General features: G+C 36.2%; 1 protein-coding gene across 1 annotated transcript; it reads right to left on the bottom strand.

Moving 5' to 3' along the window:
• Window positions 1–12,297: 12,297 nt before the first annotated feature.
• LOC149817437 (zinc finger (CCCH-type) family protein) lies at window positions 12,298–64,993 on the bottom strand. The gene is made up of 15 exons (XM_089985398.1): window positions 64,351–64,993; window positions 51,126–51,218; window positions 50,715–51,044; window positions 50,428–50,500; window positions 49,746–49,878; window positions 49,519–49,672; window positions 41,758–41,844; window positions 41,477–41,599; window positions 37,781–37,951; window positions 37,571–37,705; window positions 37,156–37,251; window positions 36,466–37,002; window positions 19,109–19,152; window positions 18,790–19,029; window positions 12,298–12,780 (listed from the first exon to the last, which is right to left on the bottom strand). The coding sequence occupies exons 1-15, from the start codon at window positions 64,915–64,917 to the stop codon at window positions 12,408–12,410; spliced, it is 3,156 nt and encodes a 1,051-aa protein (XP_089841524.1). The 5' UTR covers window positions 64,918–64,993; the 3' UTR covers window positions 12,298–12,407.
• Window positions 64,994–72,089: the final 7,096 nt, after the last annotated feature.

The following is a 72,089-nucleotide window of genomic DNA, read 5'->3' as shown; positions in this document are numbered from 1 at the left end:
AAGGCACTTAATCAAGAGAAGATACAAGAAATACCTGAGTCATATTTAATGTGAAGATGGAGGAGACAAACAAAGATTGAACTACTGGATACATATAATGTCAGTCAATCTGGTGTTGATGAGAAGTGTCACATAACCTCCTGTTACCAACAACTATATAGGTCACTTATGCATGTTGCAGATTTGGCATCAAAAAGTGAAAAAGCCTATGTATGCATGAGAAAAGCGTCAAGGTAGTTACTTGAAAATGTGTAGTTAATTTACCATTAGTCTGTTGCAGGTCATGAAGACCAATCCAAGAAAATGGGAGCGAATAGCGGAGGTAAAAATCATGCTTCCCTTGACACTCATGAGAAGTTGCACCAAAGTGTAAACATCATCTTCAACAAGTCAGAAGTGAATGTTGTAGATTATGATGGAAAAATTCACCTAGCGAAGGGTATCAAAAGAAAACCTGCCTCTGATCGCAGTTATCGGAGGACAAAGGGTGCACTAGAATTGGTTGGCAAGAAAAGGTCTAAGAAACAACCAACCTTTAAGCAAAAGCAACCAAGCCCTTCGCATGAATAGGTATGTAATACATTATATTGCTTCCCATGTAAATTGCATTACATGCAGCTTATCAATATCTAACTTGTGTAATTTTCAACATGCAGCAATACCCTACAAACGTAATTTTTTATGTTGTAACCTTCAATCCTCCCTACCAATTTTTCTTGAATGATAGCTTCAGTTTTACAAGTCTTTTGGTATGTAATCAATGTTGAAAGGATGTTTGCATTTCTTGTGAACCTTAATGTAATGTCTTATATTATTCTATTTCATGACAGGCTCATATCAATTCGAAAGTGAGCTATGGAACACAGGAATTGCGTGTGAATTTTGTTTAAGTCTTATTATAAAGTTAGTTGGTATGCCTCTTTGCATGACCCAATTTCCATATCATCAGATTTGTTAAGAGTTTAACAAAACAGAAGGTGAATATGCTTATACATTGGATGGTCTTATTAAGAAAGAGTTTTTGGATGAAGCCATTTTCATGAATCATGAGCCATAAAAATAGAATTATTAATATTTTATGGATCACCGTTCATGAAAATGGCTTCATCTAAAAAGCTATAAAATACAGGAATCACGTGTGAATTCTGTTTAATAATGTATCTTTCATATGTATAAATTATTGTAATATGTATCATTCACATGTATAAATCGTAGTAACATAATACTGATTTGTGAGATATTGTTTTGTTTGTTAATATCAATTTTTAAGTTATTATGTTGCATTTCCGTATCGATTTGTAATATATTTTGCCATGTGTATATTGATTTATATAACTGGATGAAAATCGTAAAGTGCATGAGTACAAATCGCGATAAAAGTGCAAGGACAAATTATTGTCTCATCTACAAATCGATGTGAAATTCAACAAAAAAAATTAAGGTAAATTCAAAGTGATTTACAGCATGATACCGATTTATGTTTTATAAAGAAACAATATTTTAGTAACAGTTACAAATCAATGAGTAAATCACGATATTATATATCGATATCATTCACAAAGGCAAACAAAGACATATTGTTGTCGTGTAGCTTCTTAAATACAAATCGACATTATTTACAACCACATTCATTTATCAAAAATATTAGTATATAGTTACAATACATCATGACCAATGGCCGAAATGACTAGTTAATAAATGGTTGAAAAGAAAAACAATAAACAAAGCCACACGATGTATAGACTTAGTAAAGAACAAATCAAGAATAATTCAATGATACAAATCGAGGTAACTTTATAAATACAAATCTATTTCATTCACAAAGACGAACAAAAGACATATCGTTGTCGCGGTAACTTTATAAATACAAATTAATTTCGTTTACAAAGACTAACAAAGACATATCATTGTCGTGGTAACTTTAAAACTACAAATCAATGTGATTTACAACCGCAATCATTTACGAAAAAACCTAATCCTTTTTACCTGACCACAATGGTTTGGCTTAGATAAAATACATGACCATCATCATAAAAAAACAAATATCATCACTAGTAGGTAATTACCGGGATGTCTAATTGTATTTATGAAGTAACTGCGACAACGATATGTCTTTGTTTGTCTATGTGAATGATATTAATATGTAATATCATGATTTACTCATAACTTTTTGCAACTCATAACATTTTGCAACTGTTACGTAAATCAATTTATACTTTACTAAGTCTAAACATCGTGTCAATTTGTGTACACGTGCGTAAAACCCTGCAAAATATAAAACCCTAATATAGATCTATATATAAAACCCTATCTGACCCGACCCGACCCAACCCAACCCATTGTTTAGGTCTAAAACCTTAATCTATTTAACCTCTCTTCATCTTTCTTTTCTGCGGCAGCGCAACTTCTTCTTCTTCTTTTTTCTCCTTTGCCTTTGTCTTCTTCTTCTTCTTCTCTTTCTTCTTCTTCTTCCTTGTATTTTTCTTTCTTCTTTGTTCTTCTGTGTTCCTTCTACATGTGCTTGATAGATGGGGTTTGATGTTGATAACGTAGTTATTTTACGCCATGAGAAAAGATTTGTATAACGACCATAATCATCTTCAATCGTTGTCGTCATACCGAAGCAAGCATAAATATTATGCATGATAGGGGTGATGTTGATGTCCATCTATTTGATCTATTCTTACTATTGGACCCTTCATTGTTCGCAAACCATACTTCACAGTTGGAAAAATATTTGCCTAATCTTTGATATACTTCATGACAAATATGGTACAGTGCCTAAGCTGAAGTTTGTGAAGCATATTCTCAAGAGTGCACCATTGCTAGAGTCTCTAAGAATCAGCCTCAGTCCGAGAAAAATGGTACAGTGGATTGCCATTACTAATGAGCTCATTTTCTTGGAGAGGATGTATCCTCAGCTGCATATAGAATCGCTTTGCAACAGAAAATGAACTCAACGATGAACGATATGGATGTTTTGGTGATCTCTTCTGTAAAAATGAGAGTCTCTAAAAGATAGATATGTGTTTGATGTAAATGTCCTCTCATAGATATTGTAACTAAATACTAATATTTTTTGTACATGAATGTGGTTGTAAATCATGTGGATTTGTAGTTACGAAGTTACGGCAAGAATGATATGTCTTTGTTTGTTTTGTGAACGAAATCGATTTGTATTTAAGAAGTTAACTCATTTCGCATCATTGAAGTAAAACCCTAAACCCTCAACCCCAATCGCCCATAAAATCGATTAGGAAATATCATTGACATAGACGTAGCCTTAATACGTCATTGTGTAAATCACAATTATACAACCGGATGAAAATTGCATTGTGCATGAGTACAAATTGCTATAAAAGTGCATGGTCAATGTTTGTGCAAATCGTTTCAGTCGTTTATCAATGTTTGTGCAAATCATTTCAGACTTATATAAACACTTGTTCGATTTTAATTTACAAAGGTCGATCATTACAATGATTTATTCCGTGACATTTGTGTGTTACACTTATAGAATACCATGTTACAGAAAATGGCTTGTTTCCACTATACACAACACTAATCTCTTTTACAATTTTTATTTACGAAGGGTGAATATAACAACGATTTGCCTTTACTATAAATAACAATCCAACTTATTGGCGTGTTTAGTAAATTGAAATTTTATTTATTTTAACTCAGAGAGATTTACATAATTTGTATACACAGTCTTACAAAATTTGTATACAAAATTTGGTTGTACAGTCTATAAAATTTGTTAGAAGTTGATGTACATCATATTACTCCTGGGAAGGTCGCGTCGTTCATTGCCTTCTAGATATTCTTGTCGGCTGAGTTTTTTTCTCTTCCGCAATTAGAAACTCCATCAATTTTTTGCATAGTTCTGTGCAAAATCCAAGTATATCATCCTGCAACAAAAATGTAATGTGACACCAATATATAAATTGAGTCTCCAATAATAGAGGATAATAAAGAGCATACAGCATCAAAATCAGGTTCTCGTCCATTGTATATTGCTTCAATATACTTCATTACAAATACACCACAATCAACGCCATTATTTTATAAAGAAGCATCGTGCGCTAGGTGAAACCTCCACTCGCCAATGTCGACACCCAAAACGTCCTTGATGAATCCCACATGTGGTTAATGCAGAAACAAATAAATTCATGTCCACCGTACATGATATGATACCCTTATAGATGGAAACTTACCAAATGCAAAATGTCACGATGTACATCAGTGTGAAAGTCCAATGAGTTATAGCACCATATTCATTTTTTTTGTAAATCCATCACGTATAAGACCCAATGTTGAGCAGTTTGCCAGAGTGTACGAATCAATATCTACAAATCGATAAAATATCTTACAAATCGATAATGCAAATCATGTTAGGACCGTTATGCCTAAACCTTGGACAAAAGGTTTTTTCGCTTACCTTTTTACTTGACCAAAAGTCTTTGTAGTGATCATCGTTACCCCAGCATAGTAGTACATCTTGAAATTCAATGGAGTATGGCAATCGGCGGACGAAACTCTGTTGAACGAAACAATGATAATAGTAAGGTTAAAATACAAAGCAACAAGAGTAAATCAAAAAAGAAAATAAACATATAAGAGAACCGATATACCATGAAATAAGAAGTGACAATGCGTCTAGTATTGAATATTGTGTTGCTATAGTCTGTTTGCAACAAATATGCATGTGTTGACATACATACCCATGGCATACGTAATATATAACTGATAGTGGTTTCATACGTATAAAATTACTGATAGTGTTTCCTTCTACAAATTCGCTTTGCAGCCATTTGATGTTATCTTAGAGCTTTTTGTTGAGTTTTCAGGCACCGCTTTTTGTGGATGTTTCACTGATATTAGCAGAATATTCAAGAAACAATATTGAAATTTCTTTCTACAGTACACAACACAAATCGAATATACACCATAAAAGATATAAATTTTGAAGAAACTCGTCATGAGGTTTAGAAAATATACGCCTGATTCACCATCGCTGGTCATCTAGCTATCGTCTTCTCTTTCATCGTCTCCTTCCTCGACATTAATACTCCCTTTGCAATGAAGCAGGTTATATGTTCGATTCATGAATAAGTCATTTATAAAGGAAATTTCAGTTTGTTTTCCCCTTGTTCATGAAGCAAAGCGAAGCGACACTGTCCTGAACTTATGTGACATGTCATTCATATATAAAGGAAACGTTATTTCACATACAGTGATATGTTAAAAAATACCACCAGTTTTCAAAAAGCGTGAGCAAATAAATTGCATTGCACATTAATTAAATTAAAAAATGTCATTTCAACTACCTTTTACAAAACTAGTCAACGTGATAGGACGTATCAAGCAAATCGCGATAGCGCGTATCGTTACAGTAAAATCAATTTGCAACTAAGTCTCGATTTGTAGTTTACTAAGTCTAAACATCGTGTCGATTTATTTATTGTTTTTCTTGACATATCGTTCACATTGACAAAGCGCGATAGGAAAATCGTTCACATTACCAATAAATATCGTGTCAATTTGTTTTTTCATCTTCTTTTTCGTCTTTTAGCAGTCATTGTGTAAATCGCGATAGGACAAATCGTTAATATAGACAAAGCTCGTCAAAGCAAATCGTGATAAGACAAATCGTTGCAGTGAAATCGATTTTCAACTGTGACTTAAATCAGTATCAAGTTGTAAATCTATTTGTATTTAAGAAGTAACCTCAATTTTTACTTTATCTATTCTAAACATTATCTCGATTTTTTTATTGTTTTAGTTTTCTGCCTTTTATTAATCAGTCATTGTGTAAATCGTGATAGGATATATCGTTCATATAGACAAAGCTTGTCAACCCTAAACCTAAACCCCAATCCCTAAAGCCAAAAACCCAAAAACCTAAAACATAAAGCTCGTCAATCACGATATTATATATCGATATCGTTCACAAAGACAAACAAAGACATATTGTTGTCGTGGTAACTTCATAAACCCTAAACTCTAAAACCTAAACTATAAATCATAAACTCTAAACACCTAAAACCCTAAAACTAAAACCTAAAACCTAAACCCTAAACCCTACAACCTAAAACCTAAACCCTAAACCTAAATCCTAAACCCTAAACCCTACAACCTAAAACCTAAACCCTAAACCTAAATCCTAAAACCTAAACCATAAACCATAAACCCTAAACCCTACAACCTAAACTTTAAACCCTAAACCCGAAATCCTAAATGCTAAACCCTAAACCCTAAACACTAAACACTAAACCCTAAACCCCATTCCCTAAAACATAAAACCCAAAAACCTAAACCCTAACCCCTAAACCCCTAAATCCTAAACGCTAAACACTAAACCCTAAACCCTAAACCTTACAACCCAAACCATAAACCATAAACCATAAACCATAAACCATAAACCATAAACCATAAACCATAAACCATAAACTATAAACCATAAACCATAAACCATAAACCATAAACCATAAACCATAAACCATAAACCATAAACCATAAACCATAAACCATAAACCATAAACCATAAATCATAAACCCTAAACCCTAAACCCTAAATCCTAAATCCTAAATCCTAAATCCTAAACCTAAAAACCCTAAACCCTAAATCCTAAACCCTAAACCCTATAACCTAAACCCTAAACCTAAAACCTAAATCCTAAACCCTAAACCCCTAAAACCCTAAACCTCATTCCCTAAAACATAAAACCCAAAAACCTAAACCCTAAACCCTAAATCCTAAATACTAAACCCTAAACCCTAAAACCTAAACCTTAAACTCGCAAATCATGATAGGACATCGTTCACATAGACAAAGCTCGTAAACACAAATCGCTATAGGACAAATCGTTTCCGCTTTATGTCCGTTGTTGTACAGATCATGATAGATTTATAAAACAGTGATAGCGATTTACAACTTTTACTTAAATATTTATATCAAGTGGTAAATTGATTTTTACTTTACTAAGTCTAAACGTCGTGTTGATTTGACCTAAATCCTAAACCCTAAAACCCTAAACCTAAACCCTAAAACCTAAAACCTAAAACCTAAAACCTAAAACCTAAAACCTAAAACCTAAAACCTAAAACCTAAAACCTAAAACCTAAAACCTAAACCCTAAAGCCTAAAGCCTACACCCCTAAAACCCTAAACCCCGTTCCCTAAAACATAAAACCCAAAAACCTAAACCCTAAACCCCTAAATCCTAAACGTTAAAGCCTAAACCCTAAACCCTAAACCCTAAACAAACTCGTAAATCACAATAGGACATTTTTCACATAGACAAAGCTCATAAACGCAAATTGCCATAGGACAAATCATTTCTGCTTTATGTCCATTGTTGTACAAATTGTGATATATTTATAAAACAGTGATAGTGATTTGCAACTTTTACTTAAATATTTATATCAAGTTGTAAATCGATTTGTACTTTACTAAGTCTAAACGTCATGTCAATTTGTGTACACGTGGGTAAAACCCTATTCTATATAAAACCCTACCTAACCCGTTGTCCATGTCTAAAACTCTAATCTATTTAACCTTTCTTCCTCTTTTCTGCAGCAGCGCAACTTCTTCTTCTTCATTTTTCTCCTCCACCTTCGTCTTCTTTTTCTTCTTTTTTCTTGTATTTTTCTTTCTTCTTTGTTCTTCTGTGTTCCTTCTACTTGTGCTTGATAGATGGGGTTTGATGCTGATGATACAGTTGCTTTATGCCATGAGAAAAGATCTGTATAATCTTCGATGATGATTATAGTTGTTATCTTTTGTGTATACATCGATATATTCATGACACATACGACGGTGGCGTATTTATCGTGAAATATATTGAAGCTTACACATAATATAATGATCATAATCATCTTCAATCGTTGTCGTCATATTGGAGCAAGCACAGATATGTTGCATGATAGAGAGGGGGTGATGCCGATGTCCATCATTGTCGCTATACCGGAGCAAGCACATATGTTATGCATGATAGACAGTTACACATAGAATCATTTTGAGCTCATTTTCTTGGAGAGGATGTATCCACAGTTGCACATAATGGTAATTTGGATTTTGATGTTAAGATATTTGGTAGAAGTGGATGTCAAAGGGAAGCTGCATATCTTGGTAAAAGTTTATGCATAATCAAGAGGTACAAATGTGCTGCAAAAAAAACTTGCAAAAAGATAAGGACCTCCATTGGTAGATAGATTTGCCTTCTATCAGTCCCAGTGACGAGCGAAGGTTATGTATTATAACTAAATACTCATATATTTTGTAAGTGAATGTGGTTGTAATGTATTATTGAAGTTAACTCGATTTGTTTATTGTTTTTCTTTGCCACCTTTTATGAATCAGTCATTATGTAAATCTTGATGCATATATCGTTCACATAGACATAACTCATAAAAGCAAATCGCTAGAAGAAAAATATTATTATATTATGATACTTAAAGAATTATGGTTCTAAGTAGATTTGTATTTATTCACCTTTTATCAGTCAGTGTAAATCGCGATAAGATAAATTGTTGTACATATAATGTATTTGAATCGTTATACCAGATATTGTCCTAGAGCGATTTACACAATGATGTTTGTATCTTTGAAGTTAACTCGATTTAGTGGCATGGTTGTACAGATCGTGATGTAGCAAATCATGATAGTACATAGTCTTTATACGTACAAATCATTTTATCATTTTATCAATGTTTATATAAATCACGATATGAAGAATGCTCGTAAAAGCAATTCATAATTTATGCAGTACACAATGCTAAACGCTTCTTCGATTTTTTTTTAATAAAGGCCGAAATTACAATGATTTGTTCAGTGGCACTTGTGTGTTACGCTTATTAAAAAAAGAATTATACATTTATAGAATGTCACTTTACAAAAAAGAATTATAGAATTACAATAAAGAATTATAGAATTACAATAAATAAATATCAGGATAAAATAATTATATAATGTTTATTCAGTGGCACTTGACGACTCAGATGGACTTTGACATACAAATCGTCTCTTACTTTTTCTTGGTGGACTCTCTTTCCTCGATGGCCTCTTGGTTCCCGTGATCTTATTAAAATCATTGGTAATCAGCTCTACTAATGACCGCATTTGTCTCCCTAAATTCTTTACCTGCTTCTGTAACTCCTTATTGTCCCTCTCCAGCATCTCAAACCTTGTGGCGGAGACTACCTTCTTTTTGTGAGCTGTGTTCGCTCCTCATCGTGTACTGCAACTGAGAGAATCGTTGTTGTAGCCGGAGGGACACGATGGACATGTTTTCTTTGCTGAGAGATGACATGATGGGGGACAAGAGGGACGCATGGGTTTCCAACATTTTCACGTTGCTTATTCTCAATCTCCTGATTTTGATGCATGGGTTTCCAATATTTTTTGAAATAGTGGATGTCATATTGTCGTTCTTTATAATCATACGCTATGGCACGAATAACTCCTTTGTTCCACCTATCCAATTGTTCCCTGAAGCGATCGTGTCAATTCACGTTCCTGGCTCCACCACTTTTCATCTTCCTTCTCACTTTCACAGGTTGTTTTGGGGTAGACTGTCCCAAGCCAGCTTGTAGGAGAACTTGACTATCATGCTGCAACTCAGCTTTATAATTGCTAAACATCCAAATATCGCAGGCAAAGAGTCTCGCAGCCTCAGCAACAACCTCTTGGTCCTCGTCCTCCACATCTCCATACGGTCTCCACACAACCTGTACATTGGAGATTATGGTTTAGGTATAGACATAATTATTCATGCTAATGAATGCTAAATATTAAAATAATTTATAATAACGAGTGCTAAATATATTACGACTGTTACTAATGAGAGATTTGTATTAAAATGATTTACACTAATGAATGCTACATATTACAATGATTTACAATAATGAATGTTAAATGCTAAAAAGATAATGCTTTGTACTAACGAAGAAATAATCCTACAACGATCATTAATTAAGAAAGCTAACGATTATAATGATTTACACGTGATAACGATTTGTACTAAGGAATACAAAATCCTGCAACGATCATTACTTAAGAATGCTAACAATTACAACAATTTACACTAATGAAAGTTAAATGCTAAAGCGATAACGATTTGTACTAAGGAATACAAAATCCTGCAATGATCATTACTTAAGAATGCTAACAATTACAACGATTTATACTAATGAAAGTTAAATGCTAAAGCGATAATGATTTATACTAAGGAATACAAAATCCTGTTAAGGATCATTACTTAAGAATGCTAACAATTACAATGATTTACACTAACGAAAGTTAAATGCTAAAGGGATAACGATTTGTACTAAGGAATACAAAATCCTGCAACGATCATTACTTAAGAATGTTAAACATTAGAACGATTTATACTAACGAAGTGAAAATCCTGTAATGATGATTACTTCAGAATGCTAAATATTTCAACGATTTATACTAATGAATGATAAATGATGACACAATTATAAACGATTTTAAACTATTTACTTCATTTAATTGTAGACCATCTAAAATGAACTTAGCATTATCTTGCTTTACATTTATTCTAGCCCACCGGCCGGTCTTTGGAAAACCACAAATCGCAGGGCCACACTGAGGATGCAAGGCGACAATATGCTCCCACAATCAGGCCTACAAAATCATATATATTAGTAAGAATATAACCTTCAGCTATCTTAGTCTACACCTATAAAATATGTAATAAACAATTACCTGGACAAATGGCCAAAACCTTGTGACGGTTTTTGTACCATTACTCGCACCGTAAAGTTGACTGCACAAGTGTGTGAGCATAGCAACACCCCATGCATAGTTATCGACTTCATCCAAGTCTTCCAAGAATTGCAGTCACAAGTAACTTATTCTCGAACCAGACAAATCAGAAAATAAAGTAAGTCCAAAAAAATAAAGAAGGAAGCCGCGTAACCCTTGGTGAGCTCTTTCAGATGCATATGTAGTGGACTAGCCTTCTCATTTATTACAAAAAGAATAAACTTTCATCGATGTGGAATTGCTTCCACCAGAAATACATTGCCTCCATCGGCATTCCTAGAAGGGTCATGCACTTGTCCCTTGCGGTATAGTTTGAACCCCATAATAGATAGCACTTTCATGGCACTTAAGGCTTGTAATCCGCGCCACATCTTCTAGGGTCATGGTGATCTCAAAAGAATCAAACTAGAATGTGTTTGTCTTATTATTCCACTTATTTACCAGATGGGTCATGGTGTTCCAGTACGTTTCAAAAGAATATTGATCCAGAAGGCCACCGAAGTACATATTTCGCAATCGATTCTTCTTATATTCACTCAGTTGTCCATACTACAACAAAACTATAGGCCACTGACACCACCCTCTGAGCTTTTCACTTGATGCTCTACTTGTCATGTGACCTCTCTGTAACACAAAATAGTATATTATTCGTATCAAATCAAAATTAGTCTTATTTGTACTTCTACACGTCGTTATACACAGTAATCACTATAAATAATAATCGTGTATACTCGCTATACATAGTAATCGCTATCACAGTAATTGCTATACATAATCATACCTATAACAGTAAATCATTCATAGTAATCGCTATCACAGTAAATCATTCATAGTAATCACTATCACAGTAATCGTTATACATAATAATTGCTATCATAGTAAATCATTCATAGTAATCGCTATCACATTAATCGCTATGCATAGTAATAACTATCACAGTAAATCATGACAGATAGGATTGATTTACGTACCTTGGTCACACTTTTATCCTCTTCAACCCCTCCCTCCATCCTCTGATTTTCTTCTCCCTTCCTTCGCTTCTTCGGCTCCCTACTCTGCTTTTCAATTACTTCCTTCCTTTTCATTTCCTTCTCTTCATCCTCCTGCTTTTTCCTTTTCATTTTCTTCTCTTCATCCTCCTGCTTCTTCCTTTCCCTTTTCTTCTATTCTTCCTTCCTGCTTTTTCCTTTCCCTTTCTTTCTTTCTCCTCTTGCTTTTTCCTTTCCCTTTCTTTCTCTTTGTCCTCCTACTTCTTCCTTTTTCTTTCCTTCTCTTCCTCCTCCTGCTTCTTTATTTCTCTTTCCTTATCTTTCTCGTCTTCCTTCTCCTTCCTTTGCCTTTCCTTCGCTTCCTTGTCCTCCTTTTTCTTCCTTCGCTTTTCCTTCTCTTCCTTATCTTGATGCTTCTTTCTTTGTCTTTCATCTTCAATCTTCATCATTTGTCTTTCCTTCTCTTCCTCCTCTTTCTTCTTCTTCAATTGCCTTTCATTCTCTTCCACCTCCTCATTTTTTCTTTGCCATTGCCTTTCCCTCTCCTCCTCTGCCTTCTTCCTTTGCCTTTCCCTCTCCTCCTCCTCCTCTTCCTTCCTTTGTCTTTCCCTCTCCTCCTCCTTCCTTTACCTTTCCCTCTCCTCCTCCTCCTCTTTCTTCCTTTGTCTTTCCCTCTCCCTCACCTCCTTTATTTGCCTTTGCTTTTCATTCTCCTCCTTCTTCCTTTGCTTTTCTTTTTCTTCATCATCCTTCTTCTTCTTCTTAATCTTTAGTTCTTCCTCATGCTTCATTTGCTCTTCAGCCTCAATATCTGATGAATAATCTTCCGCATAATACAATTCCAACGCTTTGTCCCTTTCTTTATCATTCTCAATCTTCATTATATTTTGGTACCCTTCATAACGCTCATATAGATGGGAATGGCGGATCATTTTATTAAGTCTCATAAAATTAAACAACAGGAGATTTCTTGTCTGACGAGCTTTAGACATTGCTAACCTGCACAACACATAAATTTAACTACATCATTATATGTTACAATTGCCTCCCCAAGTATATAATATTATAAATTATCTCATTCATTAAACAATCATCAATATTATAAATCATCATAATATTTGGCTTCATAGGTAAACATCCTTGTAAGATTTAGCAAACTTAAGTACAAATCGATGTAACTTTATAAATACACATCGCTAATGCTTTAAATGTATAAATCGTTATTGCTTTAAACTTACAAATCGTTATACAAATCACAACCTTCATAAGTACATATCGTTGTAACGTTTGGGCTTCATAAGTAAACATTATTGTATGATTTATCAAACTTAAGAATAAATCATGGTAATTTCATTAAATCGTTATTGCTTCAAACATATAAATCGTTGTTGCTTCATAAGAATAAATCGTGCTAACTATTTTTCGATGCCCAAAAGGTGGATAGGTACAAATCGACTTGTTTCAGTATGAAAATATGTGTTATTTAGCATGAATAGTAAAACCAGTTGTAAGATTTAGCATTTAGATTTATAAATCGATTTATTTGCATAAAGAAACCTTACACAAAACTCACTGAAATGATACGAGTTTTGGTAATCCGACAGTAAAAGAGAAACACCTAGAACCAAAAGGTAGACGCAGCCGATGGTGGCAACGATGCTGCCACTGCGTAGACGATGGCAAAGGATGTTCTGACGGCAGCAGACGACGACAAAGGGTGCTCTGACGGCAGCAGACGATGGCAAAGGGTGCTCTGACAACAGCAGACGATGGTAAAGGGTGCTCCAATGGAAGCAGACGATAACAAAGGAGGGTATGGGGCAGTAGATGACGATAAAGGGTGCAGCGTCAAATGGAGCTCCTATTACAGTAGATGGTGCAAAAGTTTACTGTTTAGGGAGAAAATGAAACATTTGGATTTTGAAGAGTTAACATCATTCTCGACTTTCTGGATGGAGGATATTTTTGTCATTTTCTCGAACCGTCGTTTCCCTATTTTTTGAATGAAGGACATTTTTGTCTTTTTATCAAATTGTCGTTTCTTGGCAGGAATGGCGAGAAAGGGTACTTAAGTCTTTGCAACCACACTGGACTCAGATGGTAAGTGATGCTGACACACACAGGGATACGAGCCCCATGAGCTTATATACATGGCGCTCATTCGGACCTCTGAACACGCACTGTAGCTAACAATGCGTCTTCAGGGGAGAACATATAACCTACTTCGGAAAAACCCCAATGGTCAGTTCCTACTAAACTTAATATGCATATCACATATGAAGGGTCAGCTGTGCAAAAAAAATTTGAAAAAAAAAACAAAAATATAACAATTTTTCACTAGAGTTCCTTACCCAGGAGAGTAGCAAACATTTTTCCATATATATATATATATATATATATATATATATATATATATACATATATATATATAAGGGTGTAACAGTAGATGCCCTTTCGTCGAATGAACATCAGACATGATCAGCGTGTCTGATTGTGTTTTTTTTTTGTGTGATTTACAAGGCTTTAGCAGCGATCTTTACAGTTGCTAAAGCACTGGACAAAAAAATGACCTTTATCAGCCTTCAAGAACTGCCACTAAATGTCATTTTTTTAAATCAATGTCCACAAACAATGGATGGCCTACTTTATATATATATATATATATATATGGAGACAGACTTGTGGAGGGGTGACAACCAATTTTCCTATAACGATTGTGTTACATCAAGGATCTGCTTTAAGCCCTTTCCTATTTGCTATAGTGATGGATGAGCTTACGAGATCAATTCAAGAAAATGTGTCGTGGTGTATGTTGTTTGCCGATGATATTGTTTTGATTGATGAGTCTAGAGCTGGGGTTAATGCTAAGTTAGAATTATGGAGACAGACATTGGAAGCAAGAGGTTTTAAGTTGAGTAAGAGTAAGACAGAATACATGGAATGTCGATTTAGTAAGCAACGAAGTAGTGATGGGAGTGTAGTGAAGCTTGGTGAGCACGAAATACCGGTGGATGATTCTTTCAAATATTTGGGATCTATCATTCAAAAGTATGGAGAAATTGATGGAGATGTAAATCATAGGATAAAGGTTGGATTGATGAAATGGAAGAGTGCAACTGGAGTGTTGTGCGATCGTAGAATGCCATTGCGGTTGAAGGAAAAGTTTTATAGGACGACTATTAGGCCCGCTTTACTATATAGTACGGAATGTTCTGCCAAGAGACATCATATTCAAAAAATGAGTGTAGCTAAGATGCGTATGCTGAGATGGATGTGTGAAAATACAATAAAAGATAAGATTCGGAACGAGGAGATACGTAAGAAGGTAGGCGTTGCACCCATTGAAAATAAGATGAGAGAGAATCGTTTACGGTGGTTTGGACATATTCGACAAAGGCCTAATGATGCTCCAGTTAGAAGGATGGAGAAATGGGAAAATATATTAGTTAAAAGAGGTTGGGGTAGGCCTAGGAAGACATGGATGGAAGTGATAAGAAAGGATATGAATGCTTTGAACCTCACCGAGGACATGGCATTGGATAGAAATGAATGGAGGAGAAGGATTCATGTGGAAGACCCATAATGATTTTCTTTGTTGGTTCATATCGCCGACCCCAATTGTTTTGGGATGAATGCGTAGTTGTTGTTGTTGTGTGTGTGTGTGTGTGTGTGTATATATATATATATATATATATATATATATATATATAAAGAGAGAGAGAGAGAGAATAGTAGGTGCCTAGCAAAGTTAGGAGTTTATCGCTATCTAACAAGAGTTTTCATGGTATTTTTTACAAATCTGACCCTACATATGCACTTTGTATGATCGGTTTGGTAGAAAATGACACTTGGATCTTTTTTTTAATAAAAAAATATGATTTTTTTAGCCTGGATATTTATGAAAATGGTATATCATAAATTTTCAAACCTCATGAAAAACTAGCCACATGTCAGAATCTGATGATCCAAGAGTCCATTCCTATAAAATCGAGCATATAGAACACATCCATAGTCGGACTTGAGAACAACATGAACGAAATAGGTACCTACTATATATATATATATATATATATATATATATATATATATATATATATATATATGAAAACCTATCCAATAGAAAACCTCCCAAACCTACCTAATAAGAAACATTTATCAGATTTTTGGTGTTTCTTTTTCTGACCTTACAGATGTGATCTATTCACTTGTTTTTATAGGAATCAGTTCTTGGAGATTTCAATGCATGGATATGTTTTTATAAGGTTTCAAAAATCAATGGCCTACAATTTCATACATTTTGAGGCTCCAAATACTATTTTTTTCATCCAAAATGCATGATCCAAGTATCAATTTCTAGTAAATCAATCATGCTGAATACATATGTAAGGTCGGAATTTAAAAAAAAACACCGAAAATCCAATAAATATTTCTTATTGGGTAGGTTTGGGAGGTTTTTCATTTTCTTATATATATATATATGACCAAAAGGTACAAACCAACCAAACCACTTTTAAAAATCATATTTAAAAGTTTTTTTTAGCAAATTTGACCATGTGTGATATTCATAATCAAAATCTTAAAAACTGACTTTTATTGTAAACCATTGTTATGTATAGATTGGATTTTTATGATTTCAAACCTTTGATTTTTAACATATTAAAAAATCATATGCACACATTGAAATAAAATTGTTACAAGAACTTGTTCTGACCATGAAAAACGCATCTTTATGATAATATTTACCAAAACAACACTTTCAAAATCAGTTTTCAAAAGAGGTTTAGACCGTTTGTACCTTCCTTGGACAGTCTCCCTATATATATATATATATATATATATATATAAAAGCAGAGAGAGAGAGAGAGAGTCCTGCTACATTGGCCTCAATGTTGACCACGAATTTCATAGTTAATGACCCGTTCATGACAACACCACTCCCTACTCACTCACTGGATACATACTCCACAATCTCATTGCATTCACATTTAATTCCTATTACATATAATTGAAGTGCATCTTTAATTCTTTTTCGCTAAAAAAAACTACATCTTTAAATTTCCAGCATTCTTGTGCTACCCTTACATTATTATGCAAATACCAGAACTATCCCTCAAATGCTTACACTTTACACTTTTATTGACACACTCAATAACATGTAGGGCTGTCAACGGATTTGGCTTGTATCAGGTACCCGACCCGAACCTAAATTCCCGGGTATGGATATGGGAAGTGCTGACCCAAATCATATTCAAGTCGACCCAAACTTGACTTGAGCAATATAAGATCCAAACCTGGGTTTGCGTTATGATTTTTGTAGGGTACCCAATCTGACCTGGCTTTTTTGCCTGGTACCCGTCCCAAGTATTATATGTATATTTTTAATAAGAATAAAATTTTAAAATTATGCGGGTTTGGGCATGGAATTCTATTTTTATGACCCAACAAAATCTGAACCTGGTTATTAGTTACATGGGCAGGTCTGGGGCAACCCCGACCTGACCCGTTGACAGCCCTAATTACATGAGAACATAAACGCCAATTCCATGGAAATGGAACCAAAAGTTTGTTTTGACCTGTAGGATCAATAAGGAAAGAATTAGAGCGGATCATAAAAAATGCATTTTCGTTCTCATTTTTTCTATGGCCTGGCCAATATGCCACCACACTAGGCAACCCTGTTATGTGTTCCAATCGAGGAACCCTTAACCGAACTGCTACACAAGCATCGATGGTCCTCTTGCTACTAACTTTAGGGATGCTCGTACTGGTCTTCTGCTACTGCTACCTAACCCCATTGTGGCCGTTATGCACGACTTGTAAGTTTGTTCAAACAAAACCAATGGTAGGCCCCAAAAGTAGGGGCCCATCACATGGCCCCTCCCCTCTTCGAAATTTAAGAGACTTTGTGTTGTGCCCATTTGACATAGGACGGGTTCCATCCAATATTCAATCCTAGCCATTCAATCAATGGCTAGGATTGGTCCATATTATCACCATTATGTGGATTGATCCTAGCTGCCCAGAGGCTTGAGCTGGATGGCTAGGATCGACTTAGGATGGAAGCTATCCTAGCTGGATGGCTAGGATTGACGCAGAATGGAAGCTATCGTGGCTGGATGGCTAGGATGGATGTAGGATGGAAACTATCCTAGCTGGACGGCTAGGATTGACATAGAATGGAAGCTATCATAGCTGGATGGCTAGGATGGACATAGGATGGAAGCTATCCTATGTCAAAGGATGAGATCCTTTTTGCATAAAAATTGAGGTGATCGGGAAAACTGGGTCCCGCGTACCAGAATGGCACTTTTTCACCATGAGGATTTGATGTTTGTTTCATTCATGGTGGGAAAGAAAAAAAAAAGATTGCCCCGTCAGCAGTTGTCCATTAAAGATGCATGAAACAAGCAGGCCCTTGGGGTTTTTTTAAGAGTTCCAGAGCTTTGTCTAGTACGATTTTTTTTAGTGTTTGGTACTTTTATATTATGGTATGTGGTTTCTGAAATGAGTCATACCGAATACCAATGAACTTGCGAAAGGACATCATGCATTCTCAAGGGCATGTCCGCTGTTAGTTTCCAGCATCACTCAACATAAATTCAGCAATGTCTATTCATTCACATGGGACACGTCCACATCTGCTCAATTGTTTAGAAGTCCCAAAAGTGCGCATCATGGTGTATGATGAAACAACTGTTCTCCACTATAGGAGGACCATCAAGCATATGTCAAACCCTCACCTCTACTTCTAACTTTGGAAACCAAACAAGAGATGACCGTGAAGCATTTCCGGGTTTAGGAACTAAAACAGGTTCTATTAGATTTCAGGTAATATTTCTTTGAACTTGCAGATTCGATGATAAGCAAAAGGCACTGCTGCTTTAAATTCATGGTGAGAAAGAAGCTGCAGGCCAGAGCTACTCATCACATCTGATAGAATGTTGAAGCATTCAGGGACCCAACTTCCAAATAATACTCAAAAACTAGTAAATCTTGAAACATTCTCACCTCTCTAAAAGCATGACCATCTCACAATGGGGGGTGTGTGGGAACAGATCAACAGCCATAGCCTTGACAGGTCGAAAAGGTTCAGACATAGGCATAGATTTCACCCTGTGCCGTGCCAAACCTACACTGCTCATGTTCCTCCAGCAACCTCTATTTTTTCCTTTCTCTGGTTTATCAGTTGATGGAGTACACAGCTCAATAGCATTAGCCACCAAACTTTCAGGATTGCATGAGATGTAGCTGAAAATACCAAACAAGCAGACTTAATCATAATGACTGAAACACCTTTAGAAGCACAGAAGGGGGGAAAACAACTTACACAAGGCGACGCAAACCTGGATGAGTCCGCAAGGCTTTGATCACCTGCATTTAATAAACATGTCAATGTAATGAGGTGGCACAGCTATATTCTCCTATTTTAAGGGTGTCTTCATACGAGTGCCAGAATTCCCAAGGTCAACTAACACAAACTTAGTAAAGAATGTTCCCTTGTAAATTCTTGTGCACAATTTTATCAAATCTGAAGTATCATAGAAATCACTAATCACTATTTGACAACTGATACAATGACCTGTGACCCTCAGAATATTGAGAACATCCTTGCCTTGTAGTGAGCAAGGTATCCCAGATCAAGAAAGCTTCCCTTTGAGGATCCCTAAGAAATGAAGCGTGAAAGGAGGCTTTGGGCTCACACTGGTCATGGGTTGGGACAGGAATCTGACAAAATCAGCAGCAACTAAAAATTGCTGCAGAACTATATTTCAAGACAAAAAAAATAGGAAATAACAGCAAAGTCTCGAGCGGTAATCGAACAGATCATGTAAGCAATGTAATGAAACAGGAAATATAACAAGATAGTCTCTTACGGGCATACAAGAACACAATCATAAATAACACAAAGTTCACTTTGTGAAAATCTTTATAAAAAGAGTGTGTATGAACACAATGCTAGAAACACGAAGTGTGCACAAAGGCACAAGGAGAACTCTCACAAGTGCACAAAGGCACGGATACACATGCACAAAGGCATAAAAAATATGAACTTCAATATATTGAGTCCCAAATGGGCATTACAAAAAAACATATCTTGAGCTAGAGGGGGATCACCCCTATATATACAAAAAGGAGAAGCGGGGGGGGGGGGGGGGGGGGCTGGGGGCTCCAACGTATATGTGTGGTCCCCCCCAGTTACAATAATGAATAAAAAGAAAAAATAAATAAATAAGAAAATACAATCATATTCTAAAATTAAAATATGCATAAAATGGGGAAATGACCAAAATACCCATATCGGATTATGAATATATACATATATATACTTAGATAGATACATATACATACTCTCTCTCTCTCTCTCTCTCTCTCTCTCTCTATATATATATATATATATATATATATATATATATATATATATATATATATAAAGAACATTACATTTTAACACCCCCCTCAAACTTAGGGTGACACAACTGAAAGTTAGTCAAGAAAGAAGTTAAATCTTGGAGAGCACAATGCTTTTGTGAAGAAGTCTGCCAATTGATATTCTGATGTTACATATGGGAGGTCTATGGTTCTTCTTAAGTATTCTTCACAAACATAGTGGCAGTCTATCTCAATATGCTTCGTGCGCTCATGAAAATGAGTGATTTTTTGCAATGTAAATTGCACTTTTATTATCACAACATAGTTTTGTGGGCCCTTGAACTTGAATATTCATATCTTCCAGCAAGTTGCGAATCCAAACAATCTCCATGGTAGTAAATGTCATGGCTCTATATTCGGCTTATGTGGATGAGAGTGAGACCTTTTGTTGTTTCTTACATCTCCAAGAAATTAAAGATTCTCCTAAAAAGATGCAAAAACCAGTGATGGAGTGACGGTTATTCGGGTCATCTCCCCAATCAGAGTCAGTATAAGTAATTAAATTCAATTCAGAAAAAGATAAAAATACCTCCTTTTTTATTGTACCCTTTATGTATCTGATGATGCGGAGAATGACGCTCATGTGAACGGTAGTAGGTGCATGTTGAAATTGACTAGCAACATGTACTGCATGAGAGATATCAGGCCTAGTAATGCTGAGATACATTAAAGATCCAACCAGTTGCCTGTAAGGTATGGGATCTTTTAAGAGAATCCTATCATCAATCTTCATCTTTGAACCCACTATTTCAGGAGTTTCACAGACCTTGTCATCTGTGATTTCTGATCTGTCAAGAATCTCACAAGCAAGTTTAGTTTGAGACAAAAAAATAGTGTCTGTGAGAATAGGCAACCTCAATTCCCAAAAAATATGTCAGAAATCCTAAGTCTGACATTTCAAATTTTGAAGTCAAGATAGATTTAATGCTCTTGATTCCTTTGGTATCATCACCTGTTATTAATATATCATCAACATATAACAGTAATATAACAATTCTTGCATCAGATTTCTTAACAAACAATGCAGTATCAGTATAGCATGAAGTGAAACCATTTTCTATCATTACATTGTTAAATCTATCGTGCCAAGCTTTGGGAGCTTGTTTCAAGCTATAAAGAGTTTTACGAAGACAAAGAACTTTATTTTTAGGGATTTTCATACCAGGTGAAGCATCCATATAGACTTCTTCATTAAGATCTCCATTTAAAAAAATATTTTTGACGTCCATTTGAAAAATATTCCATTTTCTGATTGAAGCAATGGTGATGAGACATCTGACAGTAACCATACGTGCTACTGGAGCAAATGTCTCTTCATAGTCAATCTCATATTCTTGACTATATCCTTTAGCTACTAAGCAAGCTTTATACATCTCAAGAGATCCATCAGTCTTGGTTTTGACTTTGAACACCCATCGGCATCCTATAGTTTTCTTTCCATTGGGAAGCGTTTGAAATTCCCAAGTGTTAGCTTTCCTAAGCACTTTGAGTTCACTCTTCATGGCTTCTCTCCGTTTGACACATCTTTTGGCCTCTTCAAAAAATTTTGGTTCAAAATATGAGTGAATGGCACTTAAACAAGCCCGATATTTAGGAGAAAAAGAATCAAAAGATACGAATCTAGAAGGGGTTTTCCTAGTTCTTTCGATTCTTCTAGGATTTGTATCATGTGAAGAGATAGATTTGCTAGGTTCACTATATTGTTCAATAACACTTCTAAAGGTACTTCTATCTCTATGATTATAGGTGATAGAGTCTCTAGTTATATTTTCTTCTTGAGAGGTAGGAGAATTAGAATCATTGTTGTTTTCAACCAATTCTTTGTCACTATCATATGTTAATTCACCATCACTAGAGATATCATCATCTTTAGATAATAAATCAAATAGAAAGTAATAGTCAGTATTTTCTAAGTGTGATTCATTTTTTTCAAAAACCCTATCATTTTTCAAAAATGTCACATTCCTTGAGACATATAACTTATCATTCTTAGTATCATAACATCGAAATCTTTTTTGGGTTTCGAAATAGCCAAGAAAAGCACAATGAATGACTTTTGGTGAGAGTTTATCATTTTTATCTGTAAGGACAAAATACTTACAACAAAAAACTATCAATCTATTATAATCGGGTTCTTTTCCATATAGGGTCTTAAAAGGAGAAATTTTATCTAAATTTTTGGATGGAAAACGATTAATAAGATAAACTGATGCAAGAGTAGACTTGGCCCAAAAAAAATTGAAATGCTTTGGGATATAAAAAGAGTTCTAGTTGTTTTAATGATATGCCTATGCTTCCTTTCGGCCAACCCATTTTGTTGTGGGATCTTAAGACACGATCTTTGATAGACAATACCATAGTCTTTAAGATATTTCTTAAATTCATTAGAGAGATATTCGCCTCCGAAATCGGTCCTAAATATCTTTAAATTACTATTAAATTGATTTTTAATTATCATATGATATGATTTAAAATATGAAAAGACTTCATGTATGTCTTTAAGGAAGTATATCCAACAATATCGAGAAAAATCATCCACAAAAATCACATAATAGGCAAAGCCTCCCTTGAATATGACGGGTGTCGGTCCCCAAACATCCGAATGAATAATTTCAAAAGGTTTTGTGGTAAACATAGATCTTTGTTCAAAAGGCATACTTCTCATTTTTCCAAGAATGCAATCATTACCAAAGAAAGTATTTTTACAAATATTTTTAACAAAATGCAAATAGGATAACTTGGTAATGTTGGGATGACCAAGTCTTTTCTGCCACACATTTAAGTCTTTATGTTGGACCACATTACAAAAAAGAGTTTTAGGAATTCGAAGAGAGTCCACATAGTACAAGTCTCCCTTCCTAGAGGCTTCCCCAATCAACCTCCCGGACCGGTGATCCTGTATTAAACACTTATTAGATGAGAATTGAATGTCACATCCAAGGTCCGAGAGTTGAGAAACGAAAAGTAAGTTCAAATTTAATTTTCGTATAAATCTAATTTGGGGAATAAAGAAATTTTGGGTTTCAAAGTTTCCAATCCCCTTAATTTCAAGAGAAGTGTCATCCGTGGTGGAAACAAACGATGGTGACGAATTTTTAGAATATTCGGAAAGAGAAGAAATGTTTGGAGACATATAAAATGAAGCATCAGAGTCTAAAAGCCAAGAAGTTTTACCTGGAGGGGAAGGAGTAGATACGGCGGCACCGGAAATGGCTCCATTAACAAAAGGTTGAAGAGCTTCCATAATTTGATTTAGAGAGATAGCTCCATTTGTGGAAGTAGATGCATTTTCTTCTTTTTGAGGTACCGATAATATTGACTCATTTGGAGTCATATGAAAAGAGGCACCGGAGTCCAAGATCCAATAAGTCTTACCAGGGTCACCACTTGTGGATATGGCCGCCCCCGAAAAGGAAGAAGCTTGAGTTTTGAACATTGGTTGTAGCGCCTCCATTAATTGATTCAGAGAGATAACTCTAGTCTTACCAAGGTCATCATTTGATTAAGAGAGATAGCTCCATTTCGAATAATATTGACTCATTTGGAGTCATATGAAAAGAGGCACCAGAGACCAAGAAGTCTTACCAGGGTCACCACTTGTGGATACGGCCGCCCCCGAAAAGGAAGAAGCTTGAGTTTTGAACATTGGTTGTAGCGCCTCCATTAATTGAGCTAAAGATAAGGAGCCAATGCATTTGGATTTGTCAACATCATTCTTTTCCACCGAAGCAACTCTCTTATCATCTCGATGATCTTCTTTCTTTCTTTTTGGACAAAACAGCTTGATGTGTCCCGGTTCATAACAATGATAGCATATGATTTTGCCACCTTTTTTGTCATTTCTCTCATAGTTAGGATTTCTCCCATTCTCATTTTTCACAAAGTGAAGAGGTTTATAACTCCTAGTATGATTACCGGGCTTTGACATAGCAAGCACAGTTTCTTCATCCTTTGAAGTGGATGGCTTCTTCAATCTATTTTCTTTCATAGTCAATTCTTCAAGAGTTTCGACTATGGATGGCACACCTCCTCTATGAAGGAGAGCCGATTTAGTTCCCTCATATTCGGGCCTAAGCCCATTCACAAATTGGTAGAAATGCTCCATTTTAATTTGATTTTCACGGAGTTCTACATCTTGAGGATAATATCATTTTGGCTCAAGAAGAGTCAATTCATCCCAAAGGAGAGAAAGTGCATTGTAATATTCTCTAATACTCATTTCTCCTTGGGTCATGGTTCTCACCTTGTTTTGGACATTGCATATGTGTGCAATATCTTTAAGACTATACATGGCTTTAAGATATTTTCATACATCACTAGCGAAATCAAATTTCGCTAAGCTAGAACATTTGTGGATGTCCACACTATTGATGAGTCATCCAATTATTTTCGAATGGCCCATCCTCCACTCTTTTCATTTTTTCTCGTAATCGGAAACAGCTTTACCCTTTTCCTCTCCTTGAAGAGCAACATCTTTCCCACTCTCATTTTTCGTAAAAATGAGCTTGGGTTCTCTTTCGATACCGTCCACCAAACCCCATAATCCCTTTTCCCATATTTTGTATTTAACTATGGATGCCCACATCACATAGTTGTATCGTTTAGGCGTACGGGAATGGAGACCATTACCTCTCTTTCATTCTCCATTTCCTTACAAGGCTAAGAGAAAGGGTAGGGAACGAAGAAGAAAGAAAAAGAGAGTGAAATGCGAGCACTTATTTGAGAGATGGCACGCTTTCCGATGCAACAATCCTCGATTTATTGTATCCCCTAAGCGTATGATTCTCCTCTTGATATTGTCACGAACTTTCTTCAAAAAACTTGCCTTTGGACCACCAAAGCTCTAATACCATGTAATGAAGTGGATTGAATCCGATACACATGCAAGAATACACTTTCAATCAAGTAAAAATACTTGATTGAATCACGAAACCACCCACACAAGGGTCTACAAACTTGTTATTGCATAGAAGCACTCAAGAATGAGTTAGGAATACAAGGCCACAAGAGGCCAATTTATAATACAATGGAGCCAATGGGTGCAGCTCAATATGGTTGTTGGGGCTGCACTCAACAGTCATAAATATAGTTGTTGGGGCAGCTCCAACAGCTATATGGAGTTGTCCCATCATAAATATAGTTGTTGGGACAGCTCCAACCGCTATATGGAGTTGTCCCATCAAATCTGAAAAAGACAAAAAGGTAAAAAAAGAAAAAGACAAAAATAAATACATGAAATAAAATGCAGAAATGTCAGCCCCTAATGGGCTGACACCTATTACAGAGAAAAGACCGAAATACCCCTAATGGGTATTTCAGTTAACAATAAACAAATATATACATATACATGTATATATACATATATATACACGTATATGTATATCTTAACAGGGATGTAGTTGTCATAGCCAATAATTTCTTCTATTTGGGACAAACCGGTTTGATGTGTCACGGTTCCTTACAAAAGTGACACAATTTTACTATAGTCCCTTTTTCCACCTTATCCACCATTGGATCCTTGATTTTGATTTTTAAAATAAGGAGGTTTATATGTCCTCGAGTTGTTCTCAGGCCTAGAAATGGCATTCGCTCCATCACACTCTTCTTGATTTGTAGGCATTGCAAGAACACTTGGATTTTGCTTGTTAATGCCCATACGAGTTTGCTCTCTATTTAATTTTGTAATGACACCTTCAAGAGAGGGAGAGGTGAAGGAGGATAGAAGAGAAGATCTAATTTGCTCCAACTCGGGCCTTAGTCCATTCAAAAAATTAAAAAAACGATCTTCTTCTAATTGTTTATGATGAAGCTCTATGGTTTCTCCACTCCACTTTGGTTCGAGCATAGTAAGTTCATCCCAAATGAAAGAGAGCGGCAAAATACTCCCTTATAGTCATTTCCCCTTGAAGAAGGGTTAACGCCCTCTTTTGGAGGTAATACTTATGGGACAAGTCCCTAGAAGTGTATATCCTCTCAAGATACTCTCATACTTGAGATGCCTTTTTGAACTTTATAATATTGGCGTTGATTCTTGTATCAATGAAGGAAAAGATCCATGACAAGATCTTGAAGTTCTTCATTTCTCACTCATCATGTTTTTTGTTATATTCCTCAAGGAGTCAAGAGCCTTAGTTCTTTCATCTCCCTCACGAATTTTGATTTCCCCTCTTTCAACCAAAGTGATTTTAGGCTTCGGTTCCGGAATCGAGCCTTGAACGTAACCCCAAAGCCCTTTTCCTTTAATATGGGCTTCCATATTTTCGGCCCACACGTGATAATTGGAGCAATTAAGCTTAAAGCCAAAAGAGAAATGGGAGTCTTTTTCACCCATTAGAGAGATAAGATGATAAAAGAATACATACCACAATAAGATTTTAAATCTTACTTGTAGTAATCTTCTAAAATATTGGATGGAGAGGAGTCTTCACGCCAATCACCAAAAAGTTGAAGGCACGCTTTTCAAGGCACTCGATATTGTGAAGAACCGCAAGATTTTCTTTCTCCAAGCAACCTTGCTTTGATACCATGTGAAAATCTCTATAAAAAGAATATTCGTGTATGAACACAATGCTAGAAACACGAAGTGTGCACAAAGGCACAATGAGAACTCTCACAAGTGCACAAAGGCACGGATACACATGCACAAAGGCATAAAAAATATGAAATTCAATATATTGAGTCCCAAATGGGCATTACAAAAAAACATATCTTGAGCTAGAGGGGGATCACCCCTATATATACAAAAAGGAGAAGTGGGGGGGGGGGGGGGGGGGCTCCAACATATGCATTGGAGGTAGGGGTGGCAATCGGGTCGGGTTGGCGGGTCAAAATACCTCAACCCAAACATGACCCGTTTATTAAACGGGTCGGATGTGGCAAACACGAACACGACCCGTTTATTAAACGGGTAACCCGACACGACAACGTTAACCCGTTTAATAAACGGGTCGGGTTGACACCCGATTACACGACGTCGATAGGGGTTTTCGAGTTTTTCTGGTAGCTGCCGACACAGAACCCCTTTTGTTGGAAAAGGGTTTTCTGATAGGATGCTCGCCGAGGCTCACTGCCTCGCCGACGATGTCCTATGTCTCACCGGGTTCATCGTTGTGCCGATGAAGTTGGATGTCGTCAGAGACGCAGAAGGAGCTTTTCCTCTCTTTGGTCTCAACGATGGTCGACCATCAGGCTGTCGTCGACGGAAGGCTCCAAGGACCTCTTTCAGAGGCTGCCATCGCAGGGTTGTCGAATGGTCGTCGGTAAACGACGCAGGTCACCAAGCATTGGCCGACGTTTTCTTCCTTTGACCCCAATCATGATGCTAATGGGGGACGGTTGCCATCGTCAGTGGCCTTTCAGCTGGCTGGCAGTGCCGGTGACCTCTGGCTGCCGCTCAGGCGACGTGGGTTGGCTATTGCTCTCTTGCGGGTTGACGGGTTCGTGTAAACGGGTTGACCCGCCCGCCTAACCCGTTTATTAAACGGGTTGGCGGGTTGGCATACCCCTAACACGAACCTGACCCGTTTAATAAACGGGTTAGGCGGGTCGACCCGTTTACGACACGAACCCGTTTAAGCCAAACCCTAACCCGACTAAGAAGCGGGTTGGCAGGTCGGGTCAAATTTTGCCACCCCTAGTTGGAGGGGGGCTCCAACGTATATGTTGTGGGGCCCCCATGTTACAATAATGAATAAAAACAAAAAACAAAAAAAAGAAAGAAATAAAAAAGAAAATACAATCATATTCTCAAATGAGAATATACGTAAAATGGGGAAATGACCGAAATACCCATATCAGATTAAGAATATATATATATATATATATATATATATAGAGAGAGAGAGAGAGAGAGAGATGAATATATATATAAAAAGAACATTACATTTTAACACACTTATGGATCAATCACACAAGCACGTACACATGAGCCAGCCATTTATAAGCCAAGAACACCATAAAAAATATAGAATTTATAAAACAAATATGCTTGAATAAGCATTACATAAAAGAGAGGTTACACCCCTTATTCATACACAAAAAGAAGCAAAGAAGAGTTATTGGGAAGTGTTGTTGGGAGCACTTAAGCTGTTGGAAAGTGCTCCCAACATCTATATTTCTAGTTGTTGGGAGCACTACCAACAACTCTATTTCAAGAGCATTATAAGAACTATAATGCCCTTGATAAAAAGAATAAATTACAAAATAATGAAAACCTAAAGTGCCCTTAAAAGTAATATAAATGACTGTTGTACCTCTAATGGGTACAACTTATTACAAGGCTGTGAAAAAACTAAAATACCCCTATTGGGTATTTAACTATTACAATAACAAGATATATCTATATATAATATATATACATTATATATACATACATATATATGCCAATATGCATATCTTAACACCCCCCTCAAACTCACGGTGCCACAACCGAGGGTTTACCAAGGAGAAATTGAAAACTTGGTGATAGAAGTACTTTGGTGAAAAAGTTTGCCAATTGATACTCGATTGGGACATATGGCAATGTAATGTTCTTCTTCAAGAATTCCTCTCTGACATAATGGCAGTCCATTTTGAAATGTTTCATCCGTTCATGAAATGTATGATTGTCAACAATGTTGTAACGCTTGTAAATTTTATCGCATACATAGACTTAAATTTCATGGCCGAAATGTTATACGAGCGTATTTTTATTTTTATTTGATTTATATTGGATCCCGGATATTTTTTGGATCTTCGATATCATATTCCGAAAACCTTATTTGGATATCCAATATTAGACCCAAGATGTTTTGTTTGGATCTTTGATATCGGATTTCCGATATCCTAAGCGGATTTTACATTGGAATCGCAATGGTCTAAATAGATCTTTGAACTTGGACCCATAGCATTTTATGTGGATCCACAAATCTTAATCAAATCTTGGATTAGAAATTTAATATGAATCCATAGCATTTTATTTGGATCCATAATATTTTATCGAATGTTTTGATCTCTAAATTTAGTACCCGAAAATTTGGATCTTTGGGATGGACCCGGATAGCCCTATTATGGATCCGAATATGTTTTGTATCTTGGGTTCCCGTGTAGAAGATCCAATAAAAAAAATTTAATATCTATATCATAATAGTAGCAGCTCACAATTTTTTTTAGTTCGTGCTATCTCATGTAGGGAGCATTGTAAAAAAAAATGAATGACGGAAATAAAATGTGGCACACGTGGGTGGGTTCACTTTGAAGTTTGAACCCTAAAAACCTAGCCACTTAAATGAAATAGGGGAAAAAGGGGGGGCATGAAACCCCCATTCACGCACATGAGAGTGAGAGGGGTGGAAATCCTCTCTAACTTCCCATTTTCCCCATTCCTCTCACCCACGACCTCTCTTCCTCCCCATTCATCTCCAACTCCCACCCACGACCTCGCTTTCTCCCTCTCACGAATATCTTAAAAACCCTAGCATTTATGACCCATCCTCTCTCTCTCTCTCTCTCTCTCTCTCTCTCTCTCTCTCTCTCTCTCTCTCTCTCTCTCTCTCTCGGTCCAGAGAAGGGGCTTCACGCAAGCACTGCAGTAAGGGGGGAAAAGCAACCAAGAGGTAGGACTTTCTGTGATTTTTGTTGTGTGCTTTGTTTCAAGCATGCAATGAATTGCAGCACAACCTAAATCAAAAGGAAAAAAAATAAATAGGGGATTTGTGTAGATGCAACAATAGGAGATTCATTTGGAAGCTAATCGGTCAATACCAAAAATATTTTTCTGGTATGACCGATCGGCGTGAAATTAGGTTGTGTAAACACTAACCTGAGTATTTTGCCTTAGACACATCCTGTAGTATATTAAATAGAAAAATTTTTGCCTGCGTGTTGGGCGTTGGAAAACATGTTTAAGTTCCAGATATGTGTGTTTTGGTTTAGAAAAATATTCTGCAATATGTGCAATGAAAATAGTTCTGATATGCATGTTGAACTCCTGAGAGGTCAGATAACAAAATTAATAAGATAAGTAACCCGCTCAGACTCGGGCTTACCTTAGAGAGGGTAGGTGGTACACAACTCCGGGGACATGTGTTATTTAGCTTTGAACGACAATGGCTCATTGGTCCTCAATCCTCGGAGTTAGGGGACTTGGACTACCAATTTGTCCTAGGTGGTAAGTTCAAATTCTTCTGCAGAAGTTAAGGGTGCATCATGTTTGTTTGTCCTTTGGGAGGTTCTCTCGGTTATTTAACCGTTGTCTTTGAGATTTCAGTTTTAGTTACACTCGAGTTAACAAAACACACAGCATAACAAACCCTCGAGTGTTCTCTTCTGTTACGGTTGCATTGGCCTGTGAGTACCTGAAGGATAATTAAAGAGAAACTTTAATTAACCATTTTATGTTCATTATTCATGTGGAACTTAGTAATATATTGTGCCTGAAAATGTTTGTAATGAATTGTGCTTATTCATATGTCAGAAATGAGTCGTGATATTAATTTTTTAATGTGATATTCATTTGGTTATTTTAAGACATGCTATAATTTTACATTTTATCGAAAAACTCATAGCATTGTGCGTCCTTGTTACATTGTACATATGCATAATTATAGTAATCCTACTGCTCAGACTGGTTGTAGTTTGATCCTATTATTTCATCATTTCAGGTGAAAAATAGATGACACAGAGCGATTGCGGGATGATGTAGGGATTATGATGCACGATTTTTTTATGTTCTCGGGACAACTTGAAATAGCTTAATTATTTTCATTTCTGCTTTTGTAATGAACTTAACATTTTATTTCCTGCTAAACTTTATCGGTACTTAGAATGATATTGTTGATTTGAATGCCCTCTGATGTACCCAAGATGTTTAACCTGGAGTAAATTGAGTAGTTCCGCTGTGTTTAAAAAAAAATTCTTGAAAATTTAGGTTAAGTTTTTGGGTCGTTACAATGTAAACTGCACTTTTGTTGTTACAACACAATCTTAAGGGTTTTGCTACATCAACTCGCAAATCTTCTAACAATTGTTTTAGACATACTAACTCAGAAGTAGTGGTTGTCATAGCTCGGTACTCTCCTTCTGCAGAGGACAGGAACACCTTTTGTTATTTCTTGCATTTCCAATAAATCAACAAATCTCTTACAAAAACACAAAAACTCATAGTTGAGCAACAATCATTCACATTTTCTCCCCAATCAAGTCTAAATAAGCAATAACTTCTAATGGAAAAGAATATAACAAAAATAAAATATAACTAATAGTTTTTTTGATATATCTAATAATCCTCATTACAACAATCATATGTACTGTAGTAAGAGCATGCTGAAATTGACTAGCAGAGTAAATAGTATGTGCAATATCAAGACGAGTAATAGAGAGATAAGATAAAACTCCAATCAATTGTCTATAAGGAGTTGGATCCTTCAGAGGCTCTCCATCATCCTTCCTTATTTTGACATTAATAACCTCTAGAGTATCAACCTGTTTTTCATCAGAAATCCCTGATCGTTCAATAATCTCTGTTGCATACTTAAACTGTAACAAATAATAACCACGAGGTGAGTAAGCCACTTCAATTCTAAGAAAATACCATAAGAAATCAAAAATTGTCATATCAAAGTTATCCTTGAGAACGTCTTTGATAATGACTAACTCCATATTTATCACCTCTTGTGATAATCATGTCATCAATATAGAGAAGTAATATTATCATGTTTGCACTAGAAGACTTAACAAACAATGCAGTGTCAATATAACAAGATTTAAAACTAAGTTGTGTCATTACACTACTGAATTGATCATACCAAGCCTTAGGAGCTTGTTTTAGATCGTATAAAGCCTTGCACAACCGAAGGACTTTTTCATGTGCCAACCCTAATCCTGGTGGGGGTTCCATATAAACTTCTCCATTAAGGTTATCATTCAAAAAGATGTTTTTAACGTCCATTTGAAAAATAGGTCATTTTCTAATCGAGACTATAGAAACAAGAGTTCTAACAGTGGTCATTCGAGCAATGGGAACAAAAGTTTCATAATAATCTATTTCGTACTCTTGACTATATCCTTTGGCTACAAGTCTAGCTTTATACCTCTCTAATGTCTCATCACTCTTGGTTTTAATTTTATAAACTCATCTTAACCCTATTGTTTTCTGTCCTTTGGGTAATGTTTGAATTTCTCAAGTTTTTGCCAACTCTACCGCCTTTAATTCATCATTCATGGCTATAATTCATTCTTGATGGTTCTTAGCATCATTATAAGAGAACGGTTTTACGTATGAGTGGATGGTCATTAGACATGCTCTGTACTTGGGTTCAAAAGAGTCATATGACACAAATCTACTTGAAGCTTTGGAAATCCTCATGAATTTTCTAATACTAGATGAATCTATGTTTTGAGTTTGGAAATATCTTCTAGGGCACATGGTGGATGATCTTCGGTGCATCAAGAATAAGTTTGAACTTTGTTATGTGAATAGCCTATACTATCAAGACCTTCATTCTCATTCTCATTCTCATTCTCATTCTCATTCTCATTCTCATTCTCATTCTCATTCTCATGACATTGTCACTCTCATACACAACATGAATGTCATTAATATCATAATTAACAACTTTATCATGCTCATTAGCTAGATAAAAAAGAAATTAATAATCATAATGTTCTTTGTTTTTATCGTTATCAAACTCATTTTCGTTTTCAAGAAACCTGACATTTCTTGAAACATATATCTTGTTTTTTCTAATTTCATAACATTTATACCATTTTTGGTTCTCGACATATCCCAAGAAAACACAATGATATAGTATTTGCGAAAAGTTTGTTATTCTTGTTGGTTAGGACAAAACATTTACAACAAAAAACTCTTAACCTTTTATAATCAGGAGGAGTTTTAAATGATTTTTCAATTAGGAAAAAAATTTCAATAGTTTTTTAAGGCATTCTATTTATTAAGTAGACCATCGTAAGAGTAGTTTCGGCCCAACAAATTTTAGGAACATCATAAGATATAAAGTGTTTTAATAGTGTCAACAATATGTCTATGTTTTCTTTCGGCCAATCCATTTTGTTGAGTATAGGGGCAAGATTTCTTATGAATAATTTCATGAAAATCAAGATAATTTTTTAAGTCATTTGATAAAAATTCTCGTATAGAATCAAATCTAAAGTTTTAATGTTGCCTTCAAATTGCATTTTTGCATAATGATGAAATTTTTAGAAGCCATCAAATACTTCATATTTGTGCTTAAGAAAATATATCCAAGTGTGTTAAATAAAATCATCCACGAAAATAACATAGTATGATACTCCTCCTTTGGACACAATCAGAGTGGTCTCCATACATCCGAGTGCACTAATTTAAATGGTTCTTTAGATATAAAATGACTAGGTTCATATGACAAGTATTTTATTTTACCAAAAATACAATCTTCACAAACTAAATTTTGTTCTTTACATCTTGTAAGAAATGAAAACAAATGAAATTTTGACATACTAGGATGTCCTAGACTTTTTTATCAACTTTCTATATATTTTTTTCCACAAAATTACAAAAAATAAGGTTTGATAATTTAAGGTTGTCCATTACATAGAGATTTCTCCTTCTATGGTTTTGCCCAATCGACTTCTCGGAGTGAAGATCCTGTATCAAACAACCATGAGATAAGAAAGAAATTTTGCACCCATGATCGGCAATTTGAGAAATAGATAGGAAGCCTAAATTTAATTTTGGCACTATTCTTACATTTGGTATATGAAAAGTTTGATGTTTTTGCAAAGTTCCAAAACTCTTGATTTTTAGAGAAGTTTTATCAGCGGTTGAAATAAAAATCATTTGGATTAGTATGGCATTCAGATAGTATGGACTCATTTGGATTCATATGAAAATAAACTCCAGAATCAAGAATCCAAGAAGTCTTACCGGGATAAATACACGTGGATACGACTGCATTGGAGAGAGAGGAAACTTATTTTTTAAACATTGATTATAGTGCTTTCATGAGTTGTGCTAAAGACAATGATTTCAAGCTTTTAGAGTTTTCATCTACACTATTTCTTTCAAAAGATGGTCTCACAAAAACCACATTTTTTCATTTCTTTGTTCATCTCTCCTCCTTTTTGAGCAAAACGGTTTGATGTGACCCGGTTTATAATAAAAATTACTACTCTTTCTTGTATTCAGTCTTTTCTTCCATGATCATTTGAGTTTCTCCCATGATCATTTGAGTTTCTTCCATAATCATTTGAGTTTCTCCCATAATCATAGCTTATCCCAAAGTGAGGAGGCTTACAAGCCCATGAGTGGTTTTTTGGGCCTTGACATAGCAAGAACCGATTCTTCATCTTTAGCGGAGGAGGGTTTCTTTAATCTATTTTCCTCCATAGTTAATTCTTCAAGAATTTCAACTATAGTAGGAACTCTTCCTCTATGAAGAGTTAATTTAGTCCCTTCAAATTCAGGTCTAAGACCATTTACAAATTGGTAGACGTGCTCTCTGTTTTAATTTAATTTTCACAGAGTTTTATATCTTGGAGGCAATGCTACTTAGGCTCTAAAAAAGTCAATTTATCCCAAAAAAGAGAAAGAGCATTATAGTATTCCCTAATGCTCATTTCTCCTTGGGTCATGGTTCAAACTTTGTTTTGCACGTTACATACATGAGTTATATCTTTTAGACAATACATATCCTTAAGATATTTTCATGCATCACTAGCAAAATCAAATTTTGCCAAACTTGAGCACTTTTTTATGTCAACACTATTGATGAGTCATCCAATAATTTTTTAAGAGCCCATCCTCCATTCTTTTCATCTTTTCTTATACTCCCCAACGGCCTTAAACATTGCATCTCTTTGAAGAGCTACTTTCTTTCCATTCTAAATCTTGGTAAGCATAAATTTGGGTTCACTTTCGGTACCATCAACCAAACCCCATAGACCTTTTTTTCATATTTTGTATTTTACTATGGATGCCCACATCACATAGTTTATATTACTGAATGGAGATGAAAACTTATCTTTCAACCTCCATTTTTATAAGAGAGAGAGAGAGAGAGCAAGAGCAAAAAGAAGAGACAAAAAAGAGCTAACAAGAAATGAGTTAAAGAGGTTTGATAGTGTGCTTCCCGAGGCAATGAACTAACGAACCAAGCTCTACTCACAATCCTTCTCTTGACCTTCACGTATAAGCCGCAATTCAAGAAATCCAATGGCTCTGATACCATGTAACGAAACAAGAAATATAACAAGAGAGTGTCTCATGGGCTTATAAGAACACAATCTCAAAGAACACAAAGACCACTTATAGGTCAATCACACAAGCAAATACACATGGGGTCAAAAACACCATAAAAAATATAGAATTTGTATAACAAATATGCTTCAACAAGTATTACATACAAGAGGGGTTACACTATTTATACATAAAAAGAAGCAAATAAGAGCCATTGGAAAGTGCTCCCAACAACAAGAAATATAGTTGTTGGGACTCTTGGGAGCACTTCCCAACAACTTGAAATATAGCTATTGGGAGCACTCCCAACAGCTCAAATTCAAGAGCATTATAGGGACTATAATGCCCTTGATAAAAAGAATAAATTACAAAAAAAATAAAAACCTAAAATGCCCCTAAAAGTAATATAAAGGACTGTTGTACCACTAATGAGTACAACTTATTACAAGGCTGTGAAAAGACTAAAATACCCCTATTGGGTATTTAACTATTACAATGACAACAATATATACATATATATGCAAATATGCATATCTTAACAAGCAATGCTGTCAATGTACTAGACATGGATCATCAGTTGAAACCTTAACCGGATCTCCCAGCATATGGATCACACAAATGGGATAACATTAAAAGGCATATCAAACATGGAACAGACAAATCAGAAGGATCAGATGTAAATCTGGACCAGGATGAAGCATATATGAATCACTTTCAGCTCCTGATTCAAGATGGCGCAACTCCTAAGCACGTAAACTTAAAATGAGTTGCCTGATCCTGATCCAAATACCATAGAAAGTTAGAAACTCACATCACATGCAGCAGTGTAAATGCTTCAATGTGATCCAAGTCCATATCTATCCAAATCTTACACGTTCCAACCTTAGATGAAGGTAAATAGAATTGGCATGAGATCCCAGTTACAAATCGTTCACACATGCAACTATTGAGACTTCTCTAACAAAAAATATCACCTCCAATCAGCTAACCAAATCCAAGAGTGGGCAATGTCAGCGTACAAAGGAAAAGAGGTGAGAACTTACAGAAGGGTGCAATCCAACCCTAGGCGGATCCACGATTGCAACGACATCTTTAAACCACTGAAGGTTAGTGGATTTATGATGGTCTTCGCTGATTTTGTTCTGGTCTGATGAATCATTCCTCTGATTCAGTACTCCAGTCTCTCCAGTAGAACCATCATTGTTAAAATCTGATACTCTCTTAGAAGCATCTATTTTATTGCTTGAGGATCCAGTCAACTCAGAACCATGACCGCTATTCTCTTTGTCATTACATACACAACTCAATCTGCCATCAGTACTTCTACCAAACTGCTTTTCCATTTCCCCAATATCTTTCATAGTTTGTGTGGGGCTATAATCTGGATCATCTGTCACTGTAGCAATAGAGCTGTCAAGTTCAAGCATTTCAGCACTAGAACTGGATGCACCATCACAACCAGCATTTACTCCATTACAAACCGTTCCTTCGGCATTGCTTCCAGAGATATACATGGACTCATCATGCTGCTCTGACAAGATTAGGTATTCTTTCAAAAGAGATCCCATAACATCTTCTGCCTGGTGCAACAAATATTAGCATGATGCATAAATAAATAATTTTGAATTTATGCTAAATAAATCATGTTTATGCAAGTAACTGAGTTTCTTTGGTGCAGCTACCAATGAAAGCAAAAGGATGGAGGAAGAAAACAGCCATTAAGCATATCCAACCTTCGCACAGACGAAACGACAATTTTTCAATCCATTAACTTCTGCATTCCTCCAAGCATCTGAAACTGCAGAAGCGTTCATTTCAATGCCTACGACCTAGCATGAACACAATAATCAGCTGATGTGTCATCATCCCATATGCAGAAGAATCACCTAAAACTCTCCGAGAATTGTTGGTGGCATATAAGAACCTCAAAAGACCATAAGGATTAAAGAGGAAAATGGACAAAAGAAAAAAGAAAGAAAAGAAAACAGAAGAGAACAGAATTAGCCACTGCATCATCCATTATATAATGACTTCCTATGCTTCACTTTCATTTATCAATGCATAGCAAATGTGCTCCTTCCATAACAATATGCATGATAGAAGAACCAACCGAAGAAATAGCATTTGCAATTTGTTTTGAAATATTACCATACCAACACGATGTGCTAACGTCAGCCCTATTGTTCCAGTGCCACAGCAAATATCAAAGAGCAAGGTATCTGGACTGAGTCTAGCCCAATCACCCGTAAGTGAGTAAAGCTTCTCTGCAGCAAGGGTGTTAACCTGCAGCCTTGTAAATCATGAAATGGATATGCATATAGGGAATTTATCATGACACAAAAACATCAGATCTCAAACCTGAAAAAATGCTGTTGGTGATATGGAAAAGCGAAGGCCGTTTATGTAATCATGAATTCTTGTTTCAGATGCATTTAGTTCTTGAAGACCACAAACCTCACCCTTCTTCGGTACAGCCAATGTGAATAATGGGGAATCAATTGGTGCTGCATTTGATATGCCCTTATGATCCTTCAAAGAATCATCATTACTTAATGTCAAGAAAATCGGGTCACTTGAAAGCAATACAGGGCATTGTAAAGTTCAGCTCCATTGAGAATGAAATTAAAATTGCGTCGATAGCACACACATTATACAAAAATAGATAATGATGGCATTTACAGTTTTTATTTTATTCATGATATTATGGGGTGTTTGTAGAGAAGCCCATTTTCAAATGAAAGGGGAGTTGCTTCCTCACAAGGGTTGAAATGATCCCCCTGACAATCAAGTTGTAGACGTCACCACCTTTCATACAAAACCCAGATTTTGTATGAAAGCAGGGTCTCACCCCCACCCATGAGGAATGAGCTTCCTGCCTAAGGGGACACTTTGAATGACCTGCATTTTCAGCGCCATGAAACAAATGCCCCCTATGAGAAATGGATAAAGGGTAACTTTAATGGAAAATTTGAAACTGTCACTGTTGTTCAATTTATAACAAAAAATATGGTGTTAGTTTGTCTTATTTCCTGAAAATAATCATTTTTATAAAACCACAAATTTTTCCCATTTCCTTTTTCTATTAAAAAAGATCCCTGAACTTTGCCAAAGAAAAGAAATCTCAATTATTTCGAAAGAATACTTTGCTGATACTGTTACCCGTACTATCTAAATATAGATCCAATATCTGCCTTGAACCCACATATAACTGTCCAAAATTTTGTAGCAGCAAGCTTGTCTTTCTAACCACTATCATAAACTGGCACTTCTTTAATCAGCAACCTAAAGCCTGTTATACATGAACTTGAACGGGTTCTGACTCGATTCGAACCTAAATCCACCACCATCACAGGAAATGTAAGGAAAAGAGAAAGGACCTCTTCCTTGAGTTACAAGTCTTCAATCTGTGAGACAACTTTGAATGTAGAAGCAAAATAAGATAGAAAACCCCAATAAAAATGCCAAGTTTTTATTTGGTTATCAAACTAAAAGGATTACAACCATATTTTTAGACTCCAGACTTCGAACTCAAGGAAAGTATCCAATTACGAGACATCTAAACCTGTTATTCATTTAGGAAAATACTAAAACACTAGTCACCTAAACAGTGAACTGCTTAAATGGCTGAAACTTTTAAAAACCAAAATTTGCCTAAAAGAAGACAACATTTAAAAGTAAAAAAATCTGACCCCCTAAAATGAAGAACTTTATGCTTCTAACCATTAATCCTTTAAAGAGTTTTGCATCTCATAATGATCTGAATGAGCATTCCAGTAGATCAGGACCAGAGTTGTCAGTCGAGGAAGCGGGAGTGAGAAGCGATTCAGAAAGCGAGAGAGAGAAGTGAGGCATTTCTAAAATTTTAGTAAGCGGGAAGAGCATAATTACTTAGAAACGAACCGGGAATCGTCTCGAAAAAAATGAAGAAAAGCAAACTGGAAGCGACCTAGGGAAACAAACCAAGATTCGAAGGAGAAACAAAGAGGGAAGCAACCTAGGATTCTAGTAGAAAGCGAAAGGGAAGCGAATAGGAATCGAAAGGGAAGTGAAAATGTAATTATATTTTTTTAATTTATCAAAATATAAGATTTATGTTATTATTAACAAAATAAAACATGAGTATATAACATTAAAGTTGATCTATTAATCTCAAAACTGAATTATATATGCATTTAATAAATAATACATCAAGAAAAATTCATAATTTTTGTTCTTGTTGTAACCATTTAACAAATAAATCATGTTGCAAAAACAACAACAACAACAACTACGCCTTCATCCCAAAATAAATCATGTTGCAAACATTTAATAAATAATACATCAAGAGAAATTCATAATTCATATTTCAGTTACAAGTTGCAACCATTTAACAAATGCACCTTGTTGCAAGCATTTAATAAATAATACATCAAGAAAAATTCATGGTTCATATTTATGTTGCAAACATTTAACAAATGCATTATGTTGCAAGCATTTAATAAATAATGCATTAAGTAAACTAATAAATTTGATTAAGAAGCATACATTTTTCAAGAAATGAATCATGTGCTCTTAAATAATACATCATGTTGCCCGCCTGAGCTATGAGAGCCAACATAAGAGGCTTCCTATGCAACCGAGATGTTTTTTTAGTGCAGGCGGAGGAGGAGTTGGCTCGGAGGAGGAAGTAGTTGTTGGAGCACAAGGTGATGCTGGAGGAGAGTGAGGGTGTGGTGAGGGAGCAGAGCGATGCGTGGAGCACATCCATAGTTGTCGGAGCACAAGGTGATGATGGAGGAGAGTGAGGGTGTGGTGAGGGAGCAGAACGATGCGTGGAGCACATCCAAGAAGAGGTTGGTGGAGGTGAAGAGCGAGGTGAGTCGTGCATCACAGGCGATGGTCATCGCTGAGGCGACGTGGAACCAGTTGTGCTGCGAGGCACTCACGCAACACACTCAAGTTCGCGAGAGACAAAGAGAAGGAGAGATGGAGAGACAAGGGAGAGATGGAGAGGCAGAGAGAGCAAGAGACGAATAGAGAGGGAGAGAGGGAGAGTTAGAGAGATGAGAGACAGAGCGAGCGAGAGGAAGAGGGAGAGTCAGAGAGAGGGGGGGGGGGAGTTAGAGCAAGAGAGAAGTACCCGAGAACGCCCATCGCCAGAGGTCGGAGACTCAGAGGAGGTCGTCGGAGGCCCCGATGTCAGTAGGGATTATATATATATATATATATATATAGAGAGAGAGAGAGAGAGTTGTGTTGCAAGTGAAACACAAACCCTATGCGATTGGGGGTTTTCACAAAAATTTCAGAAATGACCATTTTTCTCTCTTATGAAACACAGTTTCTTTTTTTGGTAAAAAAAAGTTTAATAAGGCAGCGAGTTTTTTGGGACGTGTGTTTCTTGTTAACGGGGAAGCACGCTTCTCAATTAAAATGAGTGCTTCCCCGTGAGTTTCAGAAGCGTCGTATTTCGTGCTTCCCCGTGAGTTTCAGAAGCGTCGTGTTTCGTGCTTCCCCACTCCTATAGGTACTTCCAGTAACCCTGTTCAAGACCCAATGCAATCCAACATCAGCAACAAAAATCATGCAACCTTCTGTTTCGCCATCTCTGACCCGATATAGGGGCTCTATGACCACAGCCACTTGTTCACCCAAGTCCAACTTCAATTTCCATTAAATTTACCACAGCCTACGTGGTTTCTCTAACATGATGTACACATGCCTCTAAAGTCTAAAGCAACCCAAATTTCACTTGGGCTGAACACAATACCATATAGGATTTGGATATAAACCACATCAAGCCTATATGGGATATAAGCTGTCACATGGATACTTCATTTTGACTGACTCCCGTCTGTATCACCTTATATACAAGTAATATTGCCAAGAAAAATTTCATCTGTTACAACTAACAAGGCAATGTTCCAAAAAAGAATTCCAACTTGATACCTCTTATCAAATAAATGGTGCGGATATTGTCCGGTAAATGATCAGTAACAGTGCACTGATATCAAAATTGTCAACCAATGGAAGAATCATTACCAAATTAAAGATCCAAACATAAAGTAATTAAACCTGCACAACGAGAGAGGTGAAAGGCAATGGAGGGGCACAAGTAGAGGCTCCAAGAGAAAGAATGTGAGCCATTCTGTGGAATTCTTTTCTCTTTAGTTCTTCATCAACACCTACTGAGCACACCTGTAAATTAGAAACATCAAGAAACTAAAAACTAGAAATTATATCAAGTCACTGAAACAGAAAAAAAAAATCACAAAAACAAGTGGAGAAATCTACTGAACAGGTAACAAGGCAGTCAGTTCCTGAATATGAGCATTGCAGCTGAAAGAGAAATACACCTGAACAATAAGCATGACCTCTGCGATAGAAGCACCCACAGTTTCAAGGCTTGCAGGTCCATCACTTGGAGTCTGGCCTTCTCGTACCTGATAGTAACATAGAAATAGTGACATAAACCATATGTTCTATGGACAGGACAAGGAAACAACTCGTTGTCCTTCAGTTGATGCGATTAATTTCAATATAGCCAACCAGCATCAGAATTGTACTCAGCACATCTCTAAAGTTTCTTTCTCACTGGAAATTGCAGTAAAGAGTTGGACTCTTGGACAATTAAAATTAATCCTTTTATCTATATATGTTCATGTGTCAGTGTGTGCTTCTCTTGTGTGAGTGTGTGTGTTCATGAGAGAGAGAGAGAGAGGTTGGGTAGATTGAACAATGTGTCTGTCAGTGACATCCTCCACATTTTTGAAAGGATGAATGCAAGGGGATAATTCACCCTTGCATATATGCTGGTCTCTCTCCACTAACAAGTTGACGTCAGAAATTGCAATAGAGAGGAAGGGAAAATACTTTTGAAACTTTATGTAACATATGAACTATTAAATATTAAATAACAATTGTACACATACAGCTCGATCCAGGTTGAAATCCATGCCCAAACCTGACGATCTTACCTACATGACTTGGATGAGACCCAGGTCCTATTGACTATTGAAGCTTAGACTGTAGAACAAGCCAGAGTAACCTAGATTTCCCTGATCATCTGGGAATCATAATGTTGTAAGAGGAGCATTTCGATCTTCAAATTATTGACCAGCCTGAATAGTTTGACTTTTCTGTAAATGTAAAGAACATGTGTGTAAGGAGTATTATAGTCTTTCTATCCCTTATTAGAGTAAGAAAAGAATGGTCCCTAGACTTCCCTCTTATTTTTCACTCTTCTTTCTCTCTCTTCTATTCTCTTTGCTTCTTCATTTCCTGTTGCAGGCACCAAAGGAGAAGGGTGGGTTTAGATACCCTAGACTTCCCTCTTATTTTTCACTCTTCTTTCCCTCTCTTCACCTTCTTTCTCTTCTATTCTCTTTGCTTCTTCATTCCCTGTTGCAGGCACCAAAAAGGAGCATTAAGTATGTCGAGACAGAAGATTTTAAGATGGTATCAGAACCCAAACAAGCTCTGGAACAAGGACAAATAGAGAGCCCTAACAACCAACTAATGTCAGCTGATGCCCAGCCAATAGAGAAAGTTTCAGTGTCTGCAGCCCACTCACTCATAGCAGTGAATGGCATTTCAGGCAATAGTCTACCATATTATTTTGTTAATCCCTTGGAAGAGTGGTGCATCTCCTTGGAGAGACGCAAAGAAAGCAGCAGATTTCCTAGCTCTTGCTGTGAGGCAGGCAGGCTGCAGTTATTAGGGGATTTGGACTTCCCCCATTGAGAAAATGGGGTAAAGAGTGAACTGCACAACATAAGAATTGGAAAAAAGATGTACTTCGATTAGGTTAGTGTTAAGCAGTAAGAGTGAATGCCACCCCTAACACGCAAAAAAGGCATCCTCTATGAGTGAATGTGAGGTATTGTAACGCACCAACTAAGCTACAAAAAATGTGTGGTTCATCAAGAGCTTCATCATTCGGCTCCCTCATAACCACCTTAGTATTCACTGCTACGGGCATGGACACAGGTTTGCAATCCAACACACCAAACCTATTAAGAAGCTCAAGAGCATAATTGTGTTAAGTGAGAGTTATGGACTGGTGCCTCCTGTTAACATCGACACCCAAGAAATATCTAAGACTTCCTAGGTCTTTCATATGAAACTTGGAGTTGAGGAGTTTCTTTAGCTTTGTAATACGAAATTTTTCATTGTCCGTGATAATGATGTCATCAACATACACCAAGACCACAGTGATAAGTTGCATGTCGTGATGGAGAAACAAAGAGTAATCACACTGACTTCAAATAAATCTAAGGTTGCATAGGGCACTACTAAAGATTTCAAACCATGCCCGTGATGCTTGCTTGAGGCCATAAAGGGCTTTCTTCAATCTAAGTATTGTAGCTTGAGGGTCTCCTTCTGCATACCCAAGTGGATGTTCCATGTATACCTCTTCATGAAGCACCCCATGAAGAAAGGCATTCTTCACGTTCAACTGGCTTAGATTTTATCTGTAAGTGACTGCAAGAGAGAACTTGAATAGTTCTCATACGTATCACCAGGCTAAATGTTTCATCGAAGTCAAATCCATGCTCCTAAGTGTAGCCTTTAGCCACCAGTGCTTTGTAACGCTCTATGCTCCCATCACTTTTGTATTTAATTTTAAACACCCAACGGCACCCTCACAACATTCTTATCTGAAGGTCTTAGAACCACATCCCAAGTTGCATTCATGCAAAGCTGAAATCTCTTCATTCATAGCTTCAATCCATCGTGGATTCCGACAAGCCCCATGATAAATTTTAGGCTCCTTTTCTTGAAGGAGGCTCACTCCAAAGAGTTGAAATTCTGTTGTAAAGGCACCATAGGAAACCCATCGTTGTGGGGGGTGTCTCACTCTCATAGATGATCTAGGCTGTGGCAGTGAATTTATACTCGTTTCATCTGGAGGCTCTCCTAAGACTAAAGCATTCAGTCCTGGGTCCGAGGAAGGAACATCACACAGGCTGCAAATCGCATTCAGCTTGTGTCGGCTGCATACGACACTCGATAGCTGACAGAAAGGGTGCTGTTGGAACATCATCTCTTGTTCGGATATGCACTGTCTTTCGTCGAGCATATACTTGAGGAAAAAACTGAAAATTAGAGTCAGATTTTTGACCTAAAATTGGCTGGGCTGACCTGTCCAAGTCTGCAGATTGGACCTTGGCTGATCATGATCTTCCAAAGAAAACACTTTGGGATTAAGGCCTTGCTACCTCACTAGAAAGAAAAAGAAAGAGAGAAAAGTTTAGGGGAAAAGAAATGCAGCAACGGTCGTGCCCACCTCTAGGTCACGCCCAACCCTATGTATATATATAGATGGTGTACAATAATGCCCCTGCACATAAGGGCAAATTACAATTTGACACTAACAGTGTTATCGCTAGTCAATTATCTAGATATTCTGTTTGAGCAATCAATTGCAAAAAATAGGCATTCAAGGCCTCAAACAATTCAGGCTTCATGAAAGAAATGGCAGAAATGAGATGAGCATCAAAACTTAAGGAAATGAAGAGACCCTGTTGAAGAGACAACAGTGGGTGAAGATTGCAATCAAGAGATTCAAGACCAATAATTGTTTCCAGGAAAACTGTGAATGTAAAAACCGTAAGTTTTCGTCATTATATTTTTTTATATATAATAAAATATTTTGAAATTTGCAAATTTGGGCCTGAGATCCACATTTTGGATCTAGGACCCATAAAGGGGTATTCATGTAAAAATGATATCATCCACGTTTATATTAAAAATAATAATAAAAGTATTAATAATAAATATTTAAAACAAATAAATATATATATATAAACTTAATACGAGGATCCACAGTTGGATCCAACTTGTGGATCCATATAAAAGGGTAAGACGCAAACCCAACTCGGGGTCGGTTACCGGGTCTCGGGTTCGGACCCGGGCCGCGCCGTGTGTAACAAAAAAAAAAGTTAGTAAAAAGGATGGGTCTGCCTGATAAAAACAAAGGGGAGGAGGCGGTTAGGGTTCTGAAAGAACCCTAACACGACGGAAGCAGGGGGGCGGGGTCGTGCGAGGTTGCCGAATGGAAAGGGGGGGAAACCCAGGGTTACCGGAAGCGCCTAGCTACAAGGGGAAGCGCGCTTCGGAAGCGCGAAACGTCGCGCTTCCAAAGCGTGGGGGGAAGCGTCCCCCTTTTTTGGGAAGCGCGCTTCCCTTTAATGGGGGACGCGTTTCCCTTTAATGGGGGACGTGCTTCCCTTTAATGGGAAGCGCGCTTCCCATCACGCTTCTCCTGTTTTTTCGATTTTTTTGTATTTTTTATTTTTTATTTTTATTTTTTTTCGCTTCCCCCTCGCTTCCGAGACGCTTCCTAGGTCGCTTCCGAGACGCTTCCTAGGTCGCTTCCGAGACACTTCCCGAATCGGTCCTAAGTGGTCCCACGCTTCCCCGCTTCCTAAAATTTTGAAAGTGCCTCGCTTCCCGCTCCCGCTTCCTTAACTGACAACCATGGGGAAACCTATCCCCTCCTTCCTTTTCGGTGGCTCCCCTTCTTCAAATAGGGGATCCGCTCTCTCTCTCTCTCTCTCTCTCTCTCTCTCTCTCTCTCTCTCTCTCTCTCTCTCTCTCTCTCTTGCGCGCGACATGAAGGGGACGCAGCCCCTTGTTTGACAGCAGGGTCACCAGAGGCGGCGATATCAACCCCTCACAGTGAGCAATCGGGGTCGGCGGGATCAACCTCACGCGGTTGCAGCATCCATCTAACGCCGGACAGAGGTACGGGAACCCTCTTGTGAAAATGAATGAGAAATCGAACTCCAGTTTAATTTTGTGTTGTGTTTCTTTGGATGGAAACCCTGGGAAACAGAGGGAGGGTAGGTTGGATCGATTTCACGGCAAGCTCAGCCGATTAGGTGGTTGGGTCATGCCCAAACAAAAAAAAGGAAAAGAAAATAAAAGGGGAACCTGGTTTTCAGTTTTACGCTTAAGGAGGATATGAGGGTTGTTGGAAACCCCAAATCGATCGATTTGGGGGTTCCGACTGCCAGGATCGAAAAGAAAAAGAAAAGGGGTTTATTTTCAGTCAGGGTTATTGTCGACTTTAGCTAAGTGAGTCGATGTCTGCTAAGGGGGTTCCTAGTTCGGTTGTCGTGAACTCAAGAGAAAAAAAAATAGTATTGTAATCTGTTGAGTTTTTTTTTTATATTCTTAGTAAACCTGTATAAAGGTTGTGTATTTCCCTTGAACATGAAATTGCTTAACCGGTGCCTGAGTATATTTAGGAGCTATCGATTTAATATATTGATTTTAGCAGGTTCTGATTATTTTCCATATTAACCTTATACTGTTCAAATAATTTCCTGTTCTGAGTATATCCCCATACCTACATTAGCGCATGTTCTAAATTTTTAATACTCAAACTATCATGTGTTTCAAATTGTGGGTTAACACATGTTAATCGTAATAGCATACAAACATGCTATGTGGAATTGAGTTAAACTTGACACACATCAGAAGGTGAAGAGATGTTCCAAGCACTGAACATCCTAAACAGCATGTCTGCCTATCGCAATAAATTCTTGATTTGGATTTGCATTTGCTGATCTTCCCAGAATCATGTTCGTTGCTATATTTTATATTAGAGGCTTTGGAAATGAACCTCTTGCATGGAAAATCTGAGTCATTCTATCCATATGGTCGAAATGAAAAAAAATATGATAAAATAAAACTATAAATAAATAAAGAAATATGTCTTGTAGCAGGTGTTGTATCTGTATACTTCTGGACTTTGACGAATGGTAGGGTTTCAGCTATGTGCATGCTGGAACGAAATTTTCAAATGCCTATAACTAAGTAAGTCTATATGATTCAATGTTCAAATGTAGTGTTAACTACATGAATAAACTGGGAGTAGGTGTGAAATCCAAAATTTGGGGATTTTAGGGCATATGTATAATTGCTGAGTATCTACCTGCTGATGGTGAATTCACGCATTAGCTGAAATTATGCATTTACATTAAGTTTGAATATTGGGTATGGGTATGCATCAAATGTGTACACCGAAGAGAAATTATCTCATTGAAAAGAAAACATTTCATTGACGGTTTAGTATCTACTTAATGTATATATGCATTGATATGAATACACCTCTTCAAGAAAAGTATGCAGATGCTAACTGATTGAGGTTTCACTTACCATGGACATGCATAATAAACAATTTTGTTCACATGCACACACACACCCAGGGAGTATGCCTTGACATAGATACGTGTGTATAGATGTAGGAAATACACATGACAAAAATGCATGTGAGGTGGGAAATTTCATGCTTATGATAGACCTTGTTTTGTATAGGTGCACGTGCATTTGGCACAATAGTTTGATGTTATATAACACATCACGTTAGTTTTGTTGTGTGATGTATCGATGGCCTAATGGGTCATCACCGGCCCGGAGAGCTGTGGTCTTAGTTGTTTTTCTTATATGTTTTATTGCATCACTTAAACCACACAAGTTGGTATGGCACACTACTACATTGTTCATGTTGTCCTCACGGGCTGGAGTCTCGTAAGGGTCCCCGCAAGGGGGGATGCGGTTTTTACTTTATTTTTGCATATGTTGTTGCAAACTTAAAGAATCGACTTTAAATATATATATATATATAAGAATAAGAACAATGTAATTTATGTTCTGCGATCTTCCATCTGGAGAATAGAGATCTTAGAGATCTGGTCTTGGGGAGGCTGTGAGGATACAAAAACTTTGTATCCTCGATATTGAGGTTATTTCTCCTTACCACGATTTTAAGGAGAGTCTGTCACTTTACCCGAGGGTGATGTGTTTTGCCACATCTGTTGTTTATGGTACCAAGGAAGTGGCACTTGTGGGTGTGGGGTGTCCCTTGTGTCTCCAACATTAGATGTAGAGGCCTAATGTTCCGAAGGTGATTCGGTCGAGGGATAAGTTTGGAACCCAATAATAAAATACAAATGTGTGTGCTAAGTTACCCTGGGAACCTAACTTGACCTTTGGGATTGTACCCGTTGGGTGTATCCGCGGGCGATGGTAATTAAAAAGAATAACATAAATTGTATGCATTTAATAGGGCATGCATATGAAAAGTAAAACTTTAACAAAAAACAATAAGGTGTTTATACATGGCACATAAATCATGCATAATCATGTTATTCATTAGGAGATGCATATTTTACTTCTTCCCTTAAATGCTATATGTGTTGGATGAGTGATGGTTAATTTTTAATGCATGTGAAATACCTTACTTAAATTGAAATACTTGTTGATTAAGGTTCTTGTATACTTAATAAATGTTGCATGAATGCTTAAATTGGATTAGGTAATTGTCATAAGTGCATTCCTCTAAAAAATTGCATAAAATTGTTTTTGTGTTCTTTATGCTCACTTATTTTCATTAGATGGATTTATACGCAAAATTCTTCGAATTTTGGACCCCCTCTTTTTATGGTTTTTCGTAGGAGTAAAAAATCAGTGAAGCGACCGGCGTCTGGGAAGATCACGGGTGTCACACACTTGCTAGACAGATTACAGATGGACATCGTAACTCTACTTTTGTTTTATTTTCGTTTATTTAGTTGTTACTGCACTCTAAATAGTTTTTTTATGCAATTGTCTCTAGACTTATTTCTCAGTATTTCAATAAAGGATTGGTTTGGTTTGGACGATAGGTGTAAGTTTCTCTTGTGTTTGGTCGTGTCATCCAATTGGGAATGAAATTGTAAAGGCCCCCGGGTTTCTGGGATGGTTTTAAAAAAAAAATCTGCATTTTCTAAGGGGTGTGAGTTGGGGTCGTTACAGTGAAGATAGTACCTAAGGCTTGTTTGTTGCAAGCAGAGTGCCTTTCATACAAAAGGCAGACCTCTCAAAATAATCATGCCATGCTGGCTTTCACATGAAACACCCTTCTCCGTGGAGGAAGGTGTGGACAGATTTACACATGAATGAGGCAGGAGGTGGCCACACTTGACAGCATGCATAAGTCCCTTGGGTGTTTCTTTTCTTTCACCCATGGTGGGAAACACCAGCCAGTCTGGACTTATTCATATGAAAAGGGGCCACTCTCCCTGAAGAAAATAGAACCAATACATTTAGGAATGTAATAAACTTACAGTAAACTGACGCCAAAACCCAGAATTTTGGACTCTGTTCCACACAGGTAAAGATGAAGATTGTAGAAAGTCCTGAAAGATTGAAGCGTATATACGAGCAATACTTGAAACATTGGGGCAGTCAACAGCCTCCTCAACAGCAATAATACCGTCCCTGAAATGCCTGAGTTAAACCTGAACTGACTTTACATAAACCAACAAGACTAGAAATCAGAGTTCCTTCTCACCTGAAGTTACCAAGCATAAAACCCACAGTTAGTTCACCTGACAGAGAATAGCCAAGTGAAAATTCACATTTGTTGCGGTACCCATTCACCAGTGGAGATCTTATTATGCCTTCTAGTTTGCACGGAAGGCCACCTGTAAGTTTAAATGGAAAGCCTTAACTGCATATGAATGTAGACAATATGCCATACAGGGTTACAGGTCCTACACATGATAATGAAGCTTAAGTAGCATAAATGAAAGAAGAAATTAACAGAGATCTTGTCACAAAATGCATATATCAAATGTAGAGCTGAAAGAATTCATTAAACAAAATAGTATGCGGAATGCCAAAAAAGATGTCCATCAATTAGCAACCTAAAAGCATAAACATGTACGCCATCATCACATACAAACCCCTGAAGCCAATACTGCATCCTAAAACAGTTTCTTAACAAATAGAGGGTACAGGAAACCAGCTAAATTTTGTCCACGGTTCAAGTTTCCAACAAATATCTCAGTGCCAACAGTACACCTTGCGACCTGAAACATGAGAACATTTTGACTGGTTTCCAGCATCAACTCCAGTCCAAAATGCTGGTTTTCACTGAACTACCTCCATAGAACATGAAATTAATATTTCAAATATTCACCATCATTTAAAGTAAACCTGAAGGATTTATAGTCCAAAATAGACAACATTACCAATATCCCTAGACTTAAGAATCCAATCTGGCAGATCAACCGCATCTGGACAAGCCTTGCGAGCATTTCGAGTCTACAAATAAAAGATTTGCTAATGCAATTAGGTAAAACCCATGTTAGCCAAAAGTTTAAGCCTACTAAGAAATTCTAACATCTTAATTACGTCAAAAAAATGACAATCTGAACATGAAACAACAATTTTCATGGGGACAAAACACACACACAAACACCAGCCATACAGATATATACAATAAGATTACACAAAGAACAAGTGAATATAAACTCACAAGTTTTTTTAGTATTTGTATTAGCGAGTTCTTTTTATGATCCAATTGGTCGTCATATGGCATATGAGCAAGAGGTGTCACAACATCACGAGCACTTCTAATCTTTGTCGATAAACCATCTGCCAAGCAATCATTATCAACGCCCTCATCTTTTCCATTTAAGCTGGAAATAACAGATCCCGAAGGATCTTCTGTAGTGGATTCTTCTTCTATATGTTGCCCACCACTTCCAGCATGAGAAGCTGTTAATAAAAGTTGCATGTCGCACGATCGTGGAATGACATCTGCAAGTTTTATATGCTTGTTGCCCATTGGCTTGCCACCCAGTTTCTAAACATAATCAACAAAAATACTCATCATGAGAGCAATCAATAGTCCAAAGTCTTGCAGAGGCATCAAGCTAGAAGGTACCTCAGTTGCACGCAGAACATTCTCTAGAGCTGCAAAGCCCACAAAACCAACTGTCATTCCCTTCTTCTTTCTGGCAGACTCATAGGGAATCCCCTGAAATGAAAAAGTCGTGATGGATAGTCAACATGTTTCCTCCACAATTAAAAAGATAAAAACCACAGCTTTCATATTGCTGCAGCTAGGAAATTTTCCAAACAGAATTTCCTATAAGCATTTGTCAATGTATGTATGTATAGGGGTATTTTAGTCTTTTACTCATGTAGGGGGTATAGTGGTCATTGTACATGTATTTCTCCTTTTCTTGTATTTTTTATTTTATTGATGTACTTTTGAAATAGGCATTGGGCCTTTTTGTAATTGGGCTAGAGAGCCGTTGGGATCTCCCCAACAACTACCTTTCTAGCCGGTGGGGAGATCCCAATGGATGCATGCCTCTCTCCGCTTGTATATAAAGGGGATGAAACCCCTCCTCTATGTAATGCTTTCTCAAGGCATGTTGTCAATACAAAACTGATATTTTGTGTGTGTTTTATGCCCATAAGTGGCTGATTTGTATTGTCTTAGATTGATCCATAAGTGGTCATTGTGTTTGTATTTGTCCATAAGTGACATTTGTATAACTCTTGATGTTTAGTTCAGAGTTACCGGAAGCTTTTTAGGTAGGTGGGAAGCTCGCTTTTCGGAAACTCACTTCAGAAGCGCGATACTCCTCGTTTCCGAAACTTCATGGGAAGGCTCAACTCCCCCACACTTCTTTTATGCTTCTCATACACATGGTTTATGCTTTCTCACATTTCTTTTCATTTTTTCATGTATTTTCTCTCATGCTCACTCACTTTCCATGTACTTTCTTTAAATTGGTAACCATCATTGTTAGATTTTAACAAAAATTTAACTTTTACTGAAAATCATGAAATATAAGAACCATCAATTTTATTTTAGTTTTTATTTGTTTCTTGTTTGATTCCATATTGCTTCATTTTTTATTCATATTTCGCTTTTAAATTGAAACTTCGCTTCCCGCTTCGTATAAATTTTAAAATGCCTCGCTTCCGCTTCCCGTATTGTTTCCCGCTTTGGCTTCCTAGTTTGGCAACCTTTGTTTAGTTACAACATCGACAACAACAGATTGAGTATGCAACACATGTACAACATAAGTATTAACAAGCTTAAAAGAAATTTTGAAATATGGATATCTTGCACTTATAGGAAAACAACATCGGCAAAAGAATCAACAGAAAGGCAAATGTATTGGCAGAAGGTTCCAGGTCAAACACTTAGGTACTGTTCGAATGACAGGCAAAACCTGATTTTACCAAAAACCAGCTTCAATAAGCTGTTTGGATGGTGAAAAAACTGATTTTCAGGTTTTTGGTCACTAAACAAAAAGCAGAAGGGGGGGAGAAAAAAGGAGGTGGCCATTTTCCGGCCACCAACTAGCTGGGATGGTGCTGCCCTCGTGGCCATTTTCTGGCCACCCACCAGCCGGAAAATGACCGGCCAGGGTGGTACTAGTCTGGTCATTTTCCAGACGATGGCTGGCCAGAAAATAGCCATACGGCCATAAATTAAAAAAAAATGACATCAAGATTCCAGCCATTTTCAGGCCAGTGGCTGGCTGGAAATGGCCGCAATAAGGATATAAGTGTGAAAAACATCTTCAATAAAATCAAGTTCAAAGATGACTTGATTAACCCACAAGAATCACAAAGATACTAAGTCCACAAAGGCACAATAAAACACTCACAAAGGAGCACAAATGCAAAAAGACATGAAAAAAGGTATTCTTTATTGAGAGAGAAAATTCTCAAAAGCATAAAAATTACAAGGAGGAAGCCCCTTATTTATACACAAGAGAGGACCCAAGGAGGGGCTCCCATATAGACGTTGGAGGGGCCCAACGTCTATATGGTGGGCCCCTCAATTGATAAAAAGAAGAATAAAAAGAAAAGAAAAGAAAAGAAAAAATAAAAAATAATAAAGTATATTCTAAATGAATATGCATGAAATTGTGAAAATACTATTTTAGCTCTAGTGGGTATTACAAAAATTATATATATATATATATATGAATTACAATTTAACATCCTCTCTCAAACTGTAATGACCGAAAGTTTGCCAAGAAGAAAATTGAATCTAGGAGAACAGAGCGCCTTAGTAAAAAAGTCAGTCAGTTGATATTCTGATGTTACATAAGGTAGATCGATGATTTTCTTTAGATATTTTTCTCTAACATAGTGGCAGTCCATCTCGATATGCTTCGTGCGCTCATAAAAAATGTGATTCTTGGCAATATATATTGCACTCTTATTATCACAATACAACTTCGTAGGTCCTTGAACATGAACCCTTATATCTTCCAACAGCTGGCGAATCCAAACAATCTCCATAGTTATAGTTGTCATGGCGCGGTATTCAACCTCAGTGGATGACAGTGACACCTTTTGTTACTTTTTGCACCTCCAAGAAATTAATGATTCACCTAAAAACACACAAAAACCAGTGGTGAAGTGATGGTTATTTGAATCACCTCCCCAATCAAAGTCAGTATAAGCAATTAAATTTTGATTAGAATAGAAATATTCTCTTATTTATGGATTCCTTTATATATCTGATAATTCGAAGAATTGCACTCATATGAAATGTTGTAGGAGCATGCTGGAATTGACTTGCAACATGTACAGCATGAGAAATATCAGGTCTAGTGATGTTAAAATACATCATAGATCCAACAAGTTGTCGGTAAGGAGTGGGATCTTTTAGACGAACCCCATCATCGATTTTTAAATTTGTTCCTACCACTTCAGGAGTTTCACAAACTTTATCATTTGTAATTCCCGACCTGTCAATAATCTTAAATGCAAGTTTAGTTTGAGATAAGAAGTAACTCCTATGAGAGTAGGCAACTTCAATGCCTAAAAAATATGTCAGAAATCTCAAGTCTGACATTTTAAATTTATCTTTTAGTATATACTTTATATTCTTAATCCCTTTAGTATCATCACCTATAATTAGCATATCATCAACATATAACAATAAAATCATAATTTCTGCATTGGATTTCTTGACAAACAAGGTCGTGTCAGTAAAACATGAAGTAAATCCATTTTCTATCATTACATTATTAAATCAATCATACCAAGTTGTTTCAAACCATAAAGAGCTTTCTGTAGGCGAAGAACTTTACATTTAAAAACATTCATTCCTCGAAGAGCATCCATATAGACTTCTTCGTTTAGATCATCATTCAAAAAGGTATTTTTGACATCCATTTGAAATATGTTCCATTTTTAATTAAAGAAATAGTAATAAGACACCTAACAGTAACCATACGCGCAACAGGGGCAAAAGTTTTATCGTAGTCTATTCCATATTCTTGAGTATACTCTTTGGCAACTAGACGGGCTTTATACTTTTTAAAAGACCCATCATTCTTGGTCATGACCTTAAAAACTCATCTATATCCTATAATTTTTTTTCATTAGAAAGATCTTGAAATTCCAAAATTTTAGCTTTTCTAAGAGCTCTAAGTTCCCCAATTGTTTTGGGATGAAGGTGTAGTAGTTGTTGTTGTTGTTGTTGTTGTTATTGTTGTAAGAGCTCTAAGTTCATTATCCATAGCTTCCCTCCATTCGACAATTTTTTTGACTTCAAAATTTTTAGGTTCCACATATGAATGGATGGCGCTAAGGCATGCTCTATATTTAGGTGAGAAGAATTCATAGGATATAAACCTAGAAAGAATTCTTCTAACTCTTTCGGTTCTTCAAGGATTTAGACCATTTGTGGAGGTAGGCTCACTAGATTCACCATATTTCTCAACTGGACTTCTAAAAGTGTTTCTATCTCTATGTGTATAGGTGATAGGATCACTAGATGTCCGTTCTTCGATATGATGATCAATAGATTGATGAGAAGAGTTGTTATTTTCTTCTATATTTTCATTATCATTATATACGAATTCATCATCATTTCTAGATAACAACTCAAACAAAAAATAATAGTCCACATTTTCTTTATGAGATTCATATTTTTCAAAACCACTAATGTTTTTCAAAAAGGTTATATTCCTTAAAACATATAATTTATCATTTTTAATATCATAGCATCTAAAACCTTTTTGAATTTTGGAATATCCAAGAAATGCACAAGGAATGGCTTTCGATGAGAGTTTAGCATTTTTATCCGTAAGAACAAAACATTTGCATCCAAAGACATTCAACGGGTTCTTTTTTATAAAGAATTTCAAAAGGTGAGATTTTATTTAAATTTTTGGAGGGAAAACGATTTATAAGATAAACGGATGCAAGAGCTGCCTCGGCCCAAAATCTTTTAGAAATATTTTGAGAAATAAGCAAAGTTCTAGAGGTTTCAATTATATGCTTATGTTTTCTTTCGGCTAAACCATTTTGTTGAGATGTTTTGGGACAAGATTTTTTATGAACAATTTCATTGATTTTAAAATAATTTTTAAATTCATTTGAAAGATATTCACCTCCAAAGTCGGTCCTAAGAATCTTTAAGTTACCATTAAATTGATTCTTAATCATCATGTGATATGCCTTAAATTATGCAAAAACCTCATGTTTATGTTTAAGAAAATATATCCAACAATATCTAGAGTAATCGTCAACAAAAATAATATAATATGCAAACCCTCTTTTAGATATAACAGGTGTCGATCCCCATACATCTGAATGCACAAGTTCAAATGGTTTGGTTGTAAACATAGATCTTTGTTCAAAAGGCAAGCTTCTCATTTTTCCAAGTGAAGTCACTTTTACAAAGATCTTTAACAAAATGTAAATAAGAAAGGTTGATGACATTAGGATGCTCAAGTTTTTTATGCCAAACATTTATATCTTTATGTTTGGCAATATTACAAAATGAATGTTTTGGAATTTGTAGAAACTCCATGTAGTAGAGATCGCCTTTGCTAGAGCCTTCCCCAATCAACTTCCCGGACCAGCAATCTTGTACCCAATATTTATTTCATGAGAACTTACCATCACATCCATGGTCTGAGAGTTGAGAGACCAAAAGCAAATTTAAATTTAATTTTGGTATAAATCTAACTTTGGGAATAAAAAAATCTTGTTTTTCAAAGTTTCCAACTCCTTTGATTTCAAAAGAAGCGTCATTTGTGATTGAAACCATGGTTGTCAGTTGAGGAAGCGTGAAGCGATACGGGAAGCGAGGTACTTTCAAAATTTTAGGAAGTGGAAAGAGTGGGACCACTTAGGAGTGAATCGAGAATCATCTCGGAAGCGACCTAAGAAGCGAGGGGGAAGCGAAAAAAAATACAAAAAGAATTTGAAAAAATGGGAGAAGCGAGGGGGAAGCGTGGTGGGAAGCGTGCTTCCCATTAAAGGGAAGTGTGTTTCCCATTAAAGGGAAGTGCGCTTCTCGTTTAAAAAGGGCGCTTCCCTGCGCGTTTCGAAAGCGCGATGTTCCGTGCTTCCGAAGCGCGCTTCCCCACTTACCTAGGCGCTTCCGGTAACTCTGGTTGAAACAAAAGATGGTAAAAAAAAATTTGTATATTCGAAAAGTGCAAAAATATTGAGAGTCATATGAAAGGAAGCACCCGAATCTAAAAGCCAAGAAATCTTACCGGGAGGAGATGATATGGCGGCACCGAAAATGGATCCTTTTAGGAAAAGTTGAAGAGCCTCCATGACTTGACTTAAAAATAATGCATCATTGTGGAAGTAGATGGATTCTCCTCCTTGTGTGGTTGAAACGTGGTGACATAGCCACCTTCTTCTATTTTAGATAAACCGGCTTAATATGTCCCGGTTCTTTACAAAAATGACATAATTTTTTCATACTCCCTTGATTCCATCTTCCATTTTGGCCTTCTTCTTCCCTTACTCCTTGATTTTGATTTTGAAACTTGTTAAAATGAGGAGGCTTATATATTTTTAAGTTGTTCCCCGACCGAGAGACGGCATAAGCACCTTCGTTTTCATCTTTGGTTGAAGGCATAGCTAAAACACTTTGATTGGTTTTACTCATTCTAATGTGAGTTTCTTCTCCACTTAGCTTAGTAAGAACATTTTCAAGAGGTAGAAAAGTGAAGGAAGATAAAAGGAAAGATCTTATTTGCTCGAATTCGGATCTAAGCCCATTCAAGAAATTAAAAAATCAATGTTCTTCTAATTGTTTGTGTCGTAGCTCAATGGCTTCTCCACTCCATTTTGGTTCAAGAATAGCAAGTTCATCACAAATAGATGATAATTCGGCGAAATATTCTCTAATGGTCATTTCGCCTTGTTGAAGCCGAAGAAAAAAGCCACGAAAGGATTTTGTAGTTTTTTATCTCCCATTCTTTATATTTTTTGTTATATTCTTTAAAAGCTTTTATTCTTTCCTCTCCATCAAGGACTTTTATTTCCCCTTTTTCAACTATAGTAATTTTTTGGTCGAGTTTTGAAATCGTACCTTTGATATAACCCCAAAGCCCTTTTCCCTTGATATGAGCTTCCATATTACCGGCCCAAACATGATAGTTTGACCCGTTGAGTTTGAATCCGAAAGAAAAATGAGAGTCCTTTTCCGCTATTGAGAAGCTTTTATGGGAAACAAAAGTGTCTTTATAATTAGAACACTGACCACAATGGGTCTTCTTTTAGCTATTTCTTGAAGCACATTAACCGGGAAGAATCTTGCAAGAGCCTTCCATGCCAAAATAGAAGAGAGAAAAAAAAACACAATTTTCGAGGCACTAATCACGATGGCTATAGCATGCACTTCCACTTCTCATAAACCAAGCTTTGATACCATGTGAAAATATCTTCAATAAAATCAAGTTCAAAGATGACTTGATTAACCCACAAGAATCACAAAGAGACTAAGTGCACAAAGGCACAATGAAACACTCACAAAGGAGCACAAATGCACAAAGGCATGAAAAAAGTTATTCTTTATTTAGAGAAAAAATGCTCAAAAGCATAAGAATTACAAGGGAGAAGACCCCTTATTTATACACAAGAGAGGACCCAAGGAGCCTCTCCAACAGTCATATTTATGACCATTAGAGGGGCCCAACGGTCTATATGGTGGGTCCCTCAATTGATAAAAAGAAGAATAAAAAGAAAAGAAAAATAAAAGAGAAAAATAAAAAAGAATAAAGCATATTCTAAATGAATATGCATGGAACTGTAAAAAGACTATTTTACCCCTAGTGGGTATTACAAAAAAATTATATATATGTATATGTCTTTCTCTCTCACTCTCTCTCTCTATATATAGAGATATATATATGAATTACAATTTAACAATAAGAGAGGGTCAACACGGTAAAAGAGCAAAGGGGGTGGTGGGAGTTTCTCCAACAGTCATATTTATGACCATTAGAGGGGCCCAACGGTCTATATGGTGGGTCCCTCAATTGATAAAAAGAAGAATAAAAAGAAAAGAAAAATAAAAGAGAAAAATAAAAAAGAATAAAGCATATTCTAAATGAATATGCATGAAACTGTAAAAAGACTATTTTACCCCTAGTGGGTATTACAAAAAAAATTATATATATGTATATGTCTTTCTCTCTCACTCTCTCTCTCTATATATAGAGATATATATATGAATTACAATTTAACAATAAGAGAGGGTCAACACGGTAAAAGAGCAAAGGGGGTGGTGGGAGTTTCTCCCCAACACCCACCCCCCCCCCACCAATAAATTGGGTTGAAAAAAGAGGGGTGGAGCACTTTTGCAGAACTGGGTTGAAAACCCAGTTTTGCCCACCCAGGTTTACCCAAAACCTTATTTGGTGGCATCCAAACAACCACCAAACCAGTTTTTTTTTGGGGTAAAACCTGGATTGGCACCCAAAACTATGTTTTCACTTTTCACCCTGGTTTTAGGTGTTATCCGAGCAGCTTCTCACATTAAATTTCACTCTGAAGCTGTTGCATAAAGTCAGAGTCCAATTTAGAAGTATACAACAGAACTATGACCAGTTTATTTGAATTTCTAAAGGAAATAAATCATTTTTTAGCCCCACTTAATGGTTAATATAGCAAACATTCACCATAGCAACTGAGTATGAAAAGGATTTCTTGAACTTGATTATGAAAAAGATGCTCCAGTCTTATAAAAAAATGCACCAGAAAAAGAGTGTCAATTTCATTCCATAAAATAAGAGGGAAATCTGAAGCTGCACCACAGATGAAGTATTAAAGATATGAGCCATATTGTTAGGATTGGTAAACGAATGGTTCCATTTGTAAAAGCATTGTTTGAGTCTCTTACAGCTCTTTCAGGATAGAAAAACAAGCCTGAATTCCTACCTCATCATGGTTCCAAGATGAGGTGAACATGGAACATCAGCTTGGCCTGGTTTGACTAGGTTCTTTAAGATAAACATATATTAGAAAGTAGATACATTTATTTTGATAAATATCAAACATCAGTAAATCAATATCTAGTCAGTTGGTTTCTAATTGGCTCTTATAAAGGAGGTTTTGCCTTTGATTCTCTTTGTGAAACAAGTTACCTCAGGCTCGGCACACACATATGCACACACAAACATCAGTAGGACAAAGAGAAAATACATGACAAGTTTAGAAGGAAGGTGAGGAGCTTATAGACAAGGGACCTTATGGTGATGCAATGCAGCTTGGTGGTTTTGATCATTATTTCAGCTTCTATTATACAATAACAATGGTGCATTTAAGAAGTGATTGAGAAGGCATTTTCATACAAAATGAAAACATTAACATTAAAATGCCAAGTATTGAGAAAGGAGAACACAACAAGAAGATGGCAAGCATATAATTAGGATTATGTTACAAATAGATGTTTGCAATAACCACAAAGACTGGAATCAAGACCTAGCAATTAGAAAGGTTTTTCTTTTCACAAAACCTACATATGTATTCAAAGTTATTTCCTGTGGGTGTGTTTGATTGCTGGAGATAAATTCTCCGTGAGGATTTTTTCTGCTGTGATAAATACTTCATGAAGTTTTTGTCATGGGAAGAATTTATCTTGAGTTGATGATGTTGGAAAAGACGTGGAAGAGATTATCTTCTGTTTGATAGCAAAAATGGAAAAAGCAGAAATTTGCTCTAACCCTTCGCTTTATGGATTGGATTTGGATATGCTCAAAAAAGATGACCCAACCACCAAATGAAGCTCATGACTGTGCTGGGACCCACATAACGAATCTGGATCTTGATCCAGAACCAGGTCCAAATATCTAGCTTTGCGAAATTCATAAAATGCATCTGTGCTATATGCATCTCAGATTTTGTTTGCTGCACTTTTTGTTTGCAATAATTGTTTCTTTGCCATGATAGCTCAACCACAGATAGATAGCTTTGCTATGATAGCTCAATAATTCAAAAAAGTGTTTTGCTGCACTTTTTGTTTGCAATAATTGTTTCTTTGCCAATGACAGCTCAATTTTAGTATTTGGGTTGTATTTGTTGCAAACTTCTCAATGACCATATAGCTATGGATGCAAGCAACGAACAGAGTGAAAACACTGTTAAGGTTGCTCTGCAGTCGGCAGGTTCATGCATATATGGAAGACCATTGGCTATACTACCCTGATCTTTGGCAAATCACCTATATATCCAATATGGCATGGAAATGTCGCAAGAGGATCTTCCCTGTGAACAGTAATCTTGAATGTTGGTTCAAAATCCAAATCAAATTTGTAAAATCAGCACAATGAATATCTTCATTATAAATCATGTGGCTGAAAAACATAAACACTTCACAATAGAAAGAAATACAGCAACAAATATATGGATGACCCACACAACATATCAAATAAATACCCAGGAAATTAGATAGATAAAATCATCACTAATCAAGAATATATACAACAGAAAATGACACAAATTGAACAAGGTCTATTCTGGAATTTGATCAATAGAAGCCAGAGACAAAGAGAGTCACCCTCATCCGGTGGACAAGGGAAGGGGTTCTGGCTGCCCCCTCCTTACTACAAGCCACAGAGCAAAAACAAGGGCCCGCTGGATGGTGGATAAGGGAGGGAATTCCGGTGACCATGGCCACAAGCCACAGAGACAGCATGAGTTCACCGAATGGTGGACAACAAACGGGGTTGGGCGAACCACCCCCCAGCTACAATCCACAGAGAGAGAAACAGCAGAGGAGGGGAAATCGGGGGTGGGAAGGGAGGCGACAACCATTAGGAATGGCAGGAGGCATCAGTGATGGGGGTGGTAGGGAGGCGATGGCAAAACGGGAAGGTTTGGGGCGAGATGCCCTAACACGCAATCGAGGCCGATGGGTGATTATTTCCACCTGGAGAAAAAGTTGCAGGGTGGGGATGAGACTTTTTTCTCCAATATTTTTAGATGAAAACCACCCAAAAACCACGGAGAATTTTCACCGCATTGAATGCAGGTGTGGGCCCCACACCAGTTTTGGCGAAAAAATTCCATCAAGACTTTTTATTCTTGAAATCAAACATACCCTATGTGAATGAATTGTCAAAGAAAAGCATGTTGGTTGTATGGGTGGAGAATTGGGATGTAATAAAAGTATTGCTCCAACCACAGATAGATATTACTAGCCTCAACTAAAGCAAGTTGTTGGCATGTTTGTTCAATGGTGCCCTGTATGTCAAGAAGTTATAAGGCAATAACAAAACTCTAGATTTTACATGTCTACCAATAACAGAAGCTCCATGAGAAAATCTTTTATATAAATTTTGGACTGGGATTTCTAAGAACTCAAAGAGGCACCAATTTTGCATTTATAGTATAGTGGTTGACAATTTTCTAATTGGCAAACTTTATACCTTGTAGAAAACAGCAGATGCATAAACATTGATAATCTGGACTCTTAAGAAATTGTTAAATTATATGGAGTATCATAGCTCGCTGTTTCGAATCGTGATGCCAAGTTTGTTAATCACTTATTAATCACCCAATGGAGAAGATATGATACTCACTTTGCAATATAGCAAACTAATGGATAAAATGAGATCATCAATAGACCCTTGTTCTAAACCAAAGTTGTCAGTCGGAAAAGCAGGAGTGGGAAGTGATACGGAAAGCGAAAGCGAGAAGCAAGGTACTTCAAAAATTTTAGGAAGCGGTAAGCGTGGGACGACTTAGGAGCGAACCAGGAATTGTCTCAGAAGAGACCTAGGAAGCCAACCGGAAACAACATAGAAAGTGAACCGCAAGTGATCTAGGAAGCGAGCGGGAAGCGAAAAAAGAGAAAAAAGAAAGAAAAATAAAAATGAAAACACAAAAAAAAAATGAAAAAAGAAGGGAAAGTGAGGGGGAAGCGTGCTTCCCAATTTTTTGTTGGCACTTCCCAACACATTTCGGAAGCACCACGTTTTGCGCTTCCGAAATGTGTTTCAGGGAATCGCGCTTCCCCATGACACTTCCGGTAACCATGTTCTAAGCTATCTTTCTTAAAATAAACTGAAATGGGATTGTGCATAGCTCAAGCTAAGTTTGCCCAGAACCACACTTTGAACAGATCGACAAGAATGTCATTAAAATTGCCTAGGGAAGGATTTCTAAGCATACTCTAGATCTGTAAAGTTATCAAAACTTTTGGGCATAAGCATAGTGGCAAACAATATGACTAACAAAATTCAATCAATACATGCAGGTGCTAAAATACAATTAGAATAATCAAATGCTAAGTACAAGAAATATGCAAATAAGCAAAAACACTTGAAGGTGTTTGAAGTGATATGGATTATGGTTCATCTTAGAAGTGCTTCCTTCCAGGAACTTACAATAAGTTGAAGAACAAGAAATATGAGCTATATATTATTACTAAGAAGTTAAGTGACAATGCTATATCATTGATTATCCAAAAGATATGGATGTTTTCCCTACATTCAATATAGCCAACTTATTTGAAATCTGCTGGAAGAACTGACATATCTTACAAATATGGTGAGCAAGAGAATAACTATTAAAGAGTTCGAGATGACCACTAGGACTTTTAGAGATTCTCGAAGATGGTAATGATAAGGTTTGAGTTAGATAATATTATGGGAAGAGGTTTACATAAGCCCTACAAGGATTCTATCTTATAACTTGGTTCTTGTGTTGTAAATAAAGGTGTAATCAGTTGTTCGCATCAACCAATCAAACTTAGACTCTTTGTGCTTCTTCTTTTTCTTTTTCTTTTCCTTTTCCTTTTCCTTTTCCTTTTTCTTTTTCTTTTTCTGATTTACCAATCAAATTTAGGTTCTTTATGTTTTTTCTTTTTTTCTTCTTTCTTTGTTGTGGATTCAATGGTTGTCTGGTGGATTGAAGACTTGCTTCAAGAAAGGACAGAGCTCTTCTTATTCCAATGTTTCCTGCTTCATCAGAAGGTTAAGCATAAACTTGTGTTCAAAATTTTCAAATACGCCATGCTCAGTATAGTGCTGTTAATAGGCACAACATTACATGGAAGGTTCCGGCAAATTCTCCTTTAATTTGATTAATATTTTCTTTGCAAATCCTAATAAGCACAACTAAAACTAAATATAGGATAATAATCACAATGACCAACCCTGATATCCTTTAGAAATTACGAATGATAGCTGCAGCAAGAGTAGAAAATCAGGCTCAGTCGCTCAGGAGGTTTTTTTTTCCAAGGCACAAATGAGCTTTAGCAGTGGCAAGCCTTTTCGCATAAGATCACCTTACTGTGTTCAAGACCACTTTCGTGGTTGTCACCTTTCAAAAAATATGTTTTTTGAATTTTGATAGCCACCATTTTCTTCAAATTTTGTGGATGAATATCAGCTTATCATTTTTATCAAGCATTCTGTGTGTGTGAAGCACTTCAACCTCTATTCATATCCAGAAACTATTTTAATGTTCAGCACCGCAATTGAATGAGTTCAATGTGCTCTTGAAGTGATTTAAATGGAGCATCTATCGATCACGCTAACATATGGTATGCCGTCATAAAGAGAAGTATGTTCATTGTGAGAAACCCTATTGGAAAAGTATGTATATGCATAGAAGATATGATGATTCATATTTTCATGACCAATCTTGATCTTTATCAAATCAGCCAACTGACTAAAGAATAGGGTACGCCCTCCAGGATCATGTCATACCCATATTAAACTAATTGATAGGACAAACTATTTTAGAGTTGTTACCAGATCACCAACAAAGAGCCACAACAAATGAACGATGACAACGTTAGAAACAAACGAACATAACATAACTAAGGAATAGTGATGAGTAATGAGAGAGAGAGAGAGAGAGATTACCTCAGAATCGAGAAAACTCTTGAGATTCTCAGAAGTCCATTTCCTTGGGAGATGAACGAGGCACTTGTTGAAGGCAGAGGCACCCATCGTCGAGGAATTGGCAGCATCCGTTGACGGCAGGCAGACGTCATCCCTGGGGCTCACCGCTTGCGTCTCCTCGATACCACCACCACATGCCTCCGTTTTGAGGAGCTTCTTGGCCCTCTCCGAAGTGGGATCCCAGGAGTTATCGGGGCGAGGCCTCAGCTCTTCCTCTCCGTGAGCATACCGACAGGCGTCGCCATGGCTGCAAGATTGAGACTGGCGCCTGAAATACGAACACATGCTCGTCTTCCATAGTGGATGACGAACCCTGCCACCATTCTCTTTCCCTCCTTCTTCTTCTCCTTCAGGGGTTTTCCTTTTGGAGGCCTGCACGGCGTCCGTGGATGGTAGGGGATGTTGTGGAGGATGACCCATCGTAAGATGGGTGGTCGGGGACTCTGTCGGGCTCCCCATGGACATGGACATGGAGGGAAAGCTGTCTGTATCTGCCGCCACCGCCGTGCTCATTTGCACAGGCTCCATCACAACTGGACTCTCCCTGGATAAGACGCTGCTGGTGCTGCTCGCCCTCACGAGGCCCTCCCCCTCTCCACGGCGGTTCTACACCGTACCTAACTATAGTAGGAGAGGGGCTTGCGTGTTCTCCCAAGATGACAGATTCGTGTCTTCGGGTGTGTACGGATGCGAGTCCAAGTTTTCATCTTTGATTTTTAACTTGTGTTAGCCGCCTTTTGTTCCGGCTTTGTGTTATAAAATATTCTCATGGTTCATTTATACCTAGTGAAGATCACTATAAATTGATCGACTGGTTCGATCATTGGTGGGCATTATCGAAGAATTTATCGGCCATCTCCTTTTGCAGTCTAGAAAAAAGTAATGACGCATAAACATTCCAACAAGTGTCTGAGTATCTTTTCATGTCATCATGTTATTATTGAAGAACGTATGTCATTGTGAGTGCCATTAAGGCATTGTTTTGTTATTACAGGTGGATGTTGGTTTTTCAACGATTGAAAAATTAAAGATATTTGTAAGACGCTGAGACCTGTTGATAAGAATGCTTGGTTACAGATACGAGGAAGGGCCTCTACCCCATCCGGTATCATTCATTCACTTAGTATATGCAATGCATCACAAATCACGGTTGTAATAACATACTACCGATTTGTGAGATATTGTTTTATTAGTTAATATTGATTTGTAAGTTATTATGCTGAATTGTCATATCGATTTGTAATATATTATGTGATATGTATATCGATTTATAAGATATTATGTGTTTCTAATATCGATTGGTAAGATATTTATAATATAATTTTAAAACGTGTGTGTATAGAATTTATATTATTGCATGCTTGCGATGACGATTTGCGCATTCAAATCGCTTCTTATTTAACGATTTTTATTAAAATCGTTTCACAACATCATAGATATAATTAAATTGTTGTCACGTGCATCAATATCGTTAACACACATATATGATAAATCATTTTTTTTATTGCCATGGTAAATAACAACTCGATGCATAGTATAAGCAAATAATAAATCGTTGTTGCTTTTATATTGTGATTCATTCAATCGTTTCTTTGACTTGCTTAACTAATCGGTATTCGTTGTTATATGCATCTTGAATAAATCGTAGTATATGTATGTGCTCGCTAACGTAAATTGATATCTTGCTTATAATAGTGGTGAGTTTATCAGCCGGTTGCAGTGAAGATAATGCATCTCAATCATTGGAAACTTATGGATAAGTGAACATTTATACTAATAACGCACTTGAAGAAGTGAACATGTGCACTAATAATGCACATGACAAGAAGGGTGCAGACATTGGATTCACTCTTGACTTGAATGTTTCAGCAGAAGAAATGCAATTCGATAATGAGGTAGACGATCATGATAGTACACTTGACTTTGTTCCCGTAAAAGAAATGCAGTTTATTAATGAGGAAATTGCATACAAATTTTATAATGATTATATCTTCAAACTTGGCTTTAATGTTATAAGGTATTCTTAGTCAAAAAATGCACAAGGTGTTATGGTGAAAAAGACATATGTTTGTTCTAAAGAAGGTTGGAATAAATCAAGTAGAAATACAACAAGAAGCGAGTTAGATTCAAGATGTGGTTGTCCAGTGAGAATGGTGTTAAGAAATTTTTAAATGGAAAATATGTAGTTTATACTTTAATCAATGATCATAACAATGAATTAACAACTTCATTTATGACTCCTATGCTAAGGTCACATCATAAAGTAACTCAAGCGCATGTTGCAATTGCTGAAATAGATGATAGTGTCGGCATTGCACCAAGAAAGACATACAATTTATGGGCGCACATAGATGGTGGTCGCGAGAATGTGCCATTCACACCTATAGATCTAAGAAACCACTTGAGAAGGAAGATGGCAGATAACATGAAAAATGGAGAAATATGTTATTTGGTTGATTACTTATAGAAGAAATCAAGCAATGACCCTGGTTTCTTTAGTGTAATGCAACTAGATGAAGATGAATATGATGTGAATATGTTTTGGGCAGATTCAAAGTCAATAGTAGATTATGAATGCTTTAATGATATGCTTTTTTTTTTCTACGTCAGTGAAAATTAATATTGAACAGTGGTCATTTGTGCAGTTTGTCGGAGTGAACCATCACTCATAGAGTTGCATATTAGGCAACATTTTTTTGTATGACCAGACCAAGAAAACCTTTGAGTGGTTGTTTAGAGTATTTACACAGGCAATGAATGAGAAGCACCCTAAAGTTATACTTACAAATGGTGATCACACAATTGCGGTTGCAGTGTCTCATGTATGGCCAAATGCACATCATCGACTATGTTTGTGGCATATCTTTCAAAATGCAGCAAAGAACATAGGATACATATTTAATCAGAAGACAGGGTTTGATAACAAGTTTACAAGTGTGTACTTGAAAGCGTAGACGATGTCACCTTTATGTCTGATTGGGAGAAAATGATTCAGATGTACGACCTTGAAGACTGTGTGTGGTTACAAAATTTATATGCAGACAAAGAGAAGTGGACATTGGCATATGAAGGACAATACTTTTGTGAAGGTATTATAAGCACTCAAAGAGTTGAATCTATGCATGCCACACTGAAAAAACCCTTGTATTCATGTTTAATAATATTTCGCTTTATGAAACAATATGAATTATTTTTAGACGATCTTAGATAGAATGAACTTGAACAAGATGTGAAATGCCTCAACACACACCCTGTAACTTTAGACATAAAAATATTAATGTGACCTGCAGATCTGTATACACTAACTATATTTGAATGGATTAAGAATGAGGTTATACAGGTCATGAATTACAACATAGAAGAACATATGTCAATCGAGAATGTGCACAAATATCATATTATATAGGAGGACAAAGAGCATCCGAAAAGACAAGAAACGCATGTTACATATAATGTTGACAACAAAATAGTTGAATGTATGTGCAAAATGTATGAATTCAAATGTATTTTATGTCATCATACATTAAAGACACTTAATAAAAAAAATACAAAAAATATATGAGTCATATTTAATGCGAAGATGGACGAGACAAGCAAAGATTGAACTGCTGGATACAAATAATGTCAGTGCATCTGGTATTGATGAGAAGTGCCACATAGCCTCCTGTTACCAACAACTATGTATGCTACTTATGCATGTTGCAGATTTGACATCAAAAAATGAAGAAGCCTATGTATGTATGAGAAAAGTGTCAAGGGAGTTACTTAAAAATATGCAATTAATTCACCATCAGTCTGTTGCAGCTCATGAAGACCAGTCTAAGAAAATGAGAGCGAATAGTGAAGGTGAAAATCATGCTTCCCCTGACCCGTATAAGAAGTTGCGTCGAATCGTAAATATCATCTTTAACAAGTCAGAAGTCAACGTTATAGAATATGATGGACAAATTCACTTAGCGAAGGGTATCAAAAGGAAACCTACCTCTGGTTGCAGTCGTTAGAGAATAAAGGGTACACTGGAATTGGTTGGTAAAAAAATGTCTAAAAAGTAACCAACCCCTAAGGAAAAGCAACCAAGCCCTTCACATGAAGAGGTATGTAATACATTATATTATTTTTCATGTAAATTGCATTACGTGCAGCTTATCAATATCTAACTTGTGTAATTTCCAACATGCAACAATACCTTATAGACATGCACTACAACGTTGGAACCTTCAATCCTCTCGACCAGTTTAAGTGGAACAATGATATCATTTTTATAAGTCTTTTGGTATGTAATCAATGTTGGGAGGATGTTTGCATTTCTTGTTAAACTTAATATATTGTCTTATATTGTTTTGTTTCATGACAGACTTAGTTTAATTCAAAAGTGAGCAATGAAACACAAGAATCACGTGTGAATTCTTCAGCTACATAATTGTATTTGATTGTATTAACATAATCGATCGTTGTAATATATATCATTCACATATATAAATTGTTGTCTCATCTAGCCTACAGAGCTACAGTTTTGATACCATTGATAAATATCATAAGTAAATCGTTGTTATTCAGTGCTTATACCATATAAAAATTGTTGTCTCATGTAGCCTTCATATGCAAAAAGTTGTTCTCTAAATAAACTGTATTAAAAGTAAAAATCGTTGTCTCATCTAGCCTTCACATATACAAATCGTTATACATATACTGTAGTTGAATCGTTGTGAAAAAGTTGTTATGTGAATAAACTATATTAAAAGTAAAAATCATTATCTCATATAACCTTTATATATATAAATTGTTATACATATACTGTAGTTGAATCGTTGCGCAAAAAGTTATTTTATGAATAAACTGTATTAAAAGTAAAAATGATTGTCTCATTTAGCCTTCACACATATAAATTGTTGTACATATAGTGTATTTGAATCGTTGCACCAAAAATTGTTTTGTAAATAAACTTTATTAAAAGTAAAAATTGTTGTCTCATCTAGCCTTTACATATACAAATCGTTATATATATATATATTGTAGTTGAATCATTGCGCAAAAAGTTGTTTTGTGAATAAACTATATTAAAAGTAAAAATTGTTGTCTCATCTAGCCTTCACATGTACAAATCATTATACATATATTGTATTTGAATCATTATACCATATAGTATTCTATAGCGATTTATACAATGACGTCTATGTTGAAGACAATGATTTTCCTTTGCTATAAATCATTTCATGGTCAAACCGTTGGTCATGATATATTATAACTAAATACTCATATCATTTGTAAATGTATGTGGTTGTAAATCACGTCGATTTATATTTATGAAGTTATTGCATCAACGATATGTCTTTATTTGTCTTTGTGAACAATATCGATATGTAATACCATGATTTACTTATATCAATTTACAACTGTTACTAAAATATTGTTTAGGTACTTTACTAAGTCTAAACATCATGTCGATTTGTTTATTAATTTTCTTTTTTGCCTTTTATGAATTAGTCATTCTGTAAATCATGATAGAATATATCGTTTACATAGATAAAGCTCATAAAAGTAAATCGTGATAGGACAAATATTGTTATCGTATGAAACTTAAATTGATGTGGTTGTAAGTCAATTTGTATTTATCAAGTTATCTCGATTTGTACTTTACCAATAAACATCATGTCGATTTATTTTTTCTTTCTCTTTTTTGTTTTTTATCAGTCATTATGTAAATCGTGATAAGACAATTTGTTGTACATATATTGTATTTAAATCGTTATACCATATAGTGTCCTATAGCGATTTACAGAATGACGTCTATGTCAGAGACAACAATTTGCCTTTGCTTCAAATAGCAGTCTAATTTATTGATGTGTTTAGTAAAATCAGAATAATTATTGAATTTTTATTTCAACCCAGAGAGATTTACATAATTTGTATATAGTCTTATAAAATTTGTATATAATCTTACAAAATTTATATACACAGTCTACAAAATCTATTACAAATCTATGTACATCACTTTACTCGTGGGGGGTAGTGTCGTTCATTGCTTTCTAGGTATTCTTGCCGCCTGAGTTTTTTTCTCTTCTATAATTAGAAACTTCATCAATTTTTTGCATAGTTATGCGTGGAATCCAGGCATATCATCCTGCAACAAAAAAGTAATGTGAGACCAATATATAAATTGAGTCTTCAATAATATAGGATAATAAAACATGTTTAAGTGTAGAGCATACAACGTCGAAATCAGGTTATTGTCAATTGTATATTGCTTCAATATACTTCATTATAAATACGCTATAATCGATGCCATTATTTTGTAAAAGTGCATCATGTGCGCAGTTAAACCTCTACTCGCCAATGTTGACACCCAAGACGTCTTTAAGGAATTCGTCCTATGGTTAATGCAGAAGCAAGTAAATTTTATGCCACCGTACAAGATATAATACACTTATAGATAAAAACTTACCAAATGCATAATGTCACATTGTATACCAATGTGAAAGTCCAATAAGTTGTATCACCATAGTTATTGTTTTCGTAAATCCATCATGTATAAGACTCAATGCTCAGACGATCACCAAAATGTAGAAATCAATATCTGCAAATCGATGATAAAATATCTGATAAATTGATATGAAAATTCCTATTGATAGCTTAGAAATTGATATTAAGAATCAACATGCAAATCAATATTAAGAATCAAAATAATATCTTAAATTGATATAATATCTTACAAATTGATAGTAGAAATCATGTTAGGACGGTTATGCCTCACAAACCTTGGACAACAAGTTTCTTCACTTACCTTTTCACTTGACCAAAAGTCTCCGCAATGATTATTGTTACCCCAGCATTGTAGTCCATCTTGAAATCCAGTGGCGTAGGGCAGTTGACGGGCGAAACTCTGTTGAATAAAACAATGATAATAGTAAGGTTAAAACACGAAGCAACATGAGTAAATCAAAAAAGAAAACAAACATATAAGAAAACTGATATATCATGAAATAAGGGGTGACGATGCGTCTAGTATTGGTTGTTGCGTTGCTTTGAATATACATGACAAAATCGTATATAGTCTATTTGGAACAAATATACACGTGTTAACATATATACCCATGGCATACGTAAATATATAACTGATAGTGGTTTCATATGTATAAAATTACTAATAGTGTTTCATTCTACAATTTTATTTTGCAGTCGGTTGATGTTATCTTGGAGCTCTTTATTGAGTTTTGGGGCACCTTTTTTTGTAGATGTTTCACTTACATTAGTAGAATATTCAATAAATGATTAGTCACATTATATTGCAATTCCTTTTTATAGTACACAAAATAAATTAAATATATGACATAAAAGAGACAAATTTTGAAGAAACTCATCACGAGCTTTAGAAAATATACGCCGGATTCGCCATCGCGTAGCATGTTATATGTTCATCCCACGAACACATCATTCATAAAGGAAACATCGGTTCGTCTGTTCTTTATTCATGAAGCAAAGCGAAGCAACACCCTCCTAAACTTGTGCGATGTGTCATTCATTTATAAAGAAAATATCATTTCACATACAACTCATTTTCAAAAATCGTACGCAAAGTATATAATAAACAAATAAATTATATTACACATAAAATAAAAAATGTCATTTTATTTGCAAATCACTATTGAAAATAAATTAAAAAATATCATGTCGATTTATTTATTGTTTTTCTTTTCTGCCTT

The sequence above is a fragment of the Nuphar pumila genome, chromosome 13 (genome assembly GCF_984573655.1).
Source record: "Nuphar pumila chromosome 13, dmNupPumi1.hap1.1, whole genome shotgun sequence".
In the NCBI taxonomy this organism is placed as follows: domain Eukaryota; kingdom Viridiplantae; phylum Streptophyta; class Magnoliopsida; order Nymphaeales; family Nymphaeaceae; genus Nuphar; species Nuphar pumila.
This window is presented reverse-complemented; position numbering and strand designations above follow the sequence as displayed.

Bases quoted from the DNA above. Each gene is read 5' to 3' on its own strand.
- LOC149817437 (XM_089985398.1), bottom strand. From the start codon at position 64,917: ATGGAGCCTGTGCAAATGAGCACGGCGGTGGCGGCAGATACAGACAGC. The intron at 51,219-64,350 runs GTAATCTCTCTC...TTTTCATTTCAG, and splicing joins AGAGTTTTCTCGATTCTGAG to GGGATTCCCTATGAGTCTGC. The intron at 37,706-37,780 runs GTTTGAGATCTG...ACAAGGCTGCAG, and splicing joins CACCAACAGCATTTTTTCAG to GTTAACACCCTTGCTGCAGA.